This window comes from Cervus elaphus, chromosome 7 (assembly GCF_910594005.1).
Source record: "Cervus elaphus chromosome 7, mCerEla1.1, whole genome shotgun sequence".
Taxonomy (NCBI): Eukaryota; Metazoa; Chordata; class Mammalia; order Artiodactyla; family Cervidae; genus Cervus; species Cervus elaphus.
The window spans coordinates 22,920,694-22,974,300 of NC_057821.1; the positions used below are offsets into that span (position 1 = coordinate 22,920,694).

General features: G+C 41.4%; 1 protein-coding gene across 2 annotated transcripts; it reads right to left on the reverse strand.

Moving 5' to 3' along the window:
* Positions 1-24,659: 24,659 nt before the first annotated feature.
* On the reverse strand, positions 24,660-46,617 carry CRISP2 (cysteine rich secretory protein 2). Of its 2 annotated transcripts, XM_043908739.1 has the most exons (10): positions 46,506-46,617; positions 45,205-45,304; positions 41,923-41,959; positions 39,756-39,826; positions 36,113-36,229; positions 35,191-35,278; positions 31,125-31,270; positions 30,655-30,752; positions 28,071-28,159; positions 24,660-25,243 (listed from the first exon to the last, which is right to left on the reverse strand). In XM_043908739.1, the coding sequence occupies exons 4-10, from the start codon at positions 39,822-39,824 to the stop codon at positions 25,116-25,118; spliced, it is 735 nt and encodes a 244-aa protein (XP_043764674.1). In that variant the 5' UTR covers positions 39,825-39,826; positions 41,923-41,959; positions 45,205-45,304; positions 46,506-46,617; the 3' UTR covers positions 24,660-25,115. The 2 variants fall into 2 exon arrangements, with proteins under 2 accessions (XP_043764674.1, XP_043764675.1); XM_043908740.1 differs by lacking the exons at positions 45,205-45,304; positions 46,506-46,617 and adding an exon at positions 40,073-40,118 and having other exon boundaries at positions 41,923-41,947.
* Positions 46,618-53,607: the final 6,990 nt, after the last annotated feature.

Sequence of the window (53,607 nt, forward strand, 5' to 3'; positions counted from 1 at the left end):
GGTTCTAACTGTAGCTTCCTGACCTGCATACAGGTTTCTCAAGAGGCAGGTCAGGTGGTCTGGATTCATTGGAAGGACTGATCCTAAAGCTGAAGCTCCAATACTCTGGCCACCTGATGTGAAGAACTGACTCGTTGGAAAAGACCCTGATGCTGGGAAATATTGAGGGCAGGAGAAGTGGGTGACAGAGGATGAGGTGGTTGGATGGCATCACTGATTCAATGTTCATGAGTTTGAGCAGACTCCAGGAGATGGTGAAGGACAGGGAAGCCTGATGTGCTACAGTCCATGGGGCCACAAAGAGTTGGACATGACTGAGCTACTAAACAACAGAAGCAAAATGACTGTTTTATATACACACGCACATACATTCTTTTTTAGATTCTTTTCCCATATAGATCATTACAGAGTATTGATTAGAGTTCCCCTTGCTATACAGTAGGTTCTTATTATTCATCTATTTTATAATAGTAGTGTGTATATGTCAACCCCAATCTCCCAATTTATTCCTCTCCCCTACTTTCTCCCTTCATTACCATAAGTTTATTTTCTACATTTTTGAAAATGACTATTTCCACTGTTCCTTCCAAGGAGACTCTATAGGAGTAGGTGCAGAGGTTTAACTTTGGGAACACATAGGTATGTTCCTCACTTTGATTTCTGGTTTTGCAGTGGCCCAAAGGGTCCTCGTGATAATTCCAACAGACAATAAATGCAAAGTCCTCATGTTGATAAACTCTACATGAGGTTGTAAAACACCAAGTAACAGAGAATTCCCTGATAGTTCAGTGGTGAGGATTCCATGCTTCTACTTCAGGGGGAAGGGAATTCCTGGTTGGGTTTCCTCAATCCCTCGTTGGGGAACTAGAACCCCAAAAACCACACAGGGCAGCCAAAAAAAAAAAAAAAACACCAAAATTAAAAGAAAATGATCACCTCTCATAAAAAAATCCATCAACTAAAAAATTATACATTGCATGGAGATCTAAACAATGTGGTTTTAAACTACTTCAAAAAATGAGAAATATTGGAGTATTTATTAGACAATGAGAAGTTCAGATTTGTTGCCCTTCTTCTGATTATGGACCTTTGCATTGAAATAAGCTCAGCCACCCGTGATCTGGGGAAATTACTTCGGCTTTTCACTCAAGCTGTTCTCTCTAAGCATCTGGAACATTCTCTCCGCACACTGTTTTCCCATATCTCATGCACATCATTCTTAGTTCCTAAAATGTTTCTTCCTTCACTCCCATTTTTACCCAACTTCTCACAATCATCTCTCACTTCTCACAATTAGTTGGTTGTGTGTGCTGTGTTAATGTGGTGTGTGTTATTTAGATGGCATTTTAAAAAGTGGCTGTCTCCCTGGCTGGCTTGTTGCACTTTGAGGACCAGGGCTGTATCCTTGTTGCACATCATTTGTTATCTAGACTCAATGCCATGCCCAGCACGCAGTAGACAATTGATAAATACCATTTAGATGAATTAAGTTCAAGACCAACTTGAAGGGGGCAAAAAGCTCAGAAGGCAGTCCAAATGGTATGCAGAAGGGCGATAGAGACAACCTCATTTCACAAACTGCTTTTAAGTTATGGTTTGTAGAACCGCAGCTGTGACCTTCATATTGCTGTTTGCTCTCTCATTATTCTGGTCAGCAAGGACCTCTTATCAGGATCTCTGTGGCTCGAACAAAACTGAAGTCAAGCCCAAAGTATGAAGCTTAGAAGGACCAAAGACGGCGTAAAAGGTGCTCGACATACAACGCGCGTGCACACCCTTCAAGGTCTTCAGACCTTGAAGGTTTCAACAGTCTTTAGAAAACTCCGGGCAGTTCTTTTTTTAATTATTTAGGTCTTAGTTTCAGCTTATGGGATCTAGTTCCCTGACCTGGGATCGAACCTGGGCCCCAGCACTGGGAGCACGGAGTCTTAGTCACTGCACCACCAGGGAAGTTCCTCTCCTGACAGTTCTTAGTGGCAAAGGGCACAGAGGGGAGAGTAGGGGAGTTTGAAGCATAAATAGAGATGGTTTTCCTTTAGTGCCATTCACAGACTTTCAGTGTGAGGCAAGTTTGAAAGTGATGGGTAAGCCAGGATCCCGCCCGAGGCTGATCCTTAACTTGCAGGGTAGCTTCAGGAGAGTGACACAGTTTCTTAATCTCAGTTTCTGAATATTTGTAAAATGGGATAACAATTAATATTAGAAAATTAGAAATTTTAATTTGAGGGTGCTTACTTATTGTTAGCAAAACTGGTTGAAACAAGACCATTTATGCTCTTCAATGATCTCTCTCTCACCACATTTGTGGGTCTACAATAGAGGGCTATCAGAGGATAAAGATGCTGAAAGATTTCCAGCATTTTCTATATTCCAGACCCTGAGTTAGGTGCTTATTTATGCACCACATTTAATCCCACCCTGGGGGTACTGCAGGCTAAGTCTCTTCAGTCAAGTCTGACTCTTTGAGACACAATGGACTGTAGCCCCCCAGGCCCCTCTGTCCATGGGATTCTCCAGACAAAGTTACCATGCCCTCCTCCAGGGGATCTTCCTGACTCAGGGATTGAACCCTGCGTCTTGTGTCTCCTGCGCTGACAGACAAGTTCTTTACTTTACAAGTTCTTTGCCACCTGGAAAGCTCTAATCCTGCCACAGGTAGATATAATTTTTTGTTTTTACAAGTTGAACTTACTCCACTGATTTTAAATAATTTAATAGTTACTCAAGCACCCACCTGTCATCCTGGTATGAAGTCCAGAGACTCCCTTTTATTGTTTCACTAACACTTTATCGAAAAAGCAAGAGAGTTCCAGAATAATATCTACTTCTGTTTTATTGAAGATGCCAAAGCGTTTGACTCCGTGGATCACAAAAAAACTGTGGAAAATTCTGAAAGAGATGGGAATACCAGACCACCTTACCTGCCTCCTGAGAAATCTGTATGCAGGCAGGTCAAGAAGCAACAGTCAGAACTGGACATGGAACAACAGACTGTTTCCAAATCAGGAAAGGAGAACGTCAAGGCTGTATATTATCACCCTGCTTATTTAACTTATATGCAGAGTACATCAGAGAAATGCCGGGCTGGAGGAAGCACAATCTGGAATCAAGATTGCTGGGAGAAATATCAATAACCTCAGACATGCAGATGACACTACCCTTATGGCAGAAAGTGAAGAACTAAAGAGCTTTTTGATGAAAGTGAAAGAGGAGAATGAAGAAGTTGGCTTAAAACTCAACATTCAAAAAAGGAAGTTCATGGCATCTGGTCCCATCACTTCATGGGAAATAGATGGGGAAACAATGGAAACAGTGACAGACTTTATATTTTTGGGCTCCAAAATCACTGCAGATGGTGACTGCAGCCATGAAATTAAAGAGGCTTGTTCCTTGGAAGAAAAGCTATGACCAACCTAGACAGCATACTAAAAAGCAGAGACATTACTTTGCTGACAAATGTCCATCTAGTCAAAGCTATGGTTTTTCCACTGGTCATGTACTGATGTGAAAATTGGGCTATAAAGAAGGCTGAGCACCGAAGAATTGATGCTTTTGAACTGTGGTGTTGGAGAAGACTCTTGAGAGTCCGTTGGACTGCAAGGAGATCCAACCAGTTCATCCTAAAGGAGATCAGTCCTGAATATTCATTGGAAGGACTGATGTTGAAGCTGAAACTCCAATATTTTGGCCATGTGATTTGAAGAACTGACTCATTGGAAAAGATCCTGATGTTGGGAAAGATGGGGGCAGGAGGAGAAGGGGATGACAGAGGATGAGACAGTTGAATGGCATCACTGACTCGATGGACATGAGTTTGAGCAAGCTCCGGGAGTTGGTGAAGGACAGGGAGGCCTGGCATGCTGCAGTTCATGGGGTCACAAAAAGTCAGACATGACTGAGCAACTGAACTGAACTGAATGCTTTATTTCCAGAAAAAGATGTAGGCTTTCTTTAGCCTAATAAGATGGTTAGTCCAGCGTCTCTTCCCAGTGGTGAGAAAACAGGAACCTTCTTTGCTACCAGATGTATCTAGTGAAGAAAAGGTTCTTCCTGTTCCCACAAAGGCTCTTTCCACCTTTCAGGGTTATAGCTGAGGGACCCTGTACCCTCCTAGGGCTTCCTCATCAGCCTACCTGGCTGTGGAATTATTTCCCAGAACATTACCACCAAGTGAGGGCCAGCACACCCAGAGCAGCTGTTTGGGGTGTTGGCCCTTGTCTTAAGCCAAGGGTTCTTAACATTTTTTGTTCCATGGGTACTTTCAGCATTTCGTTGAAGTTTCTGAATCTCTTCTCGAAAGACTTCTTTTTTTTTTTTAATTTACCTTCTTAAAGTGATCTTTTAAAAAATGTATTCTATTTTTTAAATGTCTTTATTGAATTTATTACAATATTGTCTCTCTTTTAAGTTTTGTTATTTTGGCCATGAGGCATGTGGGATCTTAACTCCCTGATCAAGGATTGAACCTGTACCTTCTGATTGGAAAGTGGAGTCTTAACCACTGAATCACCAGGGAAATCCCCCCTTGAAATATTTCTTAAATGTACAAAATAGAGTGCATAGAATTATCAAGGTGACCAGCTACACTGAAATTTGTTGATCAAAATATAATAAAACCTAAAAGTCTGATAGAGATGTTTCTTCATAATATAGAAAATAACAAGACCTAGTGGCATTTTTAATAACTAGTAAAATTTCAGAGTAGAAGTAATGAGTATTGTAAGGGATCTGGAACAAGTATAATATGGGAGAAAATTATTTGGGATTTCTATTGATGACAAAAACCATAAAACTACTAATTGAAATACTGAATTTCAATTAAATGCACTTTTTTTCCTATTCAACTATATGGACCACCTGAATTCTATTCACGAAACTATGGGTAAAAATATCTGTTGATTCCTTTTTTTTTAAAGATTTCTTTTTAATGTGGACCATTTTTAAACTACTGAATTTGGTTTTTTTTTAAGATTTTTTTAAAAAATGTGGACCATTTTTGAAGTATTGAATTTGCTACAATATTGCTTCTGTTTTTATGTTCCAGTGTTTTGACCATGAGGCATGAGGGACCTTAGCTTCCCGACCAGGGATTGAACCCACATCTCCTGCATTAGAAGCTGAAGTCTTAACCACCGGACTGTCAGGGAAGTCCTCTGTTTCAATGTAATTTTACCTCAGGAATCTCCTTGTCATTTCTTGTCCCTGGTAATTCCCATAATCACCTTCATTTATAGCAATAAATCTCCTTAACTTGACATCCCAGGGACAAAGGGAGGAGTGTAAGTCAAAATCTCCCCAGGAGCGCCTGTGCTCCTTAAAAAAGTTAACTCAACACCCCTTATGTGATAGGCTTTACATAAGAAGAGCTAGAGGACATGTGAAGTTATCCTCAGCAAAGACAGTAAAACTAAGTTTGCCGAGCAGAAGAGAACTCTACAGACAGATAACAAACTTGAGGCTCAGAGAGTTTAAGCAACTTGCTCAAGTTTGCACAGAAGGTAGAAAGCAGAGCCTGGCCAAACACGTCTGTCCAATTTCCTAAATTTAACTTTTTTCTGCTACATCATTTTGTTTTCTGTGTAAGATAAATTGGATTCCCACTGACCTCAAGGTATCAGAAATGTCAAAGAAACTTCTGAAATATCAAAGGAAGACATTTTAAATTTTAGCTTTTTCTTCTGTTTATTATGTTTTATTTAGCTTTAGTTTGGAAGGTGCTGTCAAATCAAAATAGGTGTCAACTTTCTGACGTGGAGCCCTCTTTTTCCCAATGAGGATACATCTAGATAATAGAGAATATTTTATGTTTGCAGATAGCTATTCAATATTTGAGCAAACTACAGGAGGAAGCGGAGGACAAAGGAGCCTGGCGTGCTACAGCGCATGGGGTCACAAAGAGTTGGACAAGACTTAGCAACTGAACAACAACAATAGTTATTTAACAGCTGTCCCCAGACTCTGTCCCTAATACATAGTGACTTTATCGTGGAATCCTAAAAATTGCTATGCACTTCAAACTTTGTAGACTGAGGAGAAAAATACACTCCACGTACTTCTCAAATCAAAGGAGATGGAGGGACTTCCCTGGCAGTCCAGTAGTTAAGACTTCATCTCTCAATGTAGGAGGTGCAGGTTTGATCCCTGGTCAGGCAGCTAAGACCCCACATGCCTCATGGCCACAAGACCAGGCCATAAAAAAGGAAGCAGTACTGTAACAAATTCAATAAAGACTTTAAAAATGATCCACATAAAAAAGTTAAAAGATATGGAAACTACATCTCTATTCTGTTCAGGAATGTTTTACACTTACAGTATACATTATTTAAATTTTAATTATACATTTATTTAAATGTAGTTTTTACTCTGAAAGAGTGGGAATCACTAACATGTATTTACCCCTGCCTGTTAGATGGAAAAATCTCATCAACTAATGAACAGGTACAAAGAATTTTCTAATCTGATTGTTACTATGTGTTAAGAGTTGAGACATGGTTGACATTATGTAAAAGCATCCCCTTTTTAATGAGGTCATTTCTTGCTATTTTCAGAATTTTCAGACCAGTGTTTGACGAATATAAGAAATGCTGCTATGGACATTCATGTACAAGTTTTTGTTGCAGATATATTAATATGTTTTTATTTCTTTGGGGTATACATGGAGGGGTGGAGTTTCTATGTCATATGATAACTATGACTAATCATTTGAGGACCTATGGGCTGTATTCCAAATGGCTGCACCATGGTAACCCACTCCAGTATTCGTGCCTGGAAAATTCCACTGACAGAGGAGCCTGGAGGGCTACAGTCTGTGGGGTCACAAAGAGTGGGACGTGACCGAGCAGGACAAGTGTCTTCTGTTCCCACCAGAAGCGCGTGAGGATTCTTTCTCCACACCCTCGTCAACACTTGCTGTTGTCTGAATTTTTGACCCCGCCACTCAATCTAGTGGGTATGAGGTGCTCTGTCCTTGTGGTTTTGACTTGCATTTCCCTGATAACTAATCACTCCTGGTGTTCATTGGAGGCACTGATGTTGAAGCTGAAACTCCAGTACTTTGGCCACCTGATGCGGAGAGCTGACTTACTTGAAGAGACCCTGATGATGGGAAAGATTGAGGGCAGGAGGAGAAGGGGACGACAGAGGATGAGATGGTTGGATGGCATCATCGACACAATGGACATGGGTTCGGGTGAACTCTGGGAGTTGGTGATGGACAGGGAAGCCTGGCGTGCTGCAGTTTATGGGGTCGCAAAGAATCGGACACGACTGAGGGACTGAACTGAACTGATAACTAATGATGTTGAACATCTTTTCATGTGCTTTGACCATTTGCATATCTTAAATGTCTGCTCAGATCCTTTGCTCATAATTTTTTTAAAGTGTTGCACCAACTCAGGTTCTTGACAGAACTCTGTCGCTAACTCAGATACCATATAAAGTGAGTCTCAAACTGCGTTTGTCATAATTTTTCTCATCTTTAATGTGGCTGAGGACTCTTTTCCATCTCAAGAAGCTGTAAAGGCTAGGTAAGAGAGATTATATGCAGGTACTTTATAAATCAAAAAGAGATGAGAAATCTAGGCTATTAAAAAACTAACAAAACCAGATCTGAAAGAGACACGTGCACCCCAATGTTCATCGCAGCACTGTTTATAATAGCCAGGACATGGAAGCAACCTAGATGCCCATCAGCAGATGAATGGATAAGGAAGCTGTGGTACATATACACCATGGAATTTTACTCAGCCGTCAAAAAGAATTCATTTGAACCAGTCCTAATGAGATGGATGAAACTGGAGCCCCTTATACAGAGTGAAGTAAGCCAGAAAGATAAAGAACATTACAGCATACTAACACATATATATGGAATTTAGAAAGATGGTAACGATAACCCTATATGCAAAACAGAAAAAGAGACACAGAAATACAGAACAGACTTTTGAACTCTGTGGGAGAAGGTGAGGGTGGGATGTTTCAAAAGAACAGCATGTATACTATCTATGGTGAAACAGATCACCAGCCCAGGTGGGATGCATGAGACAAGTGCTCCGGCCTGTTGCACTGGGAAGACCCAGAGGAATCGGGTGGAGAGGGAGATGGGAGGGGGGATCGGGATGGGGAATAAGTGTAAATCTATGGCTGATTCATATCAATGTATGACAAAACCCACTGAAATGTTGTGAAGTAATTAGCCTCCAACTAATAAAAAAATTAAAAAAAAAAAAAACTAACAAAGTGGAAAATGTATAGGGCAGTTTGGGGGGAAATTTTGAAACCTTGGTATAAATACAAGTACACCAAGTATAAGCTAGAAAAATAAAAACATACTATTTAAATTATAAAACTATTAAAGTGTTTATATCTTATCAACATTAGGAATCAGAAGAGACTTAAAAGTTTCTATTTTGAATAATTTTAGGTTTAGAATAAAAATTTTAGGTTTATCTCTATTGCAAAGACTAAAGAGTTCCTTATTATCCTTCATTCAGTTTCTTCTAAAGTTGTCATCTAACATAATCATAATACAGTGGTCAAAATCAGGAAGTTAACACTGGGACAATGCTAATGCTCCCCTGTCCATGGGGATTCTCCAGGCAAGAATACTGGAGTGGGTTGCCATGCCCTCCTCCAGGGGATCTTCCCAACTCAGGGATCAAACCCAGGTCTCCTGCATTGCAGGTGGATTCTTTACCATCTGAGCTACCAAGGAAGCTGAAGAACACAGGAGTGGGTAGCCTGTCCCTTCTCCAGGGGATCTTTCCAACCCAGGAATCAAACTGGGGTCTCCTGCATTGCAAGTAGATTCTTTACCAGCTGAGCTACCAGGGGAGCCCACGATACTGACAGTACAACACTATTAGCCTCAGACCTTTTTTGCTGGTGTCTTTTCTGTTCCAAAGTTCAACCCATGGTCCCATGTTGCATGTAGTCATCGTGTCTTTTAACCTCTTTTCATCTACAAGAGTTTCTCAGTCTCTCCCTGTTTCTGATGACCCTGACATTTTTGAAGAATACTGGTCAGGTGTTTTGCAGAATGGGGTTTGCCAGATGTTTTCTCGTGATTAGATGGGGTTATGGATTTTAGGGCTAGCTACTCCAGAGGTGAATTGCGCTTCTTCTCCCGTCGTATCACAGAGCGTGTGATCTGGATATGTTTTATCACTGGGGATGTTGGCCTTGGCTACGTGGTTGAGGTGGAGAAGAAGTTGGATGTTGAGAAAATTTCACCCCCTCATAGTCTTGCCCAGAAAAGATTAGGTCCCAAATATGTTTCCCTAAATTCACTCTTAATAAAATGCAGCAGCTGCTATTTCACTGTACAAAAGTAAAAGACAAAAAGAACAAAAGAAAAGGAGGTGGGTGGGAGAGAAATTTGCATCTGCGTTCCAGGGAGATCCCGCCTGATCAGGGCCTTGGCCGTTGGGCACCAGGGAGGTGACAGCTAAAATGAAAGGCAAGGCAAGTAACCAGGCCTGGTGCTGGGCAAGCTGCTTTCCAAAGATAAGGTGAGAATTGAAGAGCCTCCCCGAAAGCATGGCGACCTGTTTTTCCTTCCAGAACTGGGTCCTTTCCCGACTGTGTTTTATCAGGGTGCCTCAGCTCACTGGGCTTCAGGCCCTAATGTATCTTTCCAGTACGCATTTAGTGGCCTTTTGAACAACCCCTGGTACCTGATAGCTGCCAGGCTCTTTACACAGAGTAATTATAATCCTTCAAACTGTCCAACAAGGTAGGTTTGTTTACTACTGCTATCGTACAAAGGGAAAACGGAGAAACTATTAATAAATGACTCCCAAAGTCTAATAGCATTTAGAAAAATTTCAGGGCTCAGATTAGAATGCAGTCTGTCTGACTGTTGCTCTTTTTCTTTGGCTAATGGATGCTGACGCTCTCTCACTCTCTTGCAGGTATTACTGACCGTTATGACAAGGATTTCAGAGACGTAGCGGCTGTAAAGAATGGAGTGGGTTAAGGAGAAAATGGGAAAGCAGAAGTGAAGGAATTAATAAATACAACAATTGGAGGGACTTCCCTTGGCGGTCTAGTGGTGAGACTTCATGCTTCCAATGCAGGGGTCATGGGTTTGATGCCTGGTTGAGTATTTAAGATCCCCTATGCCCTGCGGTGTGGCAACAAAGCAAAACAAAACAATTTGAAATGTCCGTGCAAAGGAAAAAAATGAAAAGGAAAGAAGCTTATCAAGTGACCAAAATGCATTGGGAACCAGAGAACAGATGCCGTGGTTGGCCTTGGATGGAGTGAGACAGTTTTCCCATTTGAACAAGAGGGAAGAAATGAATATATACGTATATACAGCTGATGGATAACACCTTTTTCCACTATGAAAAGGAACAAGGTCTTTAGATAGGGAAAAGATGTTCTTTTTGGTTTCACCAAACCACATTTCATATGACTTTCCATCTTTGCAAATGAATGATTTTTATTGGCTATAGTATCCCATTTGATGATAAGAGGTCTATGCCCACTGTATATTTTTTTTTAAATGAAGAATATGAGACAGAGGTGCTATGTAGCCCACTAACCCTGAATATTTTATGACCTCCACAGTTACAAAAAGTTCCTCAAATAGAGAGCAGTCTTCTGGTTGCTAAGGGGGAAGGGGTGTGGGAGAGGGAAGGATTGGCAGATTGGGGTTAGCAAATGCAAACCAGTACACATAGGATGGACAAAAAGCAAGGTCTTCCTAAATAACAAACCAGACTCTACGCAACACTCTGTAACAACCCAAATGAGAAAAGAATCTGAAGCATAGGATTAAGTACATGTGTAACCGGATCAGGTTGTTGTACACTGAAAACAGACTCAACACTGGAACCCCACTCTGTTTCAATATAAAATAAAAATCAAATTTAAAAGGAACAGAAAAGAAACGCCAAGGCAATTGCCCTCAGCCTTGTGACTAGGGCCGGTGTCATATCCCTGGAGCCTGAAGAGCTTTGGAGCCTAAGGCAGGAGTGTGATGGAGCTGAGGGGACTGGGGGAGGCGCCAGCAGATGAGCCCCACTTGGACCTGGGGTGCCTGGTCCCCTGTGCACGGCACCCCGACCTCCAGATCCAGGGGGGCCTTTCTACAGCCTCGAAAGCATGAGGGACCTTGGAAGCTCGCCCGGCGTCCGTGACTCCCAGTACTGGGGTTCCCACCGGCAACCTTCATCCTCAGGGTCCCCCCACCTAAGTAAGACAGCACCCCACGCCTCGAGGTTTGGCAGGGCTCTGGGCAGGGAGTGAAGTCTAAGGGGGAGAAAGCAATGAGCTCCCAGACGTGGCACATTCCAAAACAATCTACATCCCCTGAACATGACTGTTCTAGGGCTCTTGTTGACCTGGGACTCTGAGTGGGAAATGAAAATGTGCTGCCGCCTTGTGGACATGTCCTGTAACTACTCCTATAAGGATGGACACATCACATTCATGAAGGCACTTGCCCAGCCGTAAAGACCACCCGCCCTGAAGAATGTCCTGTGGTAGGTAATCGGAAAAGAATTCAAAGAGCCTGTCCTTTAAAACAGCCAGTGTCAGAAGGTCATTTTAACTTACAAGGTTTTTCTTTCCTGTGTTTGTTTTTTAAAGCATGTGAAAAGATGCTCAATATGGCTCATGATTCATTTCAGTCGCTCAGTCGTGTCCGACTCTTTGCGACCCCATGGACTGCAGCACGCCAGGCTTCCCTGTCTATCACCAACTCATGTTGGAACTTGCTCAAACTCATGTCCATCGAGTCGGTGATGCCATCCAACCATCTCATCCTCTGTTGTCCCCTTTTACTCCTGCCTCAATCTTTCTCAGCATCAGGGTCTTTTCCAATGAGTCAGTTCTTTGCATCAGGTGGCCAAAGTGTTGGAGCTTCAGCTTCAGCATCAGTCCTTCCAATGAATATTCAGGACTAATTTCCTTTAGGATTGACCCATGATTAAACAACAGCAAATCAAACTACAATAGGGTATCACCTCCCACTGGTAAGAATGGCCATCATCCAAAAGCCTAGAAAAAATAAATGCCAGAGAAGGCGTGGAGAAAGGGTACCCTCTTACAGTGTTTTGGGGAATGTAAATTGACAACAGGCAGGATGGAGAATAGTATGTGTTAGTCACTCAGTTGTGTCTGACTCTTTGAGACCCCATGGGCTGTAGCCCTCCAGGCTCCTCTGTCCTTGGAGTTCTCCAGGCAAGAATACTGGAGTGGGTTGCCATTCTCTTCTCCAGGGGACTTTCCCAACCCAGGGATTGTACCCAGGTCTCTTGCATTGTAGACAGATTTTTTATCATCTGAGTCACCAGGGAAGCCCTATAGGACTGTATGGAGGTTCCTTAATCAACTAAAAAGAGACCTACTGCAGGAACTGAGATGCCACTCCTGGGCCTGTAATTAGAGAAGAGACTTGCACCACATCCTTCACTGAAGCTTGTTTTACAATAGCTGAGATGTGGGAGCAATCATAATCTCCATCTTCAGATGAACAGGTTAAAAAGAAGTTATACACATACACATATATACATATATAATGCAATAGGGTCAGCCATTTAAAAAAATGAATAATGCCGCTCCCAGCAACATGAATGGACCTGGCGATGGTCATAATGGGTGAAGGAAGTCAGAGAAAGAGAAAGAGATTTGAATACGGTTTTTAAGTAGAATCTAAAAACTGATGCAAATGAACTCATTTTGAAAACAGAAAGACACTCAAGGACTCAAAAAACAAAATTATGGTTGCCAAAAAGAAGCGATGGAGTAGGGAGAAATGAGGAAACTGAAATTAACATATGCCCAGTAATACATATGATAAGTGAATCAGCACAGACCTACTGTCTAGCACATGGAAGTCTACTTGGCACTCTGTAATACCTACATGGGGAAAGAATCACACAAGAGTACGTGCGTAACTGAATCAGGGTGCTGTACACCAAAACAAACATGGTAAATCCACTCTATTTTAATATCAAATAAAACTTAAATTTTATTTAAGAGAGTGAAAAAGTTGGCTTAAAACTACTAAGATCATGGCATCTGGTCCCATCACTCATGGAAAATAGATAGGGAAACAGTGGAAACAGTGACACACTTTATTTTGAGGGGCTCCAAAATCACTGCAGATGGTGACTGCAGCCATGAAATTAAAAGATGCTTGCTCCTTGGAAGAAAAGTTATGACCAACCTAGACAGCATATTAAAAAGCAGAGACATTACTTTGTCAACAAAGGTCCATCTAGTCAAGGCTATGATTTTTCCAGTGGTCATGTATGGATGTGAGAATTGGACTGTAAAGAAAGTGGAGTGCCAAAGAATTGATGCTTTTGCACTGTGGTGTTGGAGAAGACTCTTGAGAGTCCCTTGGACTGCAAGGAGATCCAACCAGTCCATCCTAAAGGAGATCAGTCCTGAATATTCATTGGAAGGACTACTGATGCTGTGGTTCAAGAGGTCACAAAGAGTTGGACACGACTGAGCGACTGAACTGAACTGATGCTGAAGCTGAAACTCCAATACTTTGGCCACCTGATGCAAAGAACTGACTCATTTGAAAAGACCCTGATGCTGGGAAAGACTGAGGGCAGGAGGAGAAGGGGACGACAGAGGATGAGATGGTTGGATGGCATCACCAACTCAATAGACATGAGTCTGCATTAGCTCTGGGAGTTGGTGATGGACCTTGATGCCTGGCGCGTAGATGAGGTCGCAAGGAGTCGGACACAACTGAGCGACTGAACAGAACTGAACTGAAAACTTAAATTTACAAAGAACAGAGAGAAAGGCCAAACGGTGTTCCCCTCAGGCCTCGGTGACCAGGGCTGGTGTCACATGCCTGGAGTCTGAATAGCCTCGGAACCTCAGGCTGGAGTGTGGTGGGGCTGAGGGAACTGGGGAGGAGGTCCAGCAAAGGAGCCCCTTTGGGATCTGAAGCACCTGGTCCCCTGTGAATGGGACCTCGATCTCCAGATCCAGGTGGGCCCTCTGGTAGCTCAACCACCCCTAGGGCACCCCAAAAAGCTGTGTGCCCTATGGACTGAGAGAGCATTGAATAGTCAACGGGTCACCCCTTCCCCCATGGTGGCTTTGCCACCAGCAGCCTCATTCCTCGAGGCCCCCACCTAGAGGACGAAGGACAGCATCCTCAGCGTTGCAGTTTGGGCAGGGCCTGGCATTTTTCGTTGGTGGGGCTGAAGGCTAAGCGGGAAGAAGTAATGAGACTCGTGACCTGGCACATCCCACTCTAATCAACAACCCAGGAAAAGGGCTTTCTCAAGGGCTCAACTGGCCCGAGGAATTCCAAGGGCGAAATGGAGAAGTGCTGCCTCCTTGTGGACATTCCTCGCAACTGCGACTTTAAAGCTGATGCTCGGGGCCACTCGCCCAAGGCCAGCCTGACTCGAAAGCACACCTGCTTTCAATAAATAAATATCCGGTGGGGTTCCCGTGGTGGTCCAGTGGTTGAGAATCCGACTTGCCATGCAGGGGACAAGGGTTTGATTCTGGTTCGGGGAAGATTCCCCCAAGCCGAGCCCCTAAGCCCTTGTGCCGCATTTACTGAGCCCACGCTCTATAGCTAGCAAGCTGCAACTATTAAGCCAGAAAGCTGAAACTAGTGAAGCCGGTGAAACCCGGAGCCTGTGCTCCCCAGCAAGAGAAACCTCTGCAGTATGAAGCCTGCTCCGCACAAACAGAGAGCCCGGAGGCACCAAGGAAGACGCAGCCGGGCCAAAAATAAATCGATAAATTAAAGTGAGAGAGAAAGAAACAAATGTCCTGCGATACGCAGTGGAGAAAGTATTTCAATGCCGCCATCCTTCCGAAAGGCAGTCTCCTCCGGAGACTTTTGGAGACCCTGTCTCGATCTGGAGGTCCAAGTCCCAGGGCTTGGCATTTGTCTCGGGGTGGCAGAAGGCTAAGGGGGAAGAAGTAATGAGAACCGAGACCTGGCGCTTTGGAATCTAATCTGCAGCTGAGCAACTCGACTTCCCCCGGGACTCTGCGGGACCTAGGAATTGCCGTGGGAAATGAAGATGTGCTGCCGCCTTGTGGCCACTTCCTGCAACTGCCGCTTTAACGCTGCGGCTGGGGACCATTTCGCCTTCACAAGGCCTGCAGACCTTTAAGGATCACTGGCCTTCAGGAAATATCTTGCGGGTCTTTCTGGTAACCCAGTGCTTAAGAACTCAACTTGCTTTGCAGAGGACAAGTGTTCGACCCCTGATGGGGAAAGATCTCTCGTGGGGAGGAGCTCCTAAGCCGTTGTGCTGCATGTGCTAAAGCCAACGCTCTGCAGCCAGGCAGCCGCAACTATCGAGCCAGAGAGCGGAAACTAGGGAAGCCCTCGAATCCTAGCGTCGTGTGCCCCAAGAAATACCAGTGCCATGAGAAGCCTGCTCTACACAAACAGAGGCAGTCCTAATAAAGTAAGAAAGACACAGCCCAGGCAAACCTATAAATGAAAGTGAGACCGAAAGTAAGATTTTCCTGGGATAGATAATGGAAAAAGTTTTCAAAGTGGCCATCCTTCCAAAACTCAGTCTCTGGAGGTCAAGTTAACACACAGGGCTTTTGTTTTGCTGTTTGTGTTTAGAAGAAAGAGAAAAGATGCTCCACGTGGATCATTAGTATAGAACTGCATATTTAAACTCCTCGCAGATCACAATTACCATCATCCAAGTCTAGGAACTACATGTGGCATGAAGGCTTGGACAAAAGAAGACTCTCCTACACGATTTGAGGGAACGCAAAATGGTAACAGCCAGGAAGGAAAACAGTTGGGAAGTGCCTTAAACCCCCAAAACAGAGTTGATTCAGGATCCAGAAATGCCACTCCTGGGCCTTATATGCAGACATAAATCCTCCTTAGGAGAGACACTTGCATCTCATCCTTCGTGCAGGGCGTTTACAATAATCAAGATGTGGAAACAATCAAAATGGGCACCATCAGAGACACAGATAAAAAAAAAAAAACATTTAATATATCTATCGATGCAGGGCAGTATTACTCAAGCATCCAGATGAAGGACATAATGCCTTTTCCAGCATCATGGATGGACCTGGAGATGGTCACACTGTGTGAGGGCAGTCAGACAGAGAAGGACGAGGATCCTAGGAGATGACTTATGGGTATAGTATAAAAATCGATTCCACTGAACTCATTTTGAAAAAGAAACAAAAAGAGACCCCAGGATACCGATGAGAATCTTCTGGGTTCAAAAAGGAAAAGATGGGGCCCTAGATGGGAGAAAGAGGAGGCAGGATTTCACGAATGCCAAGCTATAGACATGAAGAGTGAATCAGCGAGGACCTACTCTTGCACATGAGGCGCCCTCTGTAATACCTATGTGGGAAATGAATGCACTCAAAGTAGATTTATGGACCTGTGTAACTGGATCCAGTTGCTGTAGCTTGAAGCATACACAATATCATAAATCTTCTATTAATCAAACAAAAATTAAATTTAAAAAGAACACAGGCGAAACACCAAGGGGATTGCCTTCGGGCCTTGATAACCCTGCCTGGTGTCACATCCCTGGAGCCTGAGGAGCCCTGGCGCCCAAGGCTGGAGAGTGGTGGGTCTGAGGGAACTGGGGAGGGGGCGTCAGCAAAGGAGTCCCGTGGAAGCCAGAGCACGTGGTCTCGTGTTCATGGGACTGGGATTCTAGATCTAAACGGGTCCTCTGACAGCTCAACCACACAGCGTGCACCCAGAAGACGTGGTCCCTAGGTGGTCCAGATGGCGGAGAGAGTGTTGAAAAGGCAGCTGGTCAGCAAGTCTCTCGGTGGTGGGGTTGCCACCAGCAGCCTTCTTCCTTGGTGTTTTCCCAGCTGAAGAGGAAGAATAGCACCCTCAGCATCGCAGTTGGGGCATGCTTGGTATTTGCCCCGATTGGCAGAAGGCAAAGGAAAAAGAACTAATGAGACCTGTGACCTGGCACGCTCGGCTCTAATCTACTACTGAGGAACAGGACTTCCCTGAGGGTTCTGCTGGCCCTGGGAATCCTAGGGGTAAATGAAAAAGTGCTGCTGCCTCGTGGACATTTCTTGGAACTGCAGCTTTAAAGCGGGTACCAGGGAACACTTCACTGTCACTCCCAAGGCCTGCAGAACTTTAAGGAACACCAGCTTTCTAGAAGGGTCCTGTGGGTCTTTCTGGTAACCCAGGACTTAAGAGCCTAACTCACTACGCAGAGGACAAAGTGTTCCACTACTGGTCCGGGAAGATCCCAGGTGCGGGGGAGCTCCTAAGCCTTTACACCACACCTGCTGAGCCCACGCTCTATGGCCAGGCAGCTGCAACTCTGAGGCAGAGAGCTGAAGCTAGTGAAGCCCGTGAATCCCAGAGCCCATGCGCCCCTCTGAGACATGCCAGTGATGAGAAGCCCGCTCTGCACAAACAGAGACAGCCCTGGGACAGTATGAAAGACGCAGCCCAGGCAAAAACAAATCTATAAAGTGAGACAGACAGAAAGAAATGTGCTGCCCTAGGGAATGCAAAAATGTTTTCAAAGCGCTGTCCTTCCATAATCCGGTTTCCACAGGTCAAGTTAAGGCACAGGGCTTTTGTTCTGGCGTTTCAAAGCACTGGGAAAGATGCTCCGTGTGGCTCTTTAGTACAGAACTGCATAGCGAAACTACAATGAGGTATCATTCCTAAAAGGTCACAATTGCCATCACACAAAAGTCTAGCAATTATACCGAGCGTGAAAGCATGGAGGGACTAGAATTCTCCTTAGGGATATGAGGGGATTTAAACTGGTAATAGCCAGGATGGAGAACAGTAGGGAAGTGTCTTAAGCCCCCAAACAGGCTTGCTTTGGGATATGGAAATGCCACCTCTCGGCCTGTACACATAGAAAAATCCTCATCCGAAGAGACCCTTGCATCCTATCCTTCATGCAGGATGCTTTACAAAAGCCAAGACATGGAAGCAACCAAAATGGAAGCAACCAAAATGGGCACCGTCAGAGGCATGATAAAAGGAGATGTTTTATATATTTATCTACACAAGGCAGGATTAAGCATCCAAATGAATAATATAATGCCTTTTCCAGCGACATGGATGACCCTGGAGATGGTCATACTGAGTGAGGGCGGACAAAAGATGAGAAGGATCCTAGGCTTACAGACAGAATGTAAAAATTGACTCCAGTGAACTCATTTTGAAAATGATAAACAGACTCAAGGACACAGACAAAAAGCTTCTGTTTTCTAAAAAGAAGAGATGGTGCAGGGGAAGAAGAGACAAGGAGGCTGGGCCTCAGGTACGCACAGTAATAGATCTGAAAAGTGAGTCAGCAAGGCCCTTCCGTCTAGCACACGATTTCTACTCAGCACTCTGTAATACCAATGTGGGCAAAATCTGGCTGGGAGAGATGGATGTATTGGGTAACTGGATCAGATTGCCCTAGCTTGATACATGCACATCATTGTAAATCCACACTACTTTAATACAAAATAGAAATGAAATTTAAAAAGAACAGAGTAGAAACACCAAGGGGATTCCCCTCAGGCCTCGATAACCCAGGCTGGTGTTACCTCCTTGGAGCCCAGGGTTGGAATGAGGTGGGGCTGAGGGGCCTGGGGAGGGGGTTCAGCAGAGGAGCCCCTTTTTGAGCTGGAGCACCTGGTCTCGTGGGCATGGGACTGCGACCTCCAGATCTAGATGGGTCCTCCGACAGCTCAACCGAGTAGAAAACAGTGGTCCCCATGGGCAGAGAGAGGGAGAGAGAGAGAGGGCTGAAAGGTCAGCTGGTCACCCCGTCCCTCACAGTGGGGTTGCCTGTGCCAGCCTTCTTTGGCGGTTCCCTTCCTAAGGAGGAAGAAACAGCACCCTTTGCATCGCACTGTGGGTATGGCTTGGCATTTGCCGCGGCTTGGCGGAAGGTTAAGGACGAAGAAGGAATGAGTCCCGTTTTTCGGCACACCCGCGTCTAATCTGCAACGGAGGAACACGACTTTCTCCAGGATTCTGCGGGCTCTAGGAATTCTAGCGGAGAAGGCAGTGGCACCCCACCCTAGTACTCTTGCCTGGGAAATCCCATGGACGGAGGAGCCTGGTGGGCTACAGTCCATGGGGTCGCGAAGAGTCGGGTACGGCTGAGCGACTTCACTTTCACTTTTCACTTTCCTGCATTGGAGAAGGAAATGACAACCCACTCCAGTGTCCTTGCCTGGAGAATCACAGGGACGGGGGAGCCTGGTGGGCTGCCGTCTATGGGGTCGCACAGAGTCGGACACGACTGACATGACTTAGCAGCAGCAGCAGCAGCAGGAATTCGAGAGTAAATGAAAGAGTGCTGCCGCCTCGTGGACATTTCCTGCAGCTGCAGCTTTAAAGCTGGTGCTGGGGACCACTTCATCTTCATTCCCAAGGCCTGCAGACCTTTAGGGAACATCGGCCCTCAAGAAAGGTGTTGTGGGTCTTTCTGGTGACTCAGGGCTTGACCGGAGAAGGCAATGGTAACCCACTCCAGTGTTCTTGTCTAAAGAATCCCAGGGACGGGGGAGCCTGGTGGGCTGCCGTCTATGGGGTCGCACAGAGTCGGACACGACTGAAGCGACTTAGCAGCAGCAGCAGGGCTTGAGAACCCGACTTGCAAGCAGAGGACAAGTGTTCGATTCCTGGTGGGGGAGGATCTCTCGTGGGGAGCAGCTACTAGTAGCCAACGCTCTACAGCCAGGCAGCCGCAACTACTGAGGCAGAGAGCTGAAACTAGTGAAGCCCTCGAATCCCAGCGTCCGTGCGCTCCACCACGAAATGCCAGTCCCATGAGAAGCCCTCTCTACATGAATAGGAACTTGCAATTCAAAGGACGATGCTGGATTCCCCATCCGCTGAGTTCCCGGGATGCAGGGGTGCTCCTAAGCCTTCGTGCCGCATCCGCTGAGGCCAAGCTCCTATTTCTTCCTCCCCACAAAAACAGTAGTGGTGGGCCATATTTACAGAAGAGATGGATATGACAATTATCTCTTTCTTTCTTTTTGTTAAATTAGAGAGCAGACAGTGTTCTTTCACATACAGTTTTAGCAGGAAGTATGTTAATGATTTCTTTGGCAATACACCCTTCTTGGTAAAGAAACCTTTGACGTCTGAACAAATCTATGTCAGTCTCACAAAGAACATTTCTGTAGTAATTTTACGGTTTATAGAACCGGTTTTTAAAAGAATAAAATGGAAGTCAATAGGACTGAGTCATGATGTAATTTTATACAATTCTATGAAGGTATTCTATGTCTGATTACAATTGAACTACAAGTCTTAAATGTTTGATTGTCAAAGGTAAACACATCTCTAAGAATACAGGACAAAGAAATTTAGGAACGGTGTATAAACATTTGTTTTATTTCATATTAAATCCTCAGTCTGTGTGCATTTTAAAATCTAAACTGTTGATTAGTGTTAGTCTAGATCAGGAAACAGCATTGCATATTGCATAAAAGCCTGAGGGTTGAGTCTGTGCTTTGATGTTGCATGGTTGTCTATATCCAGACCAAAAAATTCTCCTGTCCTTGTTCACTTACCTACAGAACGGAGACAAAGTACTATTAGGAGGATAAAGTGCAAAAATGACTATAAGCCAATCAGCATGTCACCTGGAATGTAGACTCATTAGTAACTTCAGTAGCATGAAGGAGACACAGAGAAGTAAATTAGAATTTCTTGAGCACTATTAGTCTCTCTTATTGCTAAGTATCTTCCATGCGTTATTTCACTTAAAAAAGAAAAAAATCATCTCAATTTGAAAAGAGAAATCAGTATCTGGTGACACTTAAATATTCTATATACAGATCAAAGTATATTTTGTAATTGTATTTCCCAATACTAGTGGTTTTGGTTTTAAAACAACTTCTATTAACTGTTTTCATATGTGTATGTACATGTATGTGTGTGTTGGGGACAGGGAGTGTTCCCTTCTTCCTGCTATTGAAAGAGCCAGAAATCCTTCTTTTAACCCAAAAGATCCTGGGTACCCCTGGGATTTTCTTACCTGTGCTAACAGATGCTAGCACCTCCTCCATAGCGCCTGCTCTTTCTCTGTGCTTCTGCACCAGCTTCTCTCACAGATCTGTGACTCTAAGGATTCCCATGTCTGGGGACTCTCACTGAGCATGTTTCCAGTAGCTTCAGATCTCAAAGATGAGTTTGTTTTCTGGACTCCACTGAGCCTTCCGATGGCTGCTCATAAGTTACCACCAGCTTTGTGTTCCAGAGAGAAGGATGAATACTTCATGTGGCCAATCTGAAACCATTTTTTCTGGATCTTTTAAAGCTCAAAGGTACTATGTGTTTCACTGAAAAGTGATTAAGACTGCATCTCTCCCTTTGCTGTTACATTTTATGAATAATTATCATCCAATAAAGGACAGAAATGGCATGGTCCTAACAGAAGCAGAATAAATTAAGAAGAGGTGGCAGGAATACATAGAAGAACTGTACAAAAAAGATCTCCACCATCAAGATAATCACGATAGTGTGATCACTCACCTAGAGTCAGACATCCTGGAATGCGAACTCAAGTGGGCCTTAGGAAGCATCACTACGAACAAAGCTAGTGGAGGTGATGGAATCCCAGTTGAGCTATTTCAAGTCCTAAAAGATGATACTGTGAAAGTGCTGCATTCAATATGCCAGCAAATTTGGAAAATTCAGCAGTGGCCACAGGACTGGAAAAGGTCAATTTTCATTCCAATCCCTAAGAAAGGCAATGCTAACGAACAAACTACCACACAATTGCACTCATCTCACACGCTAGTAAAGTAATGCTGAAAATTCTCCAAGCCAGGCTTCAGCACTACATGAACCGTGAACTTCCAGATGTTCAAGCTGGTTTTTGAAAAGGCAGAGGAACCAGAGATCAACATCTGCTGGATCACTGAAAAAGCAAGAGAGTTCCAGAAAAACATCTATTTCTGCTTTATTGACTATGCCAAAGCCTTTGATTGTGTGGATCACAATAAACTGTGGAAAATTCTGAAAGAGATGGAAATACCAGACCACCTGACCTGCCTCCTGAGAAATCTGTATGCAGGTAGGGAAGCCACAGTTAGAACTGGACATGGAACAACAGACTGGTTCCAAACAGGAAAAGGAGTATGTCAAGACTGTATATTGTCACCATGCTTATTTAACTTATATGCAGTGTACCTCATGAGAAACGCTGGGCTGGATGAAGCACAAGCTGGAATCAAGATTGATGGGAGAAATATCAATAATCTCAGATATGCAGATGACACCACCCTTATGGCAGAAAGTGAAGAACTAAAGAGCCTCTTGATGAAAGTGAAGGAGGAGAGTGAAAAAGTTGGCTTAAAGCTCAACATTCAGAAAACTAAGATCATGGCATCTGGTCCCATCACTTCATGGGAAATAGATGGGGAAACAGTGGAAATAGTGGCTGACTTTATTTTGGGGTGTTCCAAAATCACTGCAGATGGTGATTGCAGCCATGAAATTAAAAGACACTTACTCCTTGGAAGGAAAGTTATGACCAACCTAGACAGCATATTAAAAAGTAGAGACATTACTTTGCCAACAAAGGTCCGTCTAGTCAAGGCTATGATTTTTCCAGTGGTCATGTATGGATGTGAGAGTGGGACTATAAAGAAAGCTGAGCAATGAAGAGTTGATGCTTTTGCACTGTGGTGTTGGAGAAGACCCTTGAGAGTCCCTTGGACTGCAAGGAGATCCAACCAGTCCATCCTCAAGGAGATCAGTCCTGGGTGTTCATTGGAAGGACTGATGTTGAAGCCGAAACTCCAATACTTTGGCCACCTGATGCAAAGAGCTGACTCATTTGAAAAGATCCTGATGCTGGGAAAGATTGAAGGCAGGAGGAGAAGTGGACAACAGAGGATGAGATGGTTGGATGGCATCACCAACTCAATGGATATGAGTTTGAGTAAACTCTGGGAGTTGGTGATGGACAGGGAGGCCTGGCGTGCTGCAGTCCATGGGGTCACAGAGAGTCAGACACGACTGAGAGACTGAACTGAACTGATCATCCAAAATTAGCATACCAAAGTATGGTCTGTATCCCTAGTGGCTCTGGGGACCATTATGTGCTTTTCCAGTTTCAGACATCAGCCATTCAGATTTCAGAAGGGGAGGGATTCCTTCTGCTTCCATCACTGATATTTCTCTAGCATTTCTGTCTCTATGTGAAAAACTACAAATTCACACCAATACCTCAATTCCAGTACAACACAGGATTTGATCCTTTATTTCAATATGTGTAAATCCTTTCTCCATAATTGAGAATCCTGGCTTCCATTCTTTGTAATTATTTGTGTTTGTAAGGTACATAGTGGGCTTCCCTGGTAGCTCAGCTGGTAAAGAATCCGCTTGCAATGCAGGAGGCCCTGGTTTGATTCCTGGGTTGGGAAGTTCCCTTGGAGAAGGCACAGGCTACCCACTCCAATATTCTTGGGCTTCTCTGGTGGCTCAGTGGTAAAGAATCTGCCTGCAGCGTGGGAGACCTGGGTTCGATCCCTGGGTTGGGAGGATCCCCTGGAGGAGGGCATGGCAACCCACTCCAGTATTCTTGTCTGGAGAATCCCCATGGACAGAGGAGCCTGGTGGGCTGCAGTCCATGAGGTCGCAAAGAGTTGGACACGACTGAGCGACTAAGCACAGAACAGCATGGGGTACATAGTATTTTCAGAACTACTAATCCATGGGTCTATGTTAAAAGCAAAATTTCATTCACTAGAATTGAACATTTGTTTGTATACATATATAGAAGACATATAGTCCAAATATAGCATTCAAACATTAGTTGAATTGATTCTTTCTCACACTTTATGGTGATTATTTTGTAATCAATATAGTTTATTCTTATTTCTACTACATTTTGGATTTTCTCTCCATCCTGTTGATTATATTTTATGTTAAAGAGTGTGTGAAATGTCAGACAAAAATCACAAAATAAAGCTCTACAAATGAAGAGGTCACTCCCCCAACACATTTATTTCTACCCTTTTTGACACTCCCCATCCCACCTACCCACTTCTTGCCCACTTACTCTATGTAAACAATCTCTTTAGTTTCTGGTATACTTTTCCTATGTTGCATGTACATTTTCCATAAATGTGAAGGTATTGGGTTGGCCAAAAAGTTCATTATATAGTACAGAAAAACCTGAACAAACGTTTTGGCTAATGAATACATGTGTATTTTTCTATTGACTATTTTTTTTACACAAAAAATGGATACCAAACCAGTTAAGTGAAAGTGAAAGTGAAGTTGCTCAGCCATGTCCAACTTTTTGCAGCCCCATGGACTGTAGCCTACCACGCTCCTCCATCCATGGGATTTTCCAGGCAAGAGTACTGGAGTGGGGTGCCATTTCCTTCTTCAGAGGATCTTCCTGACCCAGGGATCGAACCCAGATCTCCCGCATTGTAAGCAGACGCTTTACCGTCTGAGCCACCAGGGAAGTCCTACCAAGCCAGTTAAGAGGAGATCAAAAAGTCAAAAAACAAAAAGCAAATGAGAATGTAACTGATTCATTTTGTTATTATTATTGTTAAAATTTAACTTTATAGGCAGCTGTTTTCAGAAGTTTTGCTTTGTCTTATCGTTTATCTGGGCTGAGTCTAACTAGGGCTATGTATAAATATTATAAAATATGATTTTATATTTTATTTATTTAAATCACATCCATATGTTTGCTTAGATAAGTTCTTTATTCTTAAAGTTGTTTGCTTTTGTTTAAAGAAGAGGTTGGAAAACAAAGGTAGATGTCAATGTTTGAATTCATTCTAGGGAGTGGCAATGTTACAGTCTTCTCTTTTTGGCATGTTGTTTCAGGAAACATGTAACTATTTTAATCCAGACTAAGTCCCGTGGTTGTAGCGCTTTCAAAATCTTCAACTTGATTCAATTAACTAAAGGTAATGTGACAAGTTTGTATCAGTCCAAAGTTGTCATGGCAGACTGTGCTACTTTTGTAAATTTCTGTATGAAAGAGATCTATGTAAATATCCAGGAGAAAAAAGGTTCATTACTGTTGGGAATCAAATGTATATCTAACATGTCTACAGTCTCCCTCCTGGTTGTGTGTCAACTGAATGATGCAGCTTTTCTCCATGTAGTCAGTCCTACACGATGCAAATCGGGCATTTCAGTGAATTTTGCCTTCACACAGGCAAGTAGCCTTGCATTTTTCCTTGAGCAATTCGTGTTCACAGCCAGCTGTCTTCTTCAAGGAATCACAGTTACTGAGGAGATCTTCATACTCGCAAGTATTGGCTGCAACAAAACAGACGAGTTAACATCATTATCATTTTCCTCAGTAGCAACAAAGCAATCCACACATTCCAAGTGTACACACGAGGCAGAAAAACTGGATAAGCAAGTCAGCATCGCTTACACCACGAAGGGCCTTTCACTGCTTGAGGGACATACGAGGTGCCTTAGCTGAGTGCACCGATCAACTCACCACTTTTTATTTTGAACTTGGTGATGTGTTTCTAAAGTGAATTGACCTACTTTGCTCCCTTAGCAAAGAGTGTGAAATGAAAATACCTGCTGACTCTAACGTGGGACATACCAGCCACACAGAGCTATTTAAATTTAAATTATTTGAAATTAGGCAAAATTAAAAATTTGGTTCCTTAATCTTACTAGCCATGGTGTTCAAAGACTGCTTGAGACCAGCAGCTACTGGGAAGCTAGTCTGGTAACAAACACTGGCTATTCGACATCTTGTCTCTCAGCCCTGTCCATTGTTCCTCATTCACTTTGCAGTAAATGCAGTCAAGACACTCAATTTCTTTATTTGGCTTCACTGAGTCTTAGTTGTGGCATGTGGGATCTAGTTCCCTGACCAGGGATCGAACCCAGGCCCCCTGCACCGGGAGGTTGGAGTCTTAGCCACTGGGCTACCAGGAAAGTCCCTCCGTTTCTTTTTAATTCATGCTTTTCAACAGTTTTCTAACTGAATTCCATCCAGTAGTTTCTACACACCATTGCTAGAAAGCTCTTTATAAAACATCATTCTGACTTTGTCACTCTTTTGTTGAAAACCTTTGAATTGTGTGCTTATTGCTAATAGGATAAATTCCAAGCTCCTTAGCAAATATAGCATTCAGTAGAGGTAGAGATATTCCACATTTTTTTAAGTTGATATTTTTCCTCTAGTTGATTTATAGTTTTGACATCATCAATATTCTGAATTCTAGTTCTACAATTCAGTAAGAAAGAATGTGGACTATAGATGAATTCATTTGAAGGTAAAAATCTCAGAGAATATGCCAACTCTACTGTTTGTAATAATTTTAATAAAAGTATCCCAACTATAAAAAGCCAACAGCTATTTTTGTTTCAGATCATGACAACTTTAGAAATGACATTTATAACATTTATTTTATTCCTTCCCTTTCAACAATATGTTCATGGACTCTATGAATCAATATCAAGTACAGGTTGGATTTTGTCATTAAAAATGTGCATACAATCATGATTAAGTTATAGGACTGTGATCATTTATTATGTGAATCACCATGCTTCCAATTATACTATAGAAAAAAAATGCTAAATCATCATGAGGGGACTCATTTGCACAAAAAGAAATATTTAGTTTGTTTGTGTAGACTGAGCCATAATGTGGTCTCACATCTTTCAATTTATACATTTTGCTCTTTCAAAATACAATCTTTGGTGTAATGGTATTAATGTTGATAAAATAAATAGCTATTAATGAGTTCTCCATGGTCACAAAAACAAATGAATGCTAGATGTTTCATTTCATCTTACATGTGGAAATATAGGCATACCTCATTTTTTAAAAAATGTAAAAATTTTTTTTTATTTTTTTCATTTATTTTTATTAGTTGCAGGCTAATCACTCTACAACATTGTAGTGGGTTTTGTCATACATTGACATGAATCAGCCATGGAGTCACATGCATTCCCCATCCCGATCCCCCCTCCCACCCCTCTCTCCACCCGACTCCCCTGGGTCCTCCCAGTGCACCAGGCCCGAGCACCCGCCTCATGCATCCAACCTGGGCTGGTGATCTGCTTCACTATAAATAGCATACATGTTTCAATGCTGTTCCCTCAAAACATCCCACCCTCACCCTCTCCCACAGAGTCCAAAAGTCTACTCTGCACATCTGTGTCTCCTCCTCTGCCCTGCATATAGGGTTATTATTATCATCTTTCTAAATTCCATATATATGTGTTAGTATGCTGTAATGTTCTTTATCTTTCTGGCTTACTTCACTCTGTATAATGGGCTCCAGTTTCATCCATCTCATTAGAACTGATTCAAATGAATTCTTTTTAACGGCTGAGTAATATTCCATGGTGTATATGTACCACAGCTTCCTTATCCATTCATCTGCTGATGGGCATCTAGGTTGCTTCCATGTCCTGGCTATTATAAACAGTGCTGCGATGAACATTGGGGTGCACGTGTCTCTTTCAGATCTGGTTTCCTCAGTGTGGCATACTTCATTTTATTGCATTTCACTTTATTGTGCTTTGCAGATATTGTGTTTTGTTTTTTAAAAATTGAAGGTTTGTGGTGACCCTGCATCAAGCTAATCTATTAGAGTCATTTTTCTGAAAGTACTATTTATGTTAACTTAAGTACCTTGGTTTTAGACATAATACTATTTCACACTTAATAGACTACAGGATAGTGTAAAATAGTTTTTATGTGCACTGAGAAACCCCCAAACGTGTGTGACTTTCTGTAGAGTTAGTTCTTTCTTGTAGTGAGGTATGTCTGTACTCTTTTCATTGCAAAGAATACGAAGGTTATTGAAGTGTGTAAAATATTTACTTACACTCTGTTGAGTAATCGTTTTGTCTTTTGCATAAAGACATTATTTAAATTTGTTAGGAGATTTCTTAATCCATAAAAAGAAAATTAAATACCAATTCTTTTTTTTTAATTAAAAATTTTTTTTGAACCACTCTGTGTGGCATGTAGGATCTGAGTTTCTTAACCAGGGATCAAACCCATGTCTCCTGCATTGGAAGCATGGAGTCTTAACCACTAGACCACCAGAGAAGTCCCTAAATATGAATTCCTGACCATAATACAAGGTAATCGTTTCAAACTTACTGCATAATCCATTGTCACAGTTACCAGGGCAACTGCTACAAGGCGTTCCTTGTTGATAAGGGGTGTTCTTTTTACTCACGTTATTACCACTGCAATTTAAAACACACAATGTTAAATATTTTTCACTTTGCTGTTTGGTTGTCAAGAGCAACATCAACCACTTAATGTATGTTATTAAATGTTTTTAGTTATGTTAACAAAACTGAAAAATTACAATTCCCAACATGTAGATAATTTAGATAACATCCAAGTTAAGGAGACACTTCACACACACTGACCCATCTACTTGACTCGAATTCTTCAGGCTGAGCAACTAAGTTGGCATAATTAGTTTAAAGCTTTCAGAGTAAATTTTTGTGGCAACACACTTTTCATCTCCCAGTTGTTGTTTAGTAGCTAAGTTGTGTCTGACTCTTTGTGACTCCATGGATGGTAGCTTGCCAGGCTCCTCTGCCCATGAGATTTCCCAGGCAAGAATACTAGAGTGGGTAGCCTTTCCCTTCCCCAGGGAGTCTTTTCAACCCAGGGACTGAACCCAGGTCTCCTGCATTGCAGGCAGATTCTTTACCATTGAGCCACCAGGGAAGTCTCAGTCAAACTGGTAAGGCAGCTCACCTCAATGAGCTGATTAGGAGTAAATACATCCCTTACAGAGCCAGGGGGAGGCCCTGGTGGTAGGGGGTTGCAGTATGAAAAAGAATACTCAATGTTACAATATAACTTTATATTAAAAGAGGATAAATACCACAATTTCTCCACTATGAACTAAGGACAACAAAGCTCCCATATATATATCACATTAAATATACATATATTTAATTTCTAGATGATGTTCTGGTACTTAAGTGATTTATGATGTGTATGTCTGTGGGCCTGAAAAGCTAGGGAAGGCTTGTGAGTTTCCAGAGGTGGTATGTGAGAGATTTTTATATCTACTAAAAAAAGAACATTCGTTTTAAAAGTTTTGATAAATACCAATGTCCTGGGTATAATCAATTACAGTGACTAACTTGTAATTCATTGATGATCATTATCCTATTGACTGTTTATGTAATTCACTGAAAAATACACGGGAATCCAAATCTCAGCAGTGTCGAGGGAGTCAGGGGCCCAAGGAAATGTATCTGCATCTCAGTCTCCCCGCACAGAACATGGCAGGATGCAAGGTGGTGGCCCTTGGAGAAATTATGACACAGATACAAAACTGTTCCAGAGGTTCTCTCACACCTGCTTTTCCTCGCTATTCATGCCAACTCTCACTTCAGATGCCTGGCTCTAAATGCTTCGTCTCCTACAGCCAGGCAGTGAGTTTGGATACATTCTCCATCTTTCTGCCCATTTCTATGTGGTCCTTGTATGTATCAGCCCGCACGTCTTCTTCAGGAGGACCTGCTCTGTATGTAGGTGCAGATTCATTGTCTCCAGGGGAGGAGGTCAGTTCAGCATCTTCTTAGGCCTCAACTGTCCTTCTCCAAATGACCTACCAATTCTTTCTATTAATACTAAACTCCGGTAGGTGTTTGCAGGAAAAGGACTTTGGAGGCCATATGCCTCAAACAGGAAGCTCATGTGTCTGGTCACCTATGGTGGTTTAGTCTCTAAGTCATGTCTGACTCTTGTGACCCCCCCCCACCCATGGACTGTAGCACCCCCCCAAACTCCTCTGTCCATGGGATTTTCCAGGCAATAATACTGGAGTGGGTTGCCATTTCCTTCTCCACGGGATCTTCTTGACCCAGGGATTGAACCCAGCTATCCTGCATTGCAGGTGGTCTCCTGCATTGCAGGCAGATTCTTTACCAACTGAGCCACCTATAGTATCAAGTAAATCCTGTAGGAGGCTTGGTTTTGGGGACCCCCTGCCTATAGTAGTAAAGAATTCCAAGGTTTAAAAGAAAGCAAGACTAACAGATATCTTAAGGTTACGTCTTCAATGTGTTTGTAGGCTTTGTTCTGGATAACTTCAAACATTTTGCTTACTGAAAAGCATGTTTCCTGGTATAAAGACATTAAGGATTGTTCATTGTGGAGTTTTTCGTGAAAACTTCTGAGAAACAAAAGCTTAAGCTGTTACCTTTTTTGGGACTCTGAAATGTATTAAAGATCTTTTGAAAAATCTTTGGGACCCCAAAGAATGAATCACTTCTAATGATAATAACATGCATGTTATTAAGATAGGTAGGAGTTGGAACATTTTAGCAGAAAGGGCTGGAATCACAATTTACGATCCTTTATTTTCTACTCCACTACTACCTCTTGCTTAGCCTACAAGCTTCCACCTTCTTAAGATGTAAAATTAGCAAGAATTAATGGCACCAAATTAAAGAATTATATAACACGTGCTCCGGGGAAAGGGAATTGAGAGAAAAGACATCAACTCATAACTGAGGAAAGTGTTTCAGGAACTGAGAACGTGATCTCTTCTCTGGTAAGTTGAATGTATCTCATTTTAAAAAGCCTTTCCCAAAATTTATTCCTTCCCTTTATTGAAATAAGCTTTTAATTTTGATTGGTTAAATATGAGTGTTTTAAAATATTAAATTGCCAATGAATTATTGGTACAAAGTTTAAAGTGTATACTTACGCAGGACAGTATTGACAAACATAGTAGTATTTTAGACTCTCTTGATTGGGACAGTAGGCAATTCCACATCCAACACGGAAAGATGAATACCAGACAAGCTACAAATCCATAAGGGAATACAAGAGAGTACATTAAAGAAGAGGGGTAAATGTTAAAATGCAAATAACAGCAAATGCCTTCCGGAACTGTTTAAACTACTGAAACAAAGTCACAAACTTTACAAATATTAAATTCCATGTACATTCACTACCTTATCCATTTCTAGTGCTGGAAAAATACAGCTTGTACTTCCCTGCTAAGAATTTTGCAGACCATGGTAAAAATGGTGTGAAATGAAATACCAGCCAGATGCCAGGATTCTATTATGCTCAAGCTCTTCTCCTCAACCGAACATTGGAGTTGGTCATCATCTGGAGACGCCCCCTCTGTTAGGGCCCTTGTGGCCGAAGTGTTTCATTTGCCCTGCTCACCTGAGTGTAATGTCCAACAACTGCACTGGCGCTCTTTGGTCCCGCACCATAGACAAAATCATGGCGCTCATCAAACCAGCTTTGGATTGCATCCGACCAGGCGGTAGGGTCACTCGACATGTACAGATTCTCACCACATTTTGTGCCTAAGGAGGAACAGATCATCATGAAGATAGCAACAAAGCATGCCGTGGCAAGAGAAGTCAGCTATATGAACACAAGAATGTTACCTTCAAACTCTGCCTGTACGTTCTAACTGTAATACATTAAAAAAGGACTTCCATTCCTAATCAATTACAAAGGAAAAGAGAAGACGGATCTACCTAGCCCACTGAGACTGGTCACAATATGCAACCTTTGAATAGGTCGAGAAGACTTTATTCTAACAAGGACCTACTGTATAGCACAGGGAACGATCCTCAATATCCTGTAATAACTTACAATGGGAGAGAATGTGAAAAAAAAGAATACACATATTTATCTATCTGTATATTTGAATCACCTTACTGTACATCTGAAACTAACACAACATTGTAAATCAACTTTATTTCAATAAAAATTAAAATGAAACAAATCCTTCTCCTTCTGGATTGTCAAAGATGCATTCTTTTTCATGCTAAATCCTTTATATGTATGCTGTGTGTGCTTTCGGCTTTGTATTGTTAAGCTTGAGTAAGGCAGCAACAACTTCTATTATTTCTTTCCTCTTACCCTCAGTAGGGATTTTTCACATATAAGAGCTAGTATAAATATTTATGATTATGATTTGTGTAAACTTCGGGGAAGAAAAGATTATAGGCAGTCATTTTTTTCTTTTTTGGCTGTGCCATAGGGCATGTGGGAATTTAGTTCTCCAAACAGGGATTGAACCCAAGCTCCCCTACATTGGAAGCTCAGAGTGTTAACTACCCCGGAAGTCCCCAAGAGATAGCCTTTAAGACCTCTAATCAAGAGGCAACTGACAACAGGAGGAAGACAACTTTCAGAACTTGTTGATCTTTCCTTAATCAATAAATCATACCGTCTCAAAGCCAAACCCTCCTCAGGGAGTTAGGGAGGAAGGACTTTGCAGAAGCTGACATCGGCAGAGTGTTGGGACAGGAAGCTTTGGCCTCTCCTACCCCCAACAGACACAGTGACTCAGCAACAATTCATGAACTGATTGCCCTCGTGAGAAATCAAGAAACACACTTTAAGGCCTCATACTCTGACGGATACACAACCAGACTCCCTGAAGTCTGTAGGGAAATTGGAAAACCCTCTTGCAAGAGTCCCTACCCTCAGCACAGTGCCATATGATCAGAAGAGACTCCCTAGCTTCCAGCTTCTCCCAGGGGAGGGAAGGAGTTGGTTCATGGGTCCCACAATCCAAATTTTGCAAGGGCACTCCCCACAGGGCTGGCTTCTGTCTTGCTAGTGTTGGAGCTCTGACAGTCTGGTAAAAAGGGAGATGGTGACCGGGCTGATAGATCCCATAACTCCTCCTGGGGTCAGCGCCAGAACAAACATGAAAAATCTTAGCTCTGAGCTCTACCCTGGGCAGTAGAGTTGATCAAGGTGTACAGTGCTCCAATTTCTCTGGGGTTACCCAAAGAACTGGCACCTTCCCTGCCAGTGCTGGAGCTCTGTCTTGCTCCCTGGGGGAGAACAGAGTTGGCAATTTGGACTGAGAGGTATCATAACCCTTTTCTACAGCTCAGCACAGGGTAAGCAGAAAAAGACCTCAACTGCCTGCTTCTCCCTGGGGAGGGAAGAAGTTGGTTTGGTTATCTGATGCCACACATTTTCCAGAGGCTGTCTGAAGAACTGCCTCCTGACTTGCCTGTTTTGGAATGCTAACAAGACTTGGCATAAACTCACTGTCTGGGGCTAGTAAGAACAGAGATTTAGGCTGGTGGTTGCCATAACTTCCCTTCTTCGCTCAGCACAGAGTGAGCAAATAAAATACCCTAGTGGCTAGCCTCTCCCCGTGGAGAGAAAGAATTGGATGGAATGTCCAGAAACCCATTTTTTTTTTTTTTTTTCTGGGAGCTTCCTGAGGAAATGACTGAGACTCTTTTCTGACCACAACGGACTTGAAGAGGCATTTTTCCAAAGATAATGTACAAATGGCCAATAGGTATATGCAAAGGGACTCAAAAGTCAGTAATCACCAGGAAAATGCAGACCAAAACCACAGTGAAATACATAACCTTACCCCCACTGTCAAGATGTTATAAAAAAAAAAAAAAACAAAAGACAGCAAGTGATAGTGAGGATGTGGAGAAATTGGAATCCTTGTATATTCTGTTGGTGAGAATGCAAAATGGTACAGCTGCTGTGAGAAACAGTACGGAGCTTCCTCAAAAAATTAAAAGTAGAACTATCAAACGATCCAGCAGTCCTGAGTTTGAGTATTTATCCACAAGAACTGAAATCAGGATCTTGAGATATTTGCACTGTTATGTTCATTCCAGCACTATTCATGACAGCCAAGATGTGGAAACAATCTAAGGGTCCGCCAACAGATGAATGGATAAACGAAATGTGGCCTATACATACAATGGGCTATCATTCATCCTTAGAAAAGAAGGAAATTCTGCAACATGCAACAACATGGATGAGCCCTGAGAACATTATGCTAAGTGAAACCACCTAGTCACAGAAAGACGACGAGTGCCCGATTCCATCACTGTGAAGTATCTCACAGAATCTAGAAGTGGCATGGGGGCTGCTGGGCTTGGGGGAAGGGAGAATGGGGAGTTACTAAACAATGGGCAGAAACTTTCAGGGAAGCTAGATGACTAAGTTCTAGATACCTGATGGACAACAAAGCATCTGTAGTTAACAATATTGGATTATACACTTAAGCATTTCTTAAGAGAGTAGATCACATGTTGAATCTTTACTATCATAATATCTTTTTTAAAAACTGAAAAAACGTGTTCTTACCACAAAAAATAATTTGAAAAGAAATAAGTGCCTTGTAGTCCAGAAAATTTTCCCTAACTTTTTTAGCCCTCATTTAATATTTACATTTTGGTGACTTGAAATAACAGTCTGTGTGCTGCTTAAAGAGAGTATAAAATGTTTGTGAATATCTCCTTTAACAGGGAAAGACAGAAACTAAGAATCTAACAGTAGACTTGCGTTTTTAAGGCCATTTGTTCCAATATTCTACTGAATGCAGTCACTTCTTGTAATTTCATCATAATGCTTGCATCCAACAATATAAACAATAATAATTCTGCTGAAATAATAGGTAAGCTATTCACTGCTTTTATTTATTTATTTATTCTTTTTTTATTTATTTTTTTATTCACTTCTTTTAAACTGGGCTTGTCTATGTACATATCATGCTTGATAATGTAAAATATTTTATGTAATGTTTATGCATACAAGTTTTTTTTCTTCCATGGTTTTTATGATCCTTGATATGTCTTATAATTTTTTTGAGTCTATTATTCTATACATTATAGGCACATAGTCTATATGAAATATTTGATAGTTTGTCATCAGAAGTTTAAAAAATGAATCAACACACCCAAAATATCGATCCTGATTTTAAAAGCTTATATATTTTTGGTGTAAAATTTAGGAACAATTCAACATATTTTAATACATTTTGGGAATGCAAAATAAATGGATTTCAAAACACCAAACAGCTACACAAAAAAGGCAAAGGGTGAGAAATTAGGAAGCCTGGTTAATTTTCCAATGTATGATACTCTTTCCTGTTATGTTTTTGCATAATATATTCCTTCACATCCTTATTTTTTAGTCTTGAAAATTGGAAAAATGATTCTGCATGACCTCTTTACCATGAGCTGGTCAAAGAAATAAATGAGCTGCTTAAGAAATAAATCTGCATAATGGAAACAATCAACACAATATAGTACTTTTTTGTGTTGGTACATACCTAGTACTAGTATGTATCTCTCTAAATACAGACACTTTATTTTAAAGATACAGCCATATATTTATTTGCAAAGTCTTCTTAGTACAATGCCCCAGAGTGGTCTACCCTATTATTTGTCCAGTATTTTATTTGTTCATTTATTCAGCAAACATGTATTGATTTACGTACTGGTCTTTCGTTCATCTGGATTGCTGTGTTCCAAAGAGCACTTGTTTGCCCACTTCTGGGCATTTGCTGTCACTTCTCTGCTCCATTCCTAAATGTCCCAAGAAAATCAAAATACACAAAGATTAAACTCCAATGAAGTACACGCTTTAAAATCTGATTGGTAGGCTGATTTTGCACTACTTTAAAACTTCTGTAGATGTGCTAGGTTGGCCAAAAAGTTATATTATCATCTAAGTTATATTATCTAATTGTCATTGGTATTAAAATATCTTTTTATTTGCATATGTGTGTCTTTATCTGCCCTAGTGCCAGTTACCACACAAAGACAAGTCCCCAGGTGATATATTTAATGAGAGAAACACCTAAGATAATACAATATTATCTGACTATGATAGCATAGCAGCCACACCTAAGATCTTTTAGTAATGGTGCTACTCTTAATACTAATTAACATGTGAGGGAGTGTAACTACATTTCAACAGTAATAAGCAGACCCAGGTTATTGCCAATTTCATTTGCAGCCCACTGTGTCCATATGGGAGAGGACAGTTTTTATGGACTATTTCCTGGGAAATGGGCTGTTATAATATTCACCCTAAAAGGCATTAATCCTGAAAGATAGATTTCTTTATTTTTGACTGAGGAAGATAGTGAACCAAAGAAATGTAATGACTTCACATTTGATGTCTGAAGATTTGGCTTCTGGGTCTGCATTCCCAATTTTATTGCCTTATAACTTTGACAAGCTATTTAAACATTATAAAGGGAAACTCATTTCTGCCCTGCCCATGACACAGCTAAATGAAATAAAAAATAGAGACAGAAATTTGTAAACCACAAAATTTTTAAGACAGGCCAGTTACCAGCTGCCTATTCTTACCAACTCTGGTTCACACTACTTTCTTATATTCCTGCTTCTTACCATCTTTAGCATGTTGCTGGCAGGTGGAGAGACTGATTTCCTTAGTTCATTGTGTTTATTTACAATTTCTCTTTGGACTTCAGCTTGAGTGGTTATCAGAGCAGTAAAGGATGGATCCTAAAGGGAAATAAAAATAAGGTTATTTTTTAATTGCATTTAAGAGGGAAATAAAAAATTTTTAATTGCATTTAAGAGGCAATAAGTTAATTTAAGGAACCAGGGATTAATTTACAAAATGTTCCATTCAGGACACTGTGAATTGGTAAGCATTGTCAATGAACTGAGCCAAAGCCACAACAAATAGGAAAGAGATAGTTTGAAGCTTTGAGAATGGGGATGTAATTCATGTCATGACAAATTAAAAACTCTTCTGAGGCCACAAACACCAATTTTGAGTTTCTGGAGAACTCTCAATATGATTTTTCTCAATATATGAGTGATAATACTTTATAATATTTTATAATTTGCCTACAGAGGCATACAACAAGAACATTAAGACAGATTCATCCACATGCTGCAACAGGGGGATAAAAGTGGGACTCAAGAATCACCCTATACTTTAAGGGTAAGTTTGTCCTGACATGGTATCGGTTCTTAGAGAAGGAATGTCTTTAGGTTAAGAATGTTTAGGTTCAGTCAAAGTGCATTCTATATTCTAGTAAAATGATTCTGCTCTGTAGATTTTATGGAGTCACTCAAAAGACCCTCTTAAAAAAATCTCCAAGGCCATTTGGAGGAAGCAAAGCCATCCAATCAGTATACCATTCCTGGCCATGTTCCTTTTAGTAACAGAAATATAATTGATAAGGTACTAAACCAGGTGCAGATATTCTTGGTGTATCACTGTCTGTGTGTGCCGGGGGAGGGTTGAGTCCTAAAGCTGGAGGTGGAGTAGGGTATGTGAATTGTTCCCACAAGGTCTAGCAATTGGATAGCCTAAATTTATAAAAAAGGCTGATATTACATGAGCATGAATAAAATTTTGAAGTGTAAATCTGAACAGATGGGGTCCGTTGTTGATTTTCCCTTGACACCTTGGGATAAGTTATTCTCTGCTCCTCTAGTATTGAGTCCCATCAGTTCAGTTCAGTTCAGTCAGTACTGTCCAACTCTTTGAGACCCTATGGACTGCAGCACACCAGGCGTCCCTGTCCATCACCAGCTCCCAGAGTTTACTCAAACTCATGTTCATTGAGTCGTTGACACCATTAAACCATCTCATCCTCTGTTGTCCTCTTCTTCTGCCTTCACTCTTTCCCAGGTTTAGGGTCTTTTCCAATGAGTCAGCTCTTTGCATCAGGTGGCCAAAGTACTGGAGCTTCAGCTTCAGCATCAGTCCTTCCAATGAATATTCAGGACTGATTACCTTTAGGATGGACTGGTTGGATCTCCTTGCAGTCCAAGGACTCTCAGGAGTCTTCTCCAACACCACAGTTCAAAAGCATCAATTCTTTGGTGCTCAGTTTTCTTTATAGTCCAACTCTCACATCCATACATGACTACTGGAAAAACCATAACTTTGACTAGGTGGACCTTTGTTGGCAAAGTAATGTCTCTGCTTTTTAGTTTGCTGTCTAGGCTTGTCATAGCTTTTCTTGCAAGGAGCAAGCGTCTTTTAATTTCATGGCTGCAGTCACTATCTGCAGTGATTTTGGAACCACTCCCCACCTGACCCCCAAAAGAAAAAGTCTGTCACTCTTTCCATTGTTTCCCACCTATTTGCTATGAAGTGATGGGACCAGATGCCATAATCTTAGTTTTCTGAATGTTGAGTTTTAAGCCAACTTTTCACTCTTCTCTTTCACTTTCATCAAGAGGCTCTTTAGTACTTCTTCACTCTCTGCCATAAGGGTGGTGTCATCTGCATATCTGAGGTTATTAATATTTCTTCTGGCAATCTTGATTCCAGCTTGTGCTTCCTCCAGCTCAGCATTTCGCATGATGTACTCTGCATATAAGCTAAATTAGCATGGTGACAATATACAGCCTTGACATACTCCTTCCCCAATTTGGAACCAGTCTGTTGTTCCATGTCTGATTCTGTTGCTTCTTGACATGTATACAGATTTCTCAGGAGGCAGGTAAGGTGGTCTGGTATTCCCATCTCTTGAAGAATTTTCCACAGTTTGTTGTGATCCACACAGTCTAAGGCTTTGATGTAGTCAACAAAGCAGAAGTAGATGTTTTTCTGAAACTCATTTGCTTTTTTCAATGATCCAACGGATGTTGGCAATTTGACCTCTGGTTCCTCTGCCTTTTCTAAATCCAGCTTGAACATCTGGAAGTTCTTGGTTCATGTACTATTGAAGCTTGACTTGGAGAATTTTGAGCATTACTTTGCTAGTGTGTGAGATAAAAGTTATGACCAACTTAGACAGCATATTAAAAAGCAGAAACATTACTTTGCCAACAAAGGTCCATCTAGTCAAGGCTCTGGTTTTCCCAGTAGTCATGTATGGATGTGAGAGTTGGACTACAAAGAAAGCTGAGTGCCCAAGAATTGATGCTTTTGAACTGTGGTGTTGGAGAAGACTCTTGAGAGTCCCTTGGACTGCAAGGAGATCTAACCAGTCCATCCTAAAGGAAATCAGTCCTGGGTGTTCATTGGAAGGACTGATGTTGAAGCTAAAGCTCCAATGCTTTGGCCACCTGATGGAGAGAACTGACTCATTGGAAAAGACCCTGATGCTGGGAAAGATTGAGAGCAGGAGGAGAAGGGGACAAAAGAGGATGAGATGGTTGGATGGCATCACTGACTCGATGGACATGGGTTTTGGTGGCCTCCAGGAGTTGGTGTTGGACAGGGAGGCTTGGCGTGCTGTGGTTCATGGGGTCGCAAAGAGTTGGACATGACTGAGTGACTGAACTGAACTGAGATGAGTGCAACTGTGTAGCAGTTTGAACATTCTTAGGCACTGAGTCCCCTCAAAGCTCTGCAAATACTGTGAACATGGGTCTGACTACATTTTATCACCATCATCTCATCATGCGTCTATTTCTCCTATCTGCTTATTATGTTCCTAACGACAGGGACCAATACTGAATGAAAAATGAATCCAATGACACGTGTCTTTAAAAGAGACATAGAGGAGAAGGTGATGTGAAGATGGAGGCAGAGATTGCAGTGATGCAGCCACAAGTCAAGGACACCAAGGACTGGTAGAAACCACCAGAAGCTAGGAGACACCGAACAGACTTCCTCGTTGATCCTCCAGAGGGAGCATGGCCCTGCTGATACCCGCATTTCACACTTCTGGCTTTCAGAACTGTGAGAGAATAAATTTCTATGTGCAAAGCCACCAAAATTGTGTTAATTTCTTTACAACAACCCTAAAGACCTACTACATTAATTTTCCAGATCATTTCATCATGTACTCAATATAAAAATATTGAACTATTTTTCTTTTTTCAAAAATACTAAATCTTTGAAATTTGGTCTGTCTTTTATCTTGTTATGGAAAAGTCACATTTCAAGTTTTCACAATAGCCTTGTGTGACTGACAGCATCCTTAAACTTTCATCTAGATAATTAAGTTCTTTGAGCTATGAGTGGTTACTCTGATGTACCAGACACTCACTTTTTCCACTCTCCACTTTTTGCCATCCCAAAGAGTTCTGGAAATATTTTTGATTTTAACCTTACCTTTCCTTCGGTGGGGAAAGATGGAAGCAGCACAGCGGTCAGGAACAGCACCACGGGGAGTAAAGCCATAGCTAGGAAGTGAGTCAGAGAAAACACAGATCTGCATCAAAACATGTAGTACAGGGACCTCTAAGATGGGAGAATGAATGTAATGATATTGGTTATTTCAACTGAGCTGTGATTCCCAAAGTCATAAGTAATGTAAGAAGAGAGAATTACCATACGGTACAAGAGGAATCAGTAGACCCACCCCTGTCTCTGATAGAAACGATAAGTTGTATTTGTTGACTTGTTGTATAAGTTGACTTGAATTATACCTGTAAAGGCAAGGGACGTACTGTTTTCTGCCCAGTTCTATTGCTCCTGAACTCATCAGAAAAAAAAACATGGAAAAAAAAAAAAACCAGATTCCTTCACAGATAATTATGATCCTGCATTGATTATTGAAGGCAGGAGGAGAAGGGGATGACAGAGGATGAGACGGTTGAATGGCCTAACTGACTCAATGGACATGAGCAAGCTTCAGGAGATGGTGAAGGACAGAAAAGCCTGGTGTGCTACAGTCCATTAGGTTGCAAGGAGTCAGACACAGCTGAGCAACAATTGATCATTCAGCTCAATTTTGGGGAAAGCTTATTTTCATTGTATACCATCTCTTAGCTTCCTCTTCTGTATGAAAACTAGATGTTTGTCCTTTTATTTACAAACAACTCTAATCAAGATTTCAGGGTTGTGACTGCACAGAAATAAATGTACAAATACTTTATTAGAAGTTATTTCTCCAACGGAGGCATTAGAAGTGATGTTTATTTTTTTTCCTTAAACTTGTCTATATTTTCACATTTCCCAGTATAGAAAAAATGCAAATAGAGCAAATGTACTGAAAGTCCAGGCTATTCAAATCTGCTGAATCCATGATTAGGTAGAAAGGTGGCTTAATATCTTTATTAACTTTTAAAACCACACTCAGCATTGGGTTGCCCAGGTTGTCCTTCCTCAATGTGTCAAAAAAAAAAAAAAAATCCTTGGTCCTTTAGATGAAGCAACAAGAACTAAGTTTAGGAAGAACTCGTATTCCCTCTCTAGTATTAGTCATATAAACTGCTCACTTTGTTAAGTAAGGAATAATACCTTGATTAGCTCTCTTCCTATGAAATTGGTACTCCCAAATTCTTGGAGGGAAAGAAAATTCTAAATTATTTATCTGCAGTACTTCTTGTGAAAGTCGTTCAGTCATGTCCAACTCTTTGTGACCCATGGGCTATACAGTCCATGGAGTTCTCCAGGCCTGGATGCTGGAGTGGATAGCCTGTCCCTTCTCCAGGGGATCTTCCCAACCCAGGATTTGAACTGGGGTCTCCTGCATTGCAGGTGGACTCTTTACCACTTGACCTACCAGGGAAGTCAGTACTTCTTAGGTCTTATTAATTTGTAAAGAGTAGACAATTGATACTTATTCCGTGTATTGCCTTCCTTCTCAATAGTATGATCTTCAAAGGGAGGGGAATGAACATTTATGGATAGTTTGTGGTAAAATGCAATGTCTAATTTCACTCTCATACCTTGGTGGGTATGGCAGTATTTTACCAATGAAAGAATTGAGGCTTAGAAGAGTTAATTGACTTATGCCAATGAAAATTTCTAAAGTAATGTTAGAAATTAACCTTCATCCAATTATGATGTCCAAATCAATGCACATTGAAAGGAAAATATAGTTTCAACTGGGAAAAATCAATCATTTTGCAGCCTAATGGAGATACTTTATTTTAACAATCCCTATGTTAATATATAAATGTATATGTTTGTAATAAAAATCACTAACATGGAAGGGTATATAAAATATACAAAATGTCATATTTTACATTTTTCTATGAAATACAGTTTTAGCATAATTGTTTCAAAGTAAAAAATAGAAACTTGTATATCCAAAAGTTGGAAACTTTTGGAAATAATGGAAACTTATATTATGTATTTTAGAATCAGATGCAAAAAATTCATTTGTTTCAACTTGACATAGTGAGAGTAGAATTGACCCATTCTCTCAATAAAAATTTATCCATTAAGCTTGAAAATCATGGATTCACTTATTAAACATATAGTTTTACCACGAGCAAAATAAAAATGATTGACAAAATGTTCACATTTAAATAAATGAGTTATGCCTTACTGTTGGTTTTCAGAGCAGGATGAAGAGTCTGCTTTGTCTGTAGGAAGAAAAAGGGTGCAGAGGAGATTAGAGCACAATATATATTACATCTATTTCTGTTTTCGAACATTCTGGTTTGCAAGTAAATCTAAATCAATACATTTCCAAAATAGAATTTTTTTTTATACCAATGGCTTCCAATTTCATTGTCAGTTATCTGATGTTGTTTTTGACATTATTTAGCTTTCATTTAGCTTTTAACATGAGTAAGTAAAGAACAGGGCTTCCCAGGTGGCTCAGTGGTAAAGAATCTGCCTGCCAATGCAGGAAATGCAGGAGACACAAGTTCAATCCCTGGGCAGGGAAGATCCCATGAAGGAGGAAATGGCAATCCACTCCAGTATTCTTGCCTGGAGAATCCCATGAACAGAGCAGCTACAGTCTAGAGGGTCACAAAGAATCAGATATGTCTGAGCAACTGAGCATGCACACAAGTAAAGCATATTCTCACTCTTCTTATGCATACTAAAAGTTCAGTTCAGTTCAGTTCAGTTCAGTCGCTCAGTCGTGTCTGACTCTTTGCGAGCCCATGAACCGCAGCACGCCAGGCCTCCCTGTCCATCACCAACTCCCGGAGTTTACTCAGACTCATGTCCATCGAGTCGGTGATGCAATCTAACCATTACATCCTCTGTCGTCCCCTTCTCCTCCTGCCTTCAATCTTTCCCAGGTTCAGGGTCTTTTCCAATGAGTCAGCTCTTCACATCAGGTGGCCAAAATATTGGAGTTTCAGCTTCAATATCAGTCCTTCCAACGAACACCCAGGACTGATTTTCTTTAGGATGGACTGGTTGGATCTCCTTGCAGTCCAAGGGACTCTCAAGAGTCTTCTCCAACACCACGGTTCAAAAGCATCAATTCTTCAGCGCTCATCTTTCTTTATAGTCCAACTCTCACATCCATACATGACCACTGGAAAAACCATAGCCTTGACTAGACGGACCTTTGTTGACAAAGTAATGTCTCTGCTTTTTAATATGCTATCTAGGTTGGTCATAACTTTCCTTCCAAGGAGTAAGCGTCTTTTAATTTCATGGCTGCCATCACCATCTGCAGTGATTTTGGAGCCCCCCAAAATAAAGTCAGCCACTGTTTCCACTGTTTCCCCATCTATTTCCCATGAAGTGACGGGACTGGATGCCATGATCTTTTTTTTCTGAATGTTGAGCTTTAAGCCAACTTCTTCACTCTCCTCTTTCACTTTCATCAAAAGGCTCTTTAGTAGTTCTTCTTTTTTTGCCATAAGGGTGGTGTCATCTGCATATCTGAGGTTATTGATATTTCTCCCAGTAATCTTGATTCCAGCTTGTGCTTCCTCCAGCATTTCTCACTATGTACCCTGCATATAAGTTAAATAAGTAGGGTGACAATGTACAGCCTTGATGTACTCCTTTTCCTATTTGGAACCAGTCTGTTGTTCCATGTCCAGTTCTAACTGTTGCTTCCTGACTTGCATACAGGTTTCTCAAGAGGCAAGTCGGGTGGTCTGGTATTCCCATCTCATTTTCCATAGTTTATTGTGATCCACACAGTCGAAGGCTTTGGTGTAGTCAATAAAGCAGAAATAGATGTTTTTCTGGAACTCTCTTGCTTTTTTGATGATCCAGCAGATGTTGGCAATTTGATCTCTGATTCCTCTGCCTTTTCTAAAACCAGCTTGAACATCTGTAAGTTCACGGTTCATGTATTGTCGAAGCCTGGCTTGGAGAATTTTCAGCATTACTTTACTAGTGTGTGAGATGAGTGCAATTGTGTGGTAGTTTGAGCATTCTTTGGCATTGCCTTTCTTTGGGATTGGAATGAAAACTGACCTTTTCCAGTCCTGTGGCCACTGCTGAGTTCTCCAAATTTGCTGACATATTGAGTGCAGCACTTTCACAGTATCATCTTTCAGGATGTGAAATAGCTCAACTGGAATTCCACCACCTCTCTAGCTTTGTTCATAGTGATACTTCCTAAGGTCCCACTTCACATTCCAGGATGTCTGGCTCTAGGTGAGTGATCACACCATCGTGATTATCTGGGTCGTGAAGATATTTTTTGTATAGTTCTTCTGTGTATTCTTGCCACCTCTTCTTAATATCGTCTGCTTCTGTTAGGTCCGTACCATTTCTGTCCTTTATTGAGTCCATCTTTGCATGAAATGTTCCCTTGGTATCTCTAATTTTCTTGAAGAGATCTCCAGTCTTTCCTATTCTATTGTTTTCTTCTATTTCTTTGCATTGATTGCTGAGGAAGTCTTTCTTATCTCTCCTTGCTATTCTTTGGAACTCTGCTTTCAAATGGGTATATCTTTCCTTTTCTCCTTTGCTTTTCACTTCTCTTCTTTTCACAGCTATTTGTAAGGTCTCCTCAGACAGCCATTTTGCTTTTTTTGCATTTCTTTTTCTTGGGGATAGATGCTGCCTTTGGCTGAGTATTTCTATAATAAGCATTGAAGACAGGTTAATCACTGTGGCAATTATCCAGATCTTACCTTACAGCTGAACATCCATGGCTCAATTTTCCATGACTTTTACTTCCCAGTTACCAACTTTCTATACCTTATTGGATAGTCTTTGGAAAGCATCAGTTCTGGGAATCTTCTCTGAGTTTTAATTTTCTTTTCTATAAACTGTGGCTTATCATATCATAGGTTTGTTTTGAAGACTGAATGACATAATACACCGAGTACAATGCCTGGTATAGAATAGTCAATAAATGGAAATGATTAATATTTTTATTATTATCCTTGCAATGAGTGGTAGTCTGCTGAGATCATTCTCTCAGTAAATGCACACTGTTTGAATTGCTGGTTTTAGAAGTGTTTATAAAACCTGCATTTACTTCCAGGTGTCAGAGGAAAAAATCATTATAATCTAATCATATATTCTTACACTCAAGGCCCAGCGCCACTGGAGACTTTCTGGCGAACTGTAGGCAAATGATCTAACAGCTGGGATGTTGTATCCTCATCACTCATTGAAAGACATACACATGAGCCTGATGATTTTGTATAGCTTAATCATGTTATACTTTTGCATTAGGTAACCCATAATTTCATAATTCAATAGATAAAAGATGCCACATACTCTTCTTTGCCTCCTTCCTCTCCCCACTCCCTCACTCCCTCAGCCTATAATCGTTTTTGTTGCATCAATGAAAGCAATGACACTTTTTGTGAGAATATATTTTTTAAAAAGTTGCTATTTTATTCCTTTAAACCCACATTCATGGATCCCATTATTTTCCTTTGATACTTACAAATGGAAAAGCACTGTGCCCTTTCGTATGGTTTAAGACCAGGGTGACATGGTTCTTCTACAGTGTCTGCAGGAAGAGCATGGTGTATGATTTCATAATCCTAGAGCAAGGGAAAAGAGAACATTTAAAATAAAGACACGAAGAAGAGGTGTGTGTGTGAAAGTGTTAGTTGCTCAGCTATGTCTGACTCTTTGTTACCCCATGGACTATAGCCCGCCAGGCTCCTTTGTCCACGGAATTCTCCAAGAAAGAATATTGAGTGGGTAGTCAGTCCCTTCTTCAGGGGATCCTCTCGACCCAGGGATCAAAACTGAGTCTCCTGCATCGCAGGCAGTTTCTTTACCATCTGAGCCACCAGGGAAGCAGGAAGAAGAGACAGGTAGTATCAACAATCTCTGTCACAAACTTAAAACTTGACTCAATGATTTAGTTGATATTTTCTCTAATAATTTACTGCACTTATTGGATCTTACCCTGTAAGACCATAATCTCCTTTTGAGATCAGATTGTGTTTTGATGTCCTGGTATTTTCTTCACATATTAACAAAGATGTGGCCTTCTTAAAAAAGCTCCGTTAACTGTTGGTTGACTAATTTTCGTGGAATATCACAGTATACTGTGATATTTTTAAGACTTCAAAATATAACATATATTTTGAAGACTCTCAACTCCTTATTTATACCTCCAACCCATACACGCTCTAGAAAGTAATTTCTATATATAGTTGTGCATGTATTGAGTGGATCTGGGGGGAGGATCCCACCTATATTTATTCATATCTTTTCCTGGAAGCCAGCAGATTACATAAAATCCAGAAGAGTCCACAGCCATAATTCTAATTGTTTATAATAAACAGCTTCTAATAACTGTTCATTCAAAACATGAATAAAAAACCAAAACTCTTAGTTTGATCTCATGAAAAGCCAGTTAGAAATGACTTCAGCCTTCTGCTATGTCTCAGAGTGTTTCACATACATCGAATGATTTACTTTTCAGATAGGTAAAGAATTTCAGCAGGACCCCCTGGAGAGGATGTCGAATCTTTGGTGCCTAGGTGTGTGTGCTATGGAAGTCGTTTCTGTCGTGTCCGGCTCCTTGCGACCCTATGGACCATAGCCGGTCAGGTTCCTCTGTGCTAAGGGCCGAGCAACAAAACTGACCACACATTCATCTGAACTGAAACAGCTCGCGCACCAACCTGAGAAGAGGCGCGGAGGATGAGAAGGCCCCTCACCCCTTCGAACTTATTCCACCTCCCAGCCCTGGGCATTTCCAGTTTTCCAGTCCACCCTAACTCTTACCCTGGTTGGAGAGCCGAGATGTTCTGTTGCAGAGCGGCAGCCAGACACCCGCTGGCTCGCCCCTCCGGCTGCGGTTGTAAAGTACCGCACCAGCCACGTGGGGCGACGTCACCAGGCTTTATGACCTCGGCGCAGTCACCGGCCAATTGAATTATTCCCTCAACTCCCTGGACTCCTTCAAGGGAAGCACCGTGAAAACCCTACCCATTTACCATCATTCCCATCACTTGATGAGGAAAAATAAATGTCTGCTCACACACCTAAACGGAACAGTAGGAGGAGGAGGATGGAGATAATATCAGGATTCAAAATGCCTAGAAGGCGGCTGAGAAAGGAGGTGCTCCAAACAGGATTTCCTGTGTTAACAGAATCTAAAGAGCTGATTGGAAAAGCCCATAGATAATTGAGTTTGCTGCCCAATACCAGTGTCCTGCCAACAATGCACTCAGATAAAATTGGCATTTTGACTGCTCACAAACACGTTGTGGTCTCACTCCTCTTTTTCCCTTCCACAACAATTTTGTGGTTCGGAAATTCAAGTCTTAGAAAAATGCCCAGAAGTCCTGATCCAAGGCTGCAGGCTTCAAGTTCAGCAGGCACTGGTTGAAGACATGCCTATCCTCATTGAGGGCAGATGAGTAATGGATGATTTACTTCTATGCTTAGTTGTTTTCAAGATTTAAAGGAATGAATTAACTCCTTATCTTCAGTTCAGTTCAGTTGCGCAGTGGTGTCTGCCTCTTTGCAATCCCATGGACTGCAGCACGCCAGGCCTCCCTGTCCATCACCAACTCCCGGAGTTTACTCAAACTCATGTCCATTGAGTCGGTGATGCCATCCAACCATCTTATCCTCTGTTGTCCCCTTCTCCTCCCACCTTCAATCTTTCTCAGCATCAGGGTCTTTTCCAATGAGTCAGTTCTTCACACCAGGTACCCAAAGTATTGGAGTTTCAGCTTCAGCATCAGTTCTTCCAATGAATAGTCAGGACTGATTTCCTTTAGGATGGACTGGTTGGATCTCTTTGCTGTCCAAGGAACTCTCAAGAGTCTTGTTCAAAGACACAGTTCAAAAGCATCAATTCTTCGACCCTCAGTTTTCTTTATAGTTCAACTCTCACATCCATACATGAATACTGGAAAAACCATAGCTTTGACTAGAAGGTTAAGATCCATCACACAGTAGCTCTCTGTACCCCAAACAAAGAGGCTTGACATTTCCCATTCTGACCCTTAGACTCCTGTAGAAACAACTGTAACTATGACTGCCACATGTCCTGATGCTGAGAGCCTTTTTTCCTCGGCAATGTAAGAATTCCAAGTGGCCAATACACAGATACCATTTTCTTTCTCTTTGACCACTATTTTAGTTCACGTACCACTAACTAAAAGGATCCTGGAATTTAGAAGTTTTTCTAGACTGCTTTACTCTGGTGGTGACGTTGAGTCACAGGTAACCGCTGACAGCCGCCCTTCTGAACATTCATGAAATCCACCCGTGGATCTCTGTTTTCCGCTACTACAGTCATATTTTCACTTGTGTGCACGTGCGCTAAGTCTCTTCAGTCGTGTCCGATTCCGTGCATCCCTATGGTCTGTAGCCCGCCAGGCTCCTCTGTCCATGGGATTCTCCAGATGAGAATCCTGAAGTGGGCTGCCACGCCCTCCTCCAGGAATCTTCCTAACCCAGGATCGAACCCATGTCTCTTATATCTCCTGCATTGGCAGGCAGGCTCTTTAACACTAGTACCACCCGGGAAGCCATTTTCATTTGTATCTTGCTTTAATTACTAATTTAACATTTCAAATACTTGTAGCCACAAAATAGCTGCTCAACTTTTAATAAGTAAAATTGCTTAGAACTTTGGTTCTTTTAAAAAATATTTTATTGATTTATTTTTGGCCACACTGGGTTTTCCTTGCTGCTTACAGCTTTCTCTAGTTTCAGGGAATGGGGACTCCTCTTCATTGGGGTGCATGAACTTCTTAATGCTGAACTTCTCTTGTTGTGGAGCACAGACTCCAGGTTGGTGAGTTTCGGTAGTTGTGACACAGGGGCCTAGCTGCCTAGCATGTGGAATCTTCCTGGACTAGGTGTGGAACCCATGTCCACCGCATTGGAAGGCAGATTCTTACCAGGGAAGTCCTGGTTCTTTTTTAAGTGCAAAGTAACACATTGTTATCTAGGGATAATCTATAATTGCTGTGAATAGCCTATTTTTCATTCTTGGAGATACCATACCTGTAATTATTGTTTGTTCCCATAGATGATGACAGATTAAGACCAGCTTGAGTGTTGCAGTGATAGATACTGTCAGTAAGCATGTATTGAGACATGATGTCTCTCTTGGTTATTGCTATATTTCCAAAGCTTAACACACAGGATCAGTTACCTAGGTGGCAGTGTAACTATTTGTAGAGTGAATAAATATTGACCTAGAGGCTTAGGGAGTGCAGAGAGAAGGACACATCATGGTCTTTTATCAGAAACTTATAGTGTTGAGGAAAAGATACACATATATGAACATTACCAAGTGGTATAGTTTGGTGTCAAGTAATTGGAACAAAGAAAAAATATTGTAATTGGGACTTCTGTGCCTTGAGATTATCTGGATAAAGATAGATGGTAGAAGGGACATCTGAATTGCTTTGAAAAATACATATCTCCAGCAATCCCATTGCTGGGCATACACACCGAGGAAACCAGAATTGAAAGAGAAACATGTACCCCAGTGTTCATCACGGCACTATATAGTAGCCAGGACATGGAAGCAACCTAGATGTCCATCAGCAGATGAATGGATAAGAAAGCTGTGATACATATACACAACGGAATATTACTCAGCCATTAAAAAGAATTTGAATTGGTTGAATCGGTTCTAATGAGGTGGATGAAACCAAGCCTATTATACAGAGTGAAGTAAGTCAGAAAGAAAAACACCAATACAGTATACTAACGCATATATATGGAATTTAGAAAGATGGTAATGATAACCCTGTATGCAAGACAGCAAGAGAGACACAGATGTATTGAACAGTCTTTTGGACTCTGTGGGAGAGGGCGAGGGCGGGATGATATGGGAGAATGGCATTGAAACATGTAAATTATCATATGTGAAACGAATCACCAGTCCAGGTTCAATGCATGATACAGGATGTGAGGGCTGGTGAACTGGGATGATCCAGAGGGATGGGATGGGGAGGGAGTTGGGAGGGGGGTTCAGGATGGGGAACACAGGTACACCCATGGCGGATTCAAGTCAATGTATGGCAAAACTGATACAATGTTGTAAAGTAAAATAAATAAATAAATTAAATTTAAAAATATTTTTTAAAACAAAACAAAAAATAACCTCCTTCAGAGTCTGGCTAAATAGTGATGTGGTAGACTTTGCAAAATTTCAAATTTAAACATTTCTTTATTACAAGACTCCTTGGAGACTTTGTTTATCTGTTTAATTATTTTTAAAGAGAGGAATTTGCTATACTTGACTGTGTGATCCTCCATTTTATTCAGTCTCCAGTTTACTCTAACTCAATAAATGTTTCCAGTAACACACACACACATACACACAAAAGATAATATATATCACTTGATCAGAAAGAAGAAGAGTTTGTAACACTTGGTTGGAAGAACAGAAATTTAAATATGCATCAAAAGGCATATTTATCAGAACGATAGGCTGTTGAAAATATTGGGGGAAGTGAAAGTCACTCAGTCGTGTAAGACTCTTTGTGACCTCATGGCCTATACAGTCCATGGAATTCTCCAGGTCAGAATACTGGAGTGGGTAGCCTTTCCCTTCTCCAGGGGATCTTCCCAACCCAGGGATCGAACCCATGTCTCCCACATGGCAGGTGGATTCTTTATCAGCTGAGCCACAAGGGAAGCCCAAGGATACTGGAGTGGGTAACCTATCCTTCCTCCAGTGGATCTTCCTGACCCAGAAATCAACCCGGGGTCTCCTGCATTGCAGGCAGATTCTTTACCAACTGAGCTATCAGGAAAGCCCTATGTTGGGGGAACTGTAGAGCAGTCTAAAGAGAGTACCTTCTCTGCATAACACAGGAAAGCTGATGTTTAGAGATGGGGGAAATTATATGATTGAATATTATTACATGAAAGCTACCTGGTATCACTGTGCCAGGCGATTTACAGAGCTGAGAAATTGGTGACAGGGAAAACAGGAGTGTGGTGACAATTTCTCTTTTTAAAGCAGTAGAATAGAACAAAAGGTTGGGATGTGAGGAGATAATAAAGCCATGTTGATGATTAATTTGGTGTAGGGGCAAATACAGAACAGAATAGAGCTTTCCAGTGGTAAGTCTCGACTTGTTAGAGAGCAGATAGAAAGCTCATCTCTGCTACTTGAGAGAGACAGTACAGAGCACTTCTAAACATTCCCGTGAAACCATAAGTTAGCAGCTTTGAAGGGAACAGTGTTAAAAGTGCCTGAGAGTTGGGAGGACTCAGTTCTTGCATGGATTCTGATGAGAAAGCTACTGCAATTCTTATTCTGTTCCTTTCCATGTAAGAGGCTCTCCCTCTCATTATCATGTGACCTTGCTAAACTCCCTTATTAATTTTTTTTAATATATTCCTGTGGATCTTTACAAAAAATATTATTTTAATGTGCAAAGAAAGTCAGTTTCTACCTTTCTAATCCACATGCCTTTCGTTTCTTCCCTTTATTACATTAGCTGTAAACTTAAAATGTGGACAAAGTGGGGCGAGCTGCTCTATTCTAATCCTCGCTCTATTATTGACGGTAGATCTCAGATTGAAAAGCACTCTAATGGTGTTTTCACCCATAAAATGATATAATGAGAAAGCATTCATTACTCAGTATAAAGTTAGAGGACTTTGTAAGGTGTTCCTCTTTAAAGAGAGGGAGTTACCTTCTTATTGTTGGCTTTCTGAAAATTGTTTTCATTAAAGGTTGCTGAATTTTGTCAAGTGTTTTTGGGGCATTTTTTGTGATGATCGTATGATGTATATTTTCTTAATATGGTATGTCACATTAATTGACTTCTAAATGTTGAAACAACTTTTTATTCCTGGGATAACCTCATTTTCTCATGGTGAATAATCTTATATGTTACACCTATCTTCATGAAGAATAGTAGACTACAGGTTTCTTTTCTCGTGATGTCTTTGTCTGGCTTTGGCATAGGATAATAATAACCTGAGTTGGGAATATTTCTCTTGGTTTCTGTCATGATTTAAATAAACCTATCTTGAAATTGTACAGTATACATGGTAGACACACATGGAGGTATAATATACATCTATAATCTAGTGTAATTTAACTTAATTCATTTAGTCAATAATCTCTTAACTCATTTCTTGCTACTACTCTGGTCCTCTTACAAGATGCATTTCATCATCTCACTATCTTCTTTAGTATACTCCCATGACCTGCCATCTGATAATAATATATCAATTATTTACTTGCCCCAGAAGGCACCCCTTGACTAAGTTTCTATCTCTGACCCCCTTTTTATTTTTCGTTTAATTTTGGCCACCCTGTGCAACATGTGCGATCTTAGTCCCCTGACCAGGGATTGAACCCATGCCCCTTGCAGTGGAACTGTACAGTCTTAATTACTGGCCTGCCAGGGAAGTCCTCTGACCCCCTTTTTTTTTAATTTTTTATTAGTTGGAGGCTAATTACTTCACAACATTTCAGTGGGTTTTGTCATACATTGATATGAATCAGCCATAGAGTTACACGTATTCCCCATCCCGATCCCCCCTCCCACCTCCACCTGATTCCTCTGGGTCTTCCCAGTGCACCAGGCCCGAGCACTTGTCTCATGCATCCCACCTGGGCTGGTGATCTGACCCCCTTTTTAAAATAATATTTACCTTGTCATTCTTCTCTAGCTATTCTAGACTCCTTGCCTTTTCTCAAATATGCCAAGTTTTTTCCTCAGTCAACAACTTTGTACTTACCATTCTCCTTGATTGAAAGTTTTAGTCAATCATTTTATTGGTTGTTCTCTCACTTCTATTACTTTTTCAACACACTGCTATCATCTCAGAGAGGAGTTACCTGACTATTCTATTTAAATAAACATTTCCCCCTAGAGCCAATCCTCATGATATTCTATTCTCTTGCCCATTTTAGTTCATGGCACTTATCACTTCCAACAGTATATTAAATATTTAATTGCAAAATAGTTTTCTGTCTCTCTCCCTTATTTGAATGTGAAATCCATGAAGTTTAGAACTTAATCGGTCTTGTTTATCACTTTGTTTCAAAGTACCTTATTAAATACCTGAACCATAACTGTTTCAACAAATATTTGTTGAACACCAGAATTAATTATGACGCGTTCTGTTGACTACTATGAAAAATGCATGGAGTTATGTGAGAAAATGAGGGACGTTCCTCAGATTATTTACACCAAGGAATCTCTTGGATGAAATGACATTTCATAGGAAGGAGCTCTTCTGGCAAATAATCAAATGGTGACTTTTAGACAAAGCTAACAGGATATAAAGTGTCCTAAGGTCAGAAAGATCTTGAGATGCTTAAGAGAATTTAATGAGACCATTGTACTTGGAGCATAAGAAATAAGGTGGAGAGCGGAATGAATTAACGTTAGAAAGCAAGTATAAAGAAGATTGTTCAGCTTCTTACAGATCAGTTTAAGAGTATGAATATTTTCCTAAGTATTTGAGATGTCTATAAAAAGGTTTTGAAAGTTGATTAATCTGGAAGTCTGTCACTTTAGAGATAAAGAAATGTGCGGCCCAGCAGCATCAGGGGGCTGCCTTAGTGACCTTGAGGCCTCCCTGCTGTCCTTTGGCTTTATGGCTATGCCTATCCTTGAAATAATAAGTGAAGCTTGACACTGGATAAACCAGTGAGTCTGATTTGACATTCCAATCATCTGCAGTATCTGAAAGGCCCATGGAAAAAAAATCATTTAGCAATGGAATAGAGGAATTGAAACCTGATGGTTGGTGGTAGGAGTAAGGGGTGATGGGAGCGGGGTGGCAGGGGGGAAGTCCAAGAAAGAAAAACCTGATAATCTGGAGGAAAAGTATGAAGTGTCATGGAACCAAGGAATAAAGAATTTTGTAATGCACCTTT

What these genes read in the sequence shown, in the direction of transcription:
- CRISP2 (XM_043908739.1), bottom strand. Translation starts at nt 39,824, where the DNA reads ATGGCTTTACTCCCCGTGGTGCTGTTCCTGACCGCTGTGCTGCTTCCA. An exon ending in CCAGCAACATGCTAAAGATG is followed by an intron (nt 35,279 to 36,112) that starts GTAAGAAGCAGG and finishes TGGGACATTTAG; the next exon opens with GAATGGAGCAGAGAAGTGAC. An exon ending in TTGTTGGACATTACACTCAG is followed by an intron (nt 30,753 to 31,124) that starts GTGAGCAGGGCA and finishes ATGGATTTGTAG; the next exon opens with CTTGTCTGGTATTCATCTTT.